The sequence below is a fragment of the Canis lupus genome, chromosome X (assembly GCF_003254725.2).
Source record: "Canis lupus dingo isolate Sandy chromosome X, ASM325472v2, whole genome shotgun sequence".
Taxonomy (NCBI): Eukaryota; Metazoa; Chordata; class Mammalia; order Carnivora; family Canidae; genus Canis; species Canis lupus.
The window spans coordinates 48039871-48111959 of NC_064281.1; the positions used below are offsets into that span (position 1 = coordinate 48039871).

Sequence of the window (72089 nt, forward strand, 5' to 3'; positions counted from 1 at the left end):
GACAACCTACAGAATGGGAGAAGATATTTGCAAATGACGTATCAGATAAAGGGCTAGTTTTCAAGATCTTTAAAGAACTTATTAAACTTAACATCAAAGAAACAAACAATTCAATCGTGAAATTGGCAAAAGACATGAAGAGAAATCTCACAGAGGAAGACATAGACATGGCCAACATGCACATGAGAAAATGCTCTGCATCACTGTCCATCAGGGAAATACAAATCAAAACCACAATGAGATACCACCTCACACCAGTGAGAATGGGGACAATTAACAAGGCAGGAAACCACAAATGTTGGAGAGGATGCGGAGAAAAGGGAACCCTCTTACACTGTTGGTGGGAATGTGAACTGGTGCAGCCACTCTGGAAAACTGTGTGGAGGTTCCTCAAAGAGTTAAAAATAGACCTTCCCTACGACCCAGCAATTGCACTGCTGAAGACTTACCCCAAAGATTCAGATGCAATGAAACGCCGGGACACCTGCACCCCGATGTTTCTAGCAGCAATTTCCCAATAGCCAATATGTGGATGGAGTCTCAGTGTGCATAAGAGAATGGCGGATGCAGGGCAGCAGTCCAGGACAGGCATGGAACATACCAGCGTGTCTGTTACCATGATGAAGAGAAAGGCTCCAGACAAGAAGCTTAAAAGCAGGCCCACCTCCCAGCCTCAAAGGAACATTGTGGGCTGCAGAATTCAGCATGGATGGAAAGATGGAGATGAACCTCTAAGAGTGGAAGGGAACTGTTCTGGATCAGGTACTTGTAAATCCCTCTTTGTATCTTATCAAATATGATGGATTTGACTGTGTATATGGATTAGAACTTCACAGAGATGAAAGAATGTCATCACTTGAAGTCCTTCCTAATAGAGTTGCATCCTCTAGAATCAGTGATACTCACAGAAATTATGATTGGCAAAGCAGTGGAATATATTTTTGAGACAGAGTAAGGTTCCAAAAATGAATGGAGGGGGATTGTCTTAGCTCAGGCACCTGTCATGAACACATGGTTTTACATTACCTATGAGAAAGATCTTGTATTATAAAGATGGTAACCTAAGCATGCTTCTAGATTCCAATGATTCTCCTCCTGCAGAGAGGGAGCAGGAGAAGTAGTCGACAGCCTCGTAGGCAAACAGGTGGAATATGCCAAAGATGATGGCTCCAAGAGAAGTGGCATGGTCATTCATCAAGTAGAAGCAAAACCTTGTGTACTTCATCAAAATTGATGATGATTTCATATGTATGTCTATGATTTGGTTAAAAACATCTTAGAGATCATCTTGAAATTTGCCAAATATGTGATACTATTTGTAAAATCTGTAAACACAGAAGGTCTTGACTGCTTTCTAATTTGTAAGAACAGTCTTCTCCCTTTTTGCACAATTGTCAAAAAGAAAGAAAGAAAGAAAGAAAAGAAAGAAAGAAAGAAAGAAAGAAAGAAAGAAAGAAAGAAAGAAAGAAAAAGAAAGTTCCACCCTCTCAGATATTTTTGTATAAAACCTTTTGCCCTTCTCTCCAAACTTTTAACTACTTCTCCACAGGAGAATGATTGATTTGTCTAATAAGTGAGAAATGTAAAGTCTGATATCCAGTAGCCCTTATTTTCATCTTGGGTGGTGGTAATAGATTAAAGGTAGCTGAACACATCTTGCCTCATTCTTTTGGGCAGTTGAATTCTCTGTATTCATTAAAGTGTGAAGCTTCCTGAGATATGTGACTGTCTGGTTGTGTGTCTTTGCAACTTCAATTCTCTCCCCAGGTGACTTCAAAAGTCTAATTTGGAGAGGAGCAGGAATCCCATTTTGGTCTCCTTTCCAAGTTGAATTAAAGTAAGGCTAACATTTTGCCCCCTGTTTCTTTCATGTATGGTACAACTTGGTTCAAAATCAAGAGGGTAATTACTTTGCATTTTAATATATAAGCATAAGCTAAGAAACCTAGCAAAATTGATAGAAAGGCAAGCATTTGGAAATAAAACTCCAAATGGACAAATAAAAGTTGGCCATCAATGGCATTAGGGTCTCTGTTGTCTGCTGTAGCTCTGGCTGATGCCTGTAGACATGGAGTGGGTTTTAACAGATGCAGGCTGTATAAGCAAACTTTACCACAATTGGGCTTTGCCAGGCCAATGGAGGATTAAGCCAACCTCTCTTCTAGTCACAGGGTGAATGCTGGGTATAGCAAGCGTTGGCAGTTCTGTCTAGGAAAACAAAATGAAAAAGCAAAAATCTAGAATCAGACTAAGATACAGATTTATTTCTTATGTGAAGAGAGAGTCTAAAAAATTTTAGATTAGGCTTTAGATTTGATTCTTAGGGTACTTCCAAGCTCCAGATTATGAAGTGGGCAAGGCACTTGCTAGAAATAAGAATAGGTTTTACTTCTTTATGGGAACTGGTGGGCTCATTTTTTATGGTGTCTTAGCATTGATTAAACTTAGTGTTTGGTGATCAATACACTTATTGGTGTTTTAAGTGCTGGCATTGGTAGATAGAAATATAATAGATATTTGTTAGTTTTATGTTTTTAACTTTATACTGTTTCTTGGCTGGTCCTATGAAACTTCTGTGCAGAAAAGGTGAGCCCTACTGCAGCACAAAAATAGGTAGTGGGATGGGCCATATATGTTCCATTATTAAAGGCATTGGTGAAGGTTAAACTAAGCTTAGGAAAGCAAGTTTGAAAAATACACAAGGTTTTGGAGAGAAGCATTTGGCAAAAGCTAGTGCTTTCTCATTGGGTTTCTAATAGAAGCTCCATTAAGCATCAAAAAACAGGCCTTGGACTTCTGCAACTTTGGGGCTGAGACTCACAACATTACAATTAACCACTTGGGAAATATATTTCAAATTAGTTTAAGTTCACAGGTTATGGAGTCCCGACTACCAGCACAGACTGGGATCCTGCTGGGGGTGAAACCAAGAAAATATTCTCTTGTCTTCCATGTTTTCTCTGTCAGCTTTTATTCCTTTTGATACCACTAAGTCTTTGCTCAGATATTTGACTGATAACAGCAATGTGGATCTGTATTACCTAATGTACTTAGCCTACGGACATAAATTTGCTTGGGATATCTGTTCTAATAGCTGGGGATTAGTGCGCTTTCTAATTTTTCGGATGTGAGGCTGTTGTCCTGTGGACTAAAAAATGTATGAAATGCAGTTATGAGTTATATTAATTCAGCTCCTGAAGTTGTGAAGGAACTACATCCAATCAAGAGGAAAACAGTCCAGGCTGCAGCTGCTGAAGGAATCCCTGTCTATACAAACATCTTTGTGAGATCTATATGGCTAAAATGAGAAAAACAAGAAATTGGGAATGGCAGAATTTAATTTAATTTGGAGTATTCATTTCTCCCTTGGAGTCAAATGGTTTCATATAGTTCAAATTAAGGTATTTTTATTATGTTGTTGACATTGTATTATTTGATATTTAATGCTATTTTTGAGGCTCACTATGTAACCTTTGTAAGCTATAGCAAATAATGTGGCTTGACATAATTGTAAATTGGGGATAAAATAGTGAGTGAATTCTCAGCTTGGGATGTAATATAGCTTTGGAGTTAATTTATTTAATGTTCTATTCCTACTTCTTTCAAAGTCTTCTAGGGCCAAAAACAAAACTTACACAGATGGGAGCAAGACATTCATAAAATACTAATAGTCTCCCCCAAAGGGGGCAGCCAAGCCCTATTTGTTAACCACAGCCTTGGGTATTAACCACTGTAGCTTAAGAGAACAAAAATGCCCAAGGGTATGAAGGGATTTATCCTCTGCCTCTGCCTGTTTCTGATTCTAAAAAGAAAAAAAAAAAATGAAAGAAAAGGACTTGCTCACTGCTGGGGATTTACCCCAAAGATACAGATGCAGTGAAACGACGGGACACCTGCACCCCGATGTTTATAACAGCAATGTCCACAATAGCCAAACTGTGGAAGGAGCCTCAGTGTCTATCGAAAGATGAATGGATAAGGAAGATGTGGTATATGTATACAATGGAATATTATTCAGCCATTAGAAACGACAAATACCCACCATTTGCTTCGACGTGGATGGAACTGTAGGGTATTATGCTGAGTGAAATAAGTCAATCAGAGAAGGACAAACGTTATATGGTCTCATTCATTTGGGGTATATAAAAAATAGTGAAAGGGAATAAAGGGGAAAGGAGAAAAAATGAGTGGGAAATATCAGAAAGGGAGACAGAACATGAGAGACTCCTAACTCTGGGAAACAAACTAGGGGTGGTGGGAGGGCAGGTGGGCGGGGGTGAATGGGTGACGGGCACTGAGGGGGGCACTTGATGGGAGCACTGGGTGTTATTCTATATGTTGGCAAATTGAACACCAATAAAAAATAAATTTATTAAAAAACAAACAAACAAACAAAAAAAAGGATTTGCATCTATCAGAAATATTTGGAAGAAAATTTCTGTCCATCTCCACTTGCTATACTCACTCAGTTTTCCATATGAGAGGAAGAATTACAATGAAATTTTTTATAAGTTTATAGATAAGCAGCGTAGGCCCTTCTTGACTATTGAGTACATTTCTCATTGTAGGCATGGGAAAGACTGCAGTCTTTCATTACATGGCTGGGTAAACATCCACTCTGTAGACCCCTTTATCTCTCTGAGGTGGGGGAATCCCACAGTCTTTACTTGCAGTAGAAGTTCATGTTAGGCCCAGGTCCAACTCACATTCTCTAGTCCAGACCTATCATCAATAAAGCTGGTATCTATTTTTATTCTTTTAAAAATGATTTTTTAAATATAGAAGTTGTTTACTGGGGGAAAAAACCCCCACATCCTTCAGCTAAATTCAAACAGTAAAAAAAGGCTATACAGTAAAAAGTCTCCTTTCTTCCTTTCCATCCCTGACATCAATCCCCTAGTCTAATTTTCTGAAAGTAAACACTGTTACCAGTTACTATGTGTCCTTCCAGAGATAATAAAGTATTTACAAACATAATATGTGTGTGTATCAGTTTTTTAATACTAATTATGGCATGCTATACATGGTATTCTGAACTTTGTTTTTTCACTTGATATATTAAACCTGATATTTTAATCCCTCTCACTCATATGTATATATTGCAGTTGGTTCAGAATCTGGAAGGGGAGGAGGCATAACTAATTCAACTCTTTTTTTCCACATTTTAAATTTAAATTCTACTTAATTAACATATAGTGTAATATTGACTTTGGGAGTAGAATTTAGTGATTTATCACTTATATACAACAGCCAGTGCTCAACACAGGTGCCCTCCTTAATACCCATCACACATTTGGCCCAGCCCCGCCCATCTCCCCTCCATCAGCCCTCAGTTTGTTGTGAATAGTTAAGACTCTTATGGTTTACATCCCTCTCTTTTTTTTCTTACTATATGCTCATCTATTTTGTTTCTTAATTTCCACATATGAGTGAAATCATATGGTATTTGTCTTTCTCTGACTTATTTTGCTTAGCATAATATACTCTAGCTCCATCCATGTCATTGTAAATGGCAAGATTTCATTCTTTTTGGTGGTTGAGTGATATTCCATTACATATATACATACATATATACCACATCTACCACATACATACATTATATATGTACTCAATAGTGAAGAAGGGCCTAGGCTGCTTATCTATAAACTTAAAAAAAATTTCATTGTTATTCTTCCTCTCATATGGAAAACTGAATGAGCATAGCAAGTGGAGATGGACAGAAATTATATATATATATATATATATATATATATATATATATATATATATATCACATCTTTATCCATTCATCAGTCAATGGACATTTTGGCTTTTTCCATAATTTGGATATTGTTGATAATGCTGCAATAAATATTGGGTGCATGTGTCCCATTGAATCCATATTTTTTTAATCCTTTGGGTAAATATCTAGTAGTGCAATTGTTGAATCATAGGGTAGTTTTATTTTTAACTTTTTGGGGAACTTTCATACTGTCTTACAGAGTGGCTACACCAGTTTGCATTCCCAAAAATGCAAGAGGGTTTCTTTTCTCCACAAAAGAAACCTGTTGTTTCTTGCATTGTTAATTTTTGCCATTCTGACAGGTATGAGGTGATATCTCATCATAGTTTTGATTTGTAATTCCCTAATGATTAGTGATGTTGACCATCTTTTCATGTGTCGACCATCTGGATATCTTCTTTGGAAAAATGCCTATTCATATCTTCTTCCCATCTTTTAGTTGGATTATTTGTTTTTTGGGGGGTGCTGGGTTTTAGAACTTCTTTATATATTTTAGATAATAACCCTTTATCAGATATGTCATTTGTAATTATCTTGTCCCATTAAGTTGGTTGTCTTTTAATGTTGTTTCCTTCAGTGTGCTGAGCTTTTTATTTTGATATAGTCCCAGTAGTTTATTTTTATCATTGTTTCCCTTGCCTCAGAAGACATATCTAAAAAAATGTTGCTATGGCTGATGTCAAAGAAGCTCCTGCCTATGTTCTGCTAGGATTTTTATGGTTTTAGGTCTCACATTTAGGCATTTAATTCATTTTGAATTTATTTTTGGTATGGTGTAAGGAAGTGGTCCGGTTTCATTCTTCTGCATGTTGCTGTCCAGTTTTCCGAATACCATTTGTTAAAGAGATTTTCCTCATTTCATACTCTTTCCTGCTTGGTTGAAATCAATTGAGCATGTAACTATGGGTTCATTTCTGGATTTTCTATTCTGTTCCATTGATTGATTTGTCTGTGTTTGCACCATACTGTATTGATCACAACACTTTTGTAATATAACTTGAAGTCCAGAATTGTGATGTCTCCAGCTTTGCTTTTCTTTTTCTTTTTTTTTTTTTTTTTGCTTTTTTTTGCTTTTTTTTTTTTTTTTTTTTTTTTTTTTTGCTTTTCTTTTTCAAGTTTGCTTTGGCTATTTGGAGTGTTTTGTGGTTCCAAACAAATTGTAGGATTTATTGTTCTAGCTCTGTGAAAAATACTGACAGGGATTGCATTAAATATGTATTGCTTTGGGTATTATAGACATTTTAACAATATTTGTTGTTTTAATCCATGGGCATGGAATGTCATTCCATTTCTTTGTGTCAATCTCAATTTCTTTCATTAGTGCTTTATAGTTTCCAGGTACAGGACTTTCACCTTTTTGGTTAGGTTTATTTCTAGACGTCCTTATTATTTTGGGGACAGTTGCAACTGGTATTGCCTTTCTTCCTTTCTTCTTTCTTTCTTTCTTTCTTTCTTTCTTTCTTTCTCTTTCTTTCTTTCTTTCTTTCTTTCTTTCTTTCTTTCTTTCTTCTTTCTTTCTTCTTTCTCGTTCTTTCTTTCTTCTTTCTTGTGTTTCACTATTGGTGTATAAAAATGCAACAGATTTCAGTAGACTCATTTTAAACAGATCTAAACAGTTACCAAGCATCATTGATTCATATAACTAAAATAATCCAGGGGTTGGAAGGGCTTCAGGCACAGTTTGATTAGGACTTAGGCTATGTCTGTGGATCTTTAGGAATTTCCTTTCTCTGTACATTAAGTTTAATTCTCATGTCACTTTTCCTCATGGTAGCAAAGTTAGAGTAGCAGTTCTAGGCTATAATAGTTCCATTCTAGAGGAAGAGAAAGAGCCTATGTCTTGTGATGAATTCTATGCTGGTATGGATCACATACCAGCATCCATCAAATAAGTCTAACAGATTGCATTGATTGGCTTAGCCATGGCATGTATTCCATCCCTGAAGCCTAGGATATATATGCCTAGAACCAAATGGATTCCCAGTGGAATCAAGGGCATGAGAAGTGAATAACAGTAACCAATCAAAAATGTGTAGTATTCCTTCTTTTTAAGATAGTATCCATGGACACCTTTCTTTTTTTGTTGTTGTAAATTTATTTTTTATTGGTGTTCAATTTGCCAACATATGGAATAGCACCCAGTGCTTATCTCTTCAAGTGCCCACCTCAGTGCCCGTCACCAGGGTGTGCCCCTGGAGACCCAGAATCGAGTCCCATGTCAGGCTCCCTGCATGGAGCCTGCTTCTCCTTCTGCCTGTGTCTCTGCCTCTCTCTCTTTCTCTGTGTCTCTCTCATGAATAAATAAAATCTTAAAAAAAATAAATCTCAGGTCAAATTCCTAGGTTTTCAGTATTATTTGAAAGTATCTAGGCAAATTGGCGGAACAGGTGACTTGGGGACCCTACTCCTCCGCCATATTGCCCTGCCCCCTCCTCATGGTCTTTTAATTGTTTTTCTCTTTTTTCCTCAGTTTCTTTCCTTGCCATCACCTTGTCTTCTATGTCAGTCACTCTTTCTTCTACCTCATTAACCCTTGTCGTTAAGACCTCTAGTTTGGATTGCATCTCATTAAATTGATTTATAATTTCAGCCTGATTAGATCTAAATTCTGCAGTCATGAAGTCTCTTGAATTCTTTATGCTTTTTTTCTAGAGCCACCAGTAGCTTTATAATTGTGCTTCTGAATTGGCTTTCTGACATCGAATTTTTTTTTAATTTTTATTTATTTATGATGGTCACACAGAGAGAGAGGCAGAGACACAGGCAGAGGGAGAAGCAGGCTCCATGCACTGGGAGCCCGATATGGGATTCGATCCTGGGTCTCCAGGATCGTGCCCTGGGCCAAAGGCAGGCGCCAAACTGCTGCGCCACCCAGGGATCCCTGACATCGAATTTTAATCCAAATTCTCTAACTCTGTGGCAGAGAGTACTGTTTCTGATTCTTTCTTTTGTGCTGATTTCTTCTTTCTATTCATTTTGCTCAGTGCAGAGTGGTTGTATTAGTGGGCTGATTAAAGAACCATGACATAAGCAAATTTCACCCTAGGTGATTCTGCCAAGGTCACAGACCAGAAATTGAAAACAAAGATCAGAATGAAATAAAACAAAAGGACCATTAAAATGAAAAAATTTAAAACAAAGTAGTAAAAAATAAGTGGCCAAGAATCCCAAAGAAAAAGAGAAAAAAAAAAGGAAAAAAAGGAGAAGGAAAAAAAAGGGGGGGACTGGTTGATCATGGTGATGACAAAGTTGTAGTGGAGGAAGAATGTAGTCTACCTGAGGGGTTTAGAGGGTGATCCTCTTGCTTTTGAGTATATTAATTTCTCTATGTTAGAAGAGTCTCAGTCCCAAATTTATATAAACAAGAAATACTTGTAGAAGGCCCCAACATTGACCAACAAAACATAAATGAGATAAAAGACAGGGGCAGAATTGCAATTAGGAATCTCATAGAATGAACCAGCATGGTATACCACTTGGTTCTGGGTGCATGCTGATCATGTTCTAGAAGATATTAACTTCCACCATTGTAGAACAAAATGATCCAGAGAAAACAAAAAACACAAACCAAAACAAAAACATATCTTGTATATCTTCCAAAATTAAGTTGAGTATGTTGATGGGAATCTAGAAGTGGAAAATATATCTAGGACCTGTAATTGTAGAAATATGAAAGTCAAAAAGGAAGAATCTTAAAAATGAAGAGGTGGTAAAATATTCTAGTTAAGGTGGGGAAAAATTGGAAATTTACAGTCTGACATAAAAATGAGTTGTACTGGAAAAAGGAAGAAAAACATAGGAGGTGTAACCTCTGGTTCTATATACTGTAAATCCCTTGACTTCCCCTGGAACTTTCCAGTTCTGCTTGGTCAAGAATTTACTCTTCCCCTGTTCTTCCAGCTGGTTTTCTGGGGCAGGGACTGCTGTGCTAATTCTCAGGTGTGTGCACCTGTGGGAGCTGTTCTGCCCCCTGATGGGTGCTGGGCTTAGTGGGAGCAGTTTACCCCATGAGGCTTTTTTCCCTGGCACATGGTGACACCAGGAGGAGCAACAACACTGGGGGCAGCCAGGTCTCCAGCCTTGGAGTTAGCTCCTCGCAGTAACTAACACAGTCTCCGAGTCTGCACTGGCCTAGATGCTCCCGGGGAGGCGGGGGCGGGGGGGGGGGGAGTGCTGATCTACACAGCTTGGGGGCGCCCAGCAGCAAGAGAGTCCTGGCTGTCCTGTGCCCTCCCCGCCTCTGCCTGTCCCATGGGAGTGCAGGATCATAGGCTGTGTCAGCCAGGCGCCCTGGGATCCAGGGCCTGTGCTGCTGGATTTGTGTTCCCAGGGCCATGGCTCCGGAGAGCAGCAGGGTGTACACCCCTCTGTTTGGAGCCCCTGCCTGACTGACTGGCTTCTCCAAGATGCCCTGCTGGGTGCCTGCTCCAGCCCCTTACCGAGATTGGCCCACAGTCTGTGGCTCGTCCCCCCTCCCCCCCCCCCCCCCCCCCCCCGCACAATTCCTCTATTAGTGACTTCGGGAAAGTGGAGGTTCCACTGCCCCTCCTGCAATTCTGCCTGAGTTCCCTGCTAAGCGCCTTTCCGTCCAGGAAGAATCTGGTGTGGATTTTTTTAAAGTTCCTGCTTCTCAGGGACTGGGCTTTCCTGTCCTGGAGGCTTTCATCACCTGGCTTTAGCCTGGCTTCTTGTGGTGCCGCCCTCCTTGATTCTTTTTTATATTTTTCCGCCTTCCTACCTTGTTCGAAGTGAAAACCATTCTCTCTGTAGCGTTCCAGCTGTTCTCTCTTTAAATCTCAGGTCGAATTAGTAGGTTTTTAGGATGGTTTGGAAGTAATCTAGGTAAGTTGGTGGGGCCAGGTGAGTTGAGGACTCCTACTCCTCCGCCATCTTACCCTAGCTTCCCCCTGAAATCCATTTCTTTCAATGATCATTCTGACTATAAATGGACTAAGTGCTCCAATCAAAAGACATAGGTTTCAGAATGGTAAAACAAAACAAAACACCTCACCCCAGGTCACCCCCAAATCAAGTTCCATGTATTTTCTGCCTACAAGAAGCTCATTTTAGAGCTAAATACAGCTGCAGATTGAAAGTGACAGGATGGACAACAATTTAACATGAGAATGGATGTCTCAAGAAAGTCAGAATACCCATATTTATATCTGACAAACTAGATTTGAAAACAAAACTATAGTGATATATATTCAAGGGCATTTTTATACTAAATTTATTTTTTATTGGTGTTCAATTTACCAACATACAGAATAACACCCAATGCTCATTCCGTCAAGTGCCCCCCTCAGTGCCCGTCACCCATTCATCCCCACTGCCCGCCCTCCTCCCCTTCTACCACCCCTAGTTCTTTTCCCAGAGTTAGGAGTCTTCATGTTCTGTCTCCCTTTCTGATATTTCCCACACATTTCTTCTCCCTTCCCTTATATTCCCTTTCACTATTATGTATATTCCCCAAATGAATGAGAACATATAATATTTGTCCTTCTCCAATTGACTTATTTCACTCAGCATAATACCTTCCAGTTCCATCCACGTTGAAGCAAATGGTGGGTATTTGTCGTTTCTAATGGCTGAGTAATATTCCATTGTATACATAAACCACATCTTCTTTATCCATTCATCTTTCGATGGACACTGAGGCTCCTTCCACAGTTTGGCTATTGCGGACATTGCTGCTAGAAACATCGGGGTGCAGGTGTCCTGACGTTTCATTGCATCTGAATCTTTGGGGTAAATCCCCAACAGTGCAATTGCTCGGTCGTAGGGCAGGTCTATTTTTAACTCTTTGAGGAACCTCCACACAGTTTTCCAGAGTGGCTGCACCAGTTCACATTCCCACCAACAGTGCAAGAGGGTTCCCCTTTCTCCACATCCTCTCCAACATTTGTGGTTTCCTGCCTTGTTAATTGTCCCCATTCTCACTGGTGTGAGGTGGTATCTCATTGTGGTTTTGATTGGAATTTCCCTGGTGGCCAGTGATGCAGAGCATTTTCTCATGTGCATGTTGGCCATGTCTATGTCTTCCTCTGTGAGATTTCTCTTCATGTCTTTTGCCCATTTCATGATTGGATTGTTTGTTTCTTTGGTGTTGATTTTAATAAGTTCTTTAAAGATCTTGGAAACTAGCCCTTTATCTGATATGTCATTTGCAAATATCTTCTCCCATTCTGTAGGTTGTCTTTTAGTTTTGTTGACTGCTTCTTTTGCTGTGCAAAAGCTTCTAATTCTGATGAAGTCCCAATAGTTCATTTTTGCTTTTGTTTCTTTTGCCTTCGTGGGTGTATCTTGCAAGAAGTTACTGTTGCCTGTGTTCTCCTCTAGGATTTTGATGGAATGTTGTCTCACATTTAGATCTTTCATCCATTTTGAGTGTATCTTTGTGTATGGTGCAAGAGAGTGGTCCAGTTTCATTCTTCTGCATGTGGATGTCCAATTTTCCCAGCACCATTTATTGAAGAGACTGTCTTTCTTCCAATGGATAGTCTTTCCTCCTTTATCGAATATTAGTTGACCGTAAAGTTGAGGGTCCACTTCTGGGTTCTCTATTCTGTTCCATTGATCTATGTGTCTGTTTTTGTGCCAGTACCCCACTGTCTTGATGACCACAGCTTTGTAGTACAAGCCGGAATCTCCATTGTGATGCCCCCAGATATGGTTTTCTTTTTTAAAATTCCTCTGGCTATTCCGGGTCTTTTCTGATTCCACACAAATCTTAAAATAATTTGTTCTAACTCTCTGAAGAAAGTCCATGGTATTTTGATAGGGATTGCATTAAACGTGTAAATTGCCCTGGGTAACATTGACATTTTCACAGTATTAATTCTGCCAATCCATGAATGAGCATGGAATATTTTTCCATCTCTTTGTGTCTTCCTCAATTTCTTTCAGAAGTGTTCTATAGTTTTTAGGGTATAGATCCTTTACCTCTTTGGTCAGGTTTATTCCTAGGTATCTTATGCTTTTGGGTGCAATTGTAAATGGGATTGACTCCTTAATTTCTCTTTCTTCAGTCTCATTGTTAGTGTATAGAAATGCCATTGATTTCTGGGCATTGATTTTGTATCCTGCCACGTTACCAAATTGCTGTATGAGTTCTAGCAATCTTGGGGTGGAGGCTTTTGGGTTTTCTATGTAGAGTATGATGTCATCGGCGAAGAGGGAGAGTTTGACTCCTTCTTTGCCAATTTAAATGCCTTTAATGTCTTTTTGTTTTCTGATTGCTGAGGCTAGGACTTCTAGTACTGTGTTGAATAGCAGTGGTGAGAGTGGCCATCCCTGTCTTGTTCCTGATCTTAGGGGAAAGACTCCCAGTGCTTCACCATTGAGAATGATATTTGCTGTGGGCTTTTCCTAGATGGCTTTTAAGATGTTGAGGAATGTTCCCTCTATCCCTACACTCTGAAGAGTTTTGATCAGGAATGGATGCTGTATTTTGTCAAATGCTTTCTCTGCATCTAATGAGAGGATCATATGGTTCTTGGTTTTTCTCTTGCTGATTTGATGAATCACATTGATTGTTTTACGAGTGTTGAACCAGCCTTGTGTTATATTCAAGGGCATTAAATCATAATTAAGGGGTCTATCCACTAAAGAAGATCTAGCAATTGTGAATATTTATTCCCCAAAATTGGGAGCACCTAAATATATAAATCAATTAACAATAAACATAAAGAAACTCATTGATAATAATACAAAAACAATAGGGAAATTAAATCGCTTGTTTAAAGCAATGGAAAGATCATCAAAGCAGAGAAACAACAAGGAAAAAATGGCATTGAATGACACACTAGACCACCTGGACTTTATTTTCCAGAAACCATATATTCAAAACATTTTATCCTAAAGCTGGAGAATGCACATTCTTTTCAAGTGCATTTGGCATATTCTCCAGAATAGATCACATACCGGGTCACTAATCAGGCTTCCATCAGTAAAAAAATATTAAGATCATACCGTGCATGTTTTCAGACTATAATGCTATGAAACTTGAAGTAAACCACAAGAAAAAATTTGGAAAGACCACAAATCATGAAGGGTAAAGAACACCCCACTAAGGAATGAATGGGCTAACCAGGTAATTAAATAAGAAATAAATAAATGAAAGGAAATGAAAACAAAAACATGATAGTCCCACATTTTTGTGGCGCAGCAAAGGCAGTCACAAGGGAAAGTACATTGCAATATAGGCCCACCTCAAGAAGGAAGAAAGGCTCAAATACACAAAATAACCTTATATCTAAAGGAGTGAGAAAAAGATTAGCATGTAAAGCCCAAAGCCAGTAGAATAAGGGAAATGAAAAGATTACAGCAGAAATAAATGATATTATAAACAACAACAAAAACCAATTAGAATGGGTTAATGAAACTAATACCTGCTTCTTCAAAAGAATTAATAATATTAATAAACCCATGACCAGACTTATTAAAAAGAGAAAGAAAGGACTCAGGTACACAAATCATGAATGGAAGAGGAGATATCACAACAAAAACCACAGAAATACAAACAATTATATGAGATACTATGAAAAACTATGTGCCAACAAAAGGGGCAAACTAAAGAAATGCACAAATTCCTAGAAATCTACAAACTACCAAAACAGGAAAAAATAGAAAATAACCAACAAATTGAATCAATGGTCAAAAATATCCCAACTAACAAAACTCCAGGGCCAGGTAGATTTTCAGGGGATTTTAAAGTAGTGTAAATACTGATTCCCCTCACACTGTTCCAATCATAGAAATGGAAGGAAAACTTCCAAACTCATTCTATGAGCCAATGTTACCCTTGATTCCAAAACGAGACAAAGATTCCTCTAAAAAGAAGAATTATAAGCCAATATCCCTGATGAATGTAGATGCAAAAATTCTCAATAAAATACTAGCAAGTAGAATTCAACAGTACGTTAAAAGACTTACTCACCATAATTAAGTGCTATTTATTCCTGGGAATGAATATCCAATGGAAAAAAGACAGTCACTTCAGCAAATAGTGTTGGGAAAACTAGATAGTAACATTCAGAAGAATGAAACTGGATCATGTTCTTAAACTATACACAAAATAAATTCAAAATGGATGAAAGACCTAAATTTGAATTTAAATAATTTCCAAAATTATCAGAATCATAGAGAAGAACACAGGCAGAAAATTCTTTGACCAAGGGATGCCTGGGTGGCAGCGGTTGAGCCTTTGGCTCAGGGCGTGATCCTGGAGTTCTGGGATCCAGTCCCACATCCTGCTCCCTGCAGGGAACCTGCTTCTCCCTCTGCCTATGTCTCTGCCTTTCTTACTGTGTCTCTCATGAATAAATAAATAATATCTTAAAAAAAGAAAACTCTTTGACTTTGTCTGCAGCAACTTCTTGCTACCCACCTCTCCAAAGGCAAGGGAAACAAAAGCAAAAATAAACTATTGGGACTTCATCAAGATAAAAAGCTTCTGCACAGCAAAGGACACAGTCGACAAAACTAAAAATCAGCCTATGAAATGGGAGAAAATATTTGCAAATGACATATGTAACCTGATAAAAGGTTATTATCCAAAATGTATAAAAACTTACCAAACTCAACAACCAAAAAACAAATAATCCAGTTATGAAATGGGCAGAAGACACGAATAGATGCTTTCCAAAGAAGATATCTAGATAGATGACAGACACATGAAAAAATACTCAACATCAGGGAAATAGATCAAAACCACAATGAGATGGAACCTCACATCTTACAGAGTGGCTAAAATTCGCAGAACAATAAACAACAGGTGTTGGCAAGGATGTAGAGAAAGGGGAACCCTCTTACACTATAAGTAGGAATGCAAACTGGTGCAGCCACTCTGGAGAACAGTATAGAGTTTCCTCAAAAAGTTAGAAGTAGAGCTACCCTATGACCCAGCAATTAAACTACTATTTACCTAAAGAATACAAAAAATACAGATTTAATCTGGCACATGCATTCTGATGTTTATGGCACTATTACCAAAACCAGCCAAACTATGGAAAGAGCCCAAATGTTGATAAACTGATGAATGGATAAAGAAGTTGTGGTACAGCTAGATAGAAATTATTCATCCATCCAAAAGAATGAAATGTTGCCATTTGCAATAACATAGATGGAGGTAGAGTTTATTATGCTTTGTGATTTAAGTTGGTCAGAGAAAGACAAATACCATATGATCTCACTTATATATTGGGATTTAAGAAAGAAAACAGATGAACATTTGGGAAGGGGGAAAAGAAAGAGAGAAACAAGCCACTGACTCTTTAAAAATTTTTATTTAAATGCAAGTTAATTAAAATCTATTGTATTATTAATTTCCAAGGTGGAATTCAGCGATTCATCAATTCCATATAACATTTAGAGCTCATTACATCAAGTGCCCTCCTTAATGCCCATCACACAGTTACCCCATGGCCCCAACCACCTCCCCTCCAGCAATCCTCAATTTGTTTCCTATAGTTAAGAGTCTCTTATGGTTTGTGTCCATCTCTGTTTCTGTCTTATTTTATTTTTCCTTTCTTCCCCTATTTTGATCTGTTTTGTTTCTTAAATTCCACCTATGAGTCAAATCATATGATTATTTGTCTTTCTCTGAATGACTTATTTCACTTAGCATAATACCCTCTAGTTCTGTCCAGGTTGTTGCAAATGGCAAAATTTCATTCTTTCAGATGACTAAGTAATATTCCATTGTATATATGTATCACATCTTTATCGATTCATCTGTCAATGGAAATTTTGGCTCTTCCCATATTTTGGTAATTGTGAATATTGCTGCTATAAACATTGGGTTGCATGAGCCCCTTTGAATCACTGTGCTTGTATCCTTTGGATAAATACTTCATAGTGAGATTGTTAGGTCATAGGGTCTCTATTTTTAAATTTTTTGAGGAATCTCCATGCTGTTTTCCAGAGTGGCTGTACCAGCTTTCATTCCCACTAACAATGAAAAAGGACTCCCCTTTCTCCTCATCCTCTCCAACATATGTGGTTTCTTTATTTGTTAATTTTAGGCTTTCTGAATGGTGTGAGCTGGTATCTCATTGTGGTTTTGTTTTGTACTTCCCTGATGCTGAGAGATGTTCAGCCTTTTTTCATGTCTGCTGGTCATTTGTATGTCTTCTTTGGAGAAATGTCTGTTCATATCTTCTGTCCATTTCTTGACTGGATTTTCTTTGTTTTTTTAGGTGTTGAGTTTGGTATGTTCTTTATAGATCTTGGAAACTAGCCCTTTATCTTATGTGACATTTGCAAATATCTTCGTCCATTTTGTAAGTTGCCGTTTAATTTTTTGACTGTTTCTTATGCCGTGCAAAAGCTTTCACCCTGATGACGTCCCAATAGTTCATTTTTGTTTTTGTTTCTCCTGCCTTTGAAGACGTGTCTAGCAAGAAGTTGCTGTGGTGGAGGTCACGAGGTTGCTGCCATTGTTCACCTCTAGGATTTTGATGTATTTCTCTCATATTTAGGTCTTTCATCAATTTTGAATTTATTAATATGTTTGGCAAAATAAAGTGGTCTAGTTTTACTCTTCTCCAATTTTCCCAACACCATTTATTGAAGAGACTATCTTTTTTCCAGTGGATATTCTTTCCTGTCTTGTGGAAGATTAGTTGACCATAGAGTTGAGGGTCCATTTCTGGGTTCTGTATTCTGTGACATTGATATATATGTTTGTTTTTTGTGCCAATTCTATACTGTCTTGATGATGACAGATTGAAATCCAGAATTGTGATGTCTCCAGCTTTGGTTTTCTTTTTCAACGTCCATTTGGATATTCCTGGCCGTTTCTGATTCCATACAAATATTAGGATTGTGGGATCCCTGAGTGGCTCAGCCTGCCTTTGGCCCCAGGGCGCGATCCTGGAGTCCTGGGATCGAGTCCCATGTCAGGCTCCTGGCATGGAGCCTGTTTCTCCCTCCTCCTGTGTCTCTGCCTCTCTCTCTCTCTATCATAAATAAATAAATCTTAAAAAAATAAATAAAAATAAAAAACAAAAAAATTAAAAATATATTAGGATTGTTTGTTCCAGCTCTGTGAAAAAAAGTTGATGGTATTTTTCATAGGCCTTGCATTGAATATGTAGATCGCTTTGAGTAGAATAGATATTTTATCAATATTTGTTCTTCCAGTCCATGAACATGGAATGTTTTTCCATTTCTGTGTGTCTTATTCCATTTTTCATAAGTGTTCTATAAATTTCAGAGTATAGATCTTTTACCTCTTTGGTTAAGTTTATTCCTAGGTATCTTGTGGGTTTTGGTGCAATTGTAAATGGGATTGATTCATTAATTTCTCTTTCTTCTGCCTCATTGTTAGTATATAGAAATGAACCAGCGTTCTGTGCATAGATTTTATATCTTGTGACACTGCAGAATTACTGCATTAATTCTGGGAATTTTGGGGAGCAGTCTTTTGGGTTTTCTACATAGAGTATCATGTAACTGCAAATAATGAAAGCTTGAACTCTTCTTTCCTAATTAAAAAAAAATTTTATTAGAGTTACATTTGCCAACATATAGCATAACACCCAGTGCTAATCCCATCAAGTGCCCCCCTCAGTGCCCGTCACCCAGTCACCCCACATCCCACCGACCGCCCTTTCCACCACCCCTAGTTCATTTCCCAGAGTTAGGAGTCTCTCATTTTCTGTGTCCCTTTCTGATATTTCCACTCAATTTTTTGTCCGTTCCCCTTTATTCCCTTTCACTGTTTTTCTTTTATGGTTGAGCATATGATTAATTTTGTTTTTTTAATTTATTTTTATTTTTTATTTTTTATAATAAATTTATTTTTTATTGGTGTTCAATTTGTCAACATATAGAATAACACCCAGTGCTCATCCCATCAGTGCCTCCCTTAATGCCCATCACCCAGTCACCCCCACCCCCCGCCCACCTCCTTTTCTACCACCCTAGATCGTTTCAAAGAGTTAGGAGTCTCTCATGTTCTGTCTCCCTTTCTGATATTTCCCACTCATTATTTCTCCTTTCCCCTTTATTCCCTTTCACTATTCTTTATATTCCCCAAATGAATGAGAACATACACTGTTTGTCCTTCTCTGATCAACTTACTTCACTCAGCATAATACCCTCCAGTTCCATCCACGTCGAAGCAAATGGTGGGTATTTGACGTTTCTTTATTTTTTTTAATAAATTAATTTTTTATTGGTGTTCAATTTACCAACATACAGAATAACACCCAGTACTCATCCCGTCAAGTGTCCCCCTCAGTGCCCGTCACCCAATCACCCCCAACCCCCGCCCTCCTCCCCTTCCATCACCCCTAGTTCGTTTCCCAGAGTTAGGAGTCTTTATGTTCTGTCTCCCTTTCTGATATTTCCCACACATTTCTTCTCCCTTCCCTTATATTCTCTTTCACTATTATTTATATTCCCAAATGAATGAGAACATACACTGTTTGTCCTTCTCTGATCAACTTACTTCACTCAGCATAATACCCTCCAGTTCCATCCACATTGAAGCAAATGGTGGGTATTTGTCATTTCTAATGGCTGAGTAATATTCCATTGTATACATAAACCACATCATCTTTATCCATTCATCTTTTGATGGACACCGAGGCTCCTTCCACAGTTTGGCTATTGTGGACATTGCTGCTAGAAACATCGGGGTGTAGGTGTCCCGGCGTTTCATTGCATCTGAATCTTTGGGGTAAATCCCCAACAGTACAATTGCTGGGTCATAGGGCAGGTCTATTTTTAACTCTTTGAGGAACCTCCACACAGCTTTCCAGAGTGGCTGCAACAGTTCACATTCCCACCAACAGTGCAAGAGGGTTCCCCTTTCTCCACATCCTCTCCAACATTTGTGGTTTCCTGCCTTGCTAATTGTCCCCATTCTCACTGGTGTGAGGTGGTATCTCATTGTGGTTTTGATTGGAATTTCCCTGGTGGCCAGTGATGCGGAGCATTTTCTCATGTGCTTGTTGACCATGTCTATGTCTTCCTCTGTGAGATTTCTCTTCGTGTCTTTTGCCCATTTCATGATTGGATTGTTTGTTTCTTTGGTGTTGAGTTTAATAAGTTCTTTAAAGATCTTGGAAACTAGCCCTTTATCTGATATGTCATTTGCAAATATCTTCTCCCATTCTGTAGGTTGTCTTTTAGTTTTGTTGACTGCTTCTTTTGCTGTGCAAAAACTTCTAATTCTGATGAAGTCCCAATAGTTCATTTTTGCTTTTGTTTCTTTTGCCTTCGTGGATGTATGTTGCAAGAAGTTACTGTGGCTGAGTTCAAAAAGGGTGTTGCCTGTGTTCTCCTCTAGGATTTTGATGGAATCTTGTCTCACATTTAGATCTTTCATCCATTTTGAGTTCATCTTTGTGTATGGTGCAAGAGAGTGGTCTAGTTTCATTCTTCTGCATGTGGATGTCCAATTTTCCCAGCACCATTATTGAAGAGACTGTCTTTCTTCCAGGGGATAGTCTTTCCTCCTTTGTCGAATATTAGTTGACCATAAAGTTGAGGGTCCACTTATGGATTCTCTATTCTGTTCCATTGATCTATGTGTCTGTTTTTGTGCCAGTACCAAGTGTCTTGATGACCACAGCTTTGTAGTACAACCTGAAATCTGGCATTGTCATGCCCCCAGCTATGGTTTTCTTTTTTAATATTCCCCTGGCTATTCGGGGTCTTTTCTGATTCCACACAAATCTTAAAATAATCTGTTCCAACTCTCTGAAGAAAGACCATGGTATTTTGATAGGGATTGCATTAAACGTGTAAATTGTCCTGGGTAACATTGACATTTTCACAATATTAATTCTGCCAATCCATGAGCATGGAATATTTTTCTATCTCTTTGTGTCTTCCTCCATTTCTTTCAGAAGTGTTCTATAGTTTTTAGGGTATAGATCCTTTACCTCTTTGGTGAGGTTTATTCCTAGGTATCTTATGCTTTTGGGTACAATTGTAAATGGGATTGCCTCCTTAATTTCTCTTTCTTCAGTCTCATTGCTAGTGTATAGAAATGCCACTGACTTCTGGGCATTGATTTTGTATCCTACCACACTACCAAATTGCTGTATGAGTTCTAGCAATCTTGGGGTGGAGTCTTTTGGGTTGTGTAAGTACAGTATCATGCCATCTGCGAAGAGGGAGAGTTTGACTTCTTCTTTGCCAATTTGAATGCCTTTTATTTCTTTTTGTTGTCTGATCACTGAGGCTAGGACTTCTAGTCCTATGTTGAATATCAGTGGTGAGAGTGGACATCCCTGTCTTGTTCCTGATCTTAGGGGAAAGGCTCCCAGTGTTTCCCCATTGAGAATGATATTAGCTGTGGGCTTTCCGTAGATGGCTTTTAAGATGCTGAGGAAAGTTTCCTCTATCCCTACACTCTGAAAAGTTTTGATCAGGAATGGATGATGTCTTTTGTCCAATTCTTTCTCTGCATATATTGAGAGGATCATATGGTTCTTGTTTTTTCTCTTGCTCAAATGATCAATCACATTGATTGCTTTACGACTGTTGAACCAGCCTTGCATCCCAGGGATAAATCCCACTTGGTGAGGGTGAATAATCTTCTTAATGTATTGTTGTATCCTATTGGCTAGTATCTTGTTGAGAATTTTTGCATCCATGTTCATCAGGGATATTGGTCTATAATTCTCATTTTTGGTTGGGTCTTTGTCTGGTTTTGGAATTAAGGTGATGCTGGCCTCATAGAATGAGTTTGGAAGTACTCCATCTCTTTCTATCTTTCCAAATAGCTTTAGTAGAATTAGCATGGTTTCTTCTTTAAACATTTGATAGAATTCCCCTGAGAAGCCATGTGGCCCTGGACTTTTGTATCTGGGATGTTATTGATGACTGCTTCAATTTCCTCCCTGGTTATCGGCCCATTCAGGTTTTCTATTTCTTCCTGTTCCAGTTTGGTTAGTTTGTGGTTTTCCAGAAATGCATTCATTTCTTCTAGATTGCCTAATTTATTGGCGTAATGCTGCTCATAATAAGTTTTTAAGATCGTTTGTATTTCCTTGGTATTGGTGGTGATCTCTCCTTTCTCATCATGATTTTATTAATTTGATTCTTTTTTCTCTTCTCTTTACTAAGGCTGGCTAATGGTTTATCTACCTTATTAATTCTTTCCAAGAACAAACTCCTGGTCTTGTTGATCTGTTCCACAGTTCTGGTCTCTATTTCATTGAGTTCTGCTCGAATATTTATTAACTCTGTTCTGCTTGGTGTAGGTTTTATTTGCTGTTTTTTCTCCAGCTCCTTTAGTTGTAAGGTTAGCTTTTGTATTTGTATTCTTTCCAGCTTTTGGATTGATGCTTGTATTGCGACGTATTTCCCCCTCAGGACTGCTTTTGCTGTATCCTAAAGATTTTGAACCGTTGTATTTTTATTTTTGACAGTTTCCATGAGTCTTTTTAATCCTTCTCTAATTTCCTGGTTGACCCATTCATCTTTTAGCAGGATGCTCTTTAATCTCCACGTGCTTGAAATCCTTCCAAACTTCTTGTGACTTAGTTCTATTTTCAAAGCATTATGGTCTGAAAATATGCAGGGGACGATTCCAATCTTTTGGTATCAGTTGAGACCTGATTTGTAACCTATTATGTGGTCTATTCAGGAGAAAGTTCCATGTGCACTTGTGAAGAATGTGTATTCATTTGCATTTGGATGTAAATTTCTGTAAATATCTGTGAAATCCATCTGGTGCAGTGAATCATTTAAAGCTCTTGTTTCTTTGGAGATGTTGTGCTTAGAAAACATTATATGTTCTCATTCATTTGGGGAATATAAATAATAGTGAAAGGGAATAGAAGGGAGAAGAAATTTGTGGGAAATATCAGAAAGGGAGACAGAGCGTAAAGACTGCTAACTCTGGGAAACAAACTAGGGCTGGTGGAAGGGGAGGAGGGTGGGGGGTGGGAGTGAATGGGTGATGGGCACTGGGGGTTATCCTGTATATTGGTAAATTGAACACCAATAAAAAATAAATTAAAAAAAAGAAAACCTGTCGATTGTAGAAAGCACTACATTCAAGTCTCCAAGCATAAGTGTATTATTATCTAAGTATGTTTAGTTTGGTTATTAATTGATTGATATACTTGGTAGCTCCCACATTCGGGGCATAAATATTCGTGATTGTTCGGTCCTCTTTTTGGATAGATCCTTTAAGTATGATAGTGTCCTTCTTCATCTCTTACTCCAGTCTTTGGGATAAAGTTTAATTTATCTGTTATAAGAATGGCTACCCCTGCCTTATTTGAGGACCATTTGAATGGTAAATCGTTCTCCAACCTTTTATTTTCAGGCTGTAGTGTCCTTAGGTCTAAAATGAGTCTCTTGTAGACAGCAAATAGATGGGTATTGCTTTTTTATCCAGTCTGGAACCCTGTGCCTTTTGATGGGGTCATTAAAGCCATTCACGTTCAGAGTTACTACGGAAAGATATGAATTTAGTGTCTTCATGATACCTATTCAGTCCCTGTTTTTGTGGATTGTTTCCTTGGACTTCCTCTTTCTATTACAGAGTCTCTCTTAGTATTTCTTGCAGAGCCAGCTTGGTATTCGCATATTCTTTCAGTTTCTGCCTATCTCGAAGCTATTTATCTCTTCTTCTATTCTAAATGAGACCCTTGCTGGATAAAGTATTCTTGGCTGCAGGTTGTTCTCATTTAGGACCCTGAATATATCCTGCCAGGATATCCTGACCTTTCTGGCCTGCCAGGTCTCTGTGGAGAGGTCTGCTCTTAACCTAATACTTCTCCCAATCAACATTAGGGATTTCTTTTCTCTTGCTGCTTTAAGGATCTTTTTATCTTTGGAATTTGCAAGTTTCCCTATTAAATGTTGAGACGTTGAACGGTTTTTATTGATTTTTTTTTGGGGGGGGGAATCTATCTCCTGGATCGGAATGTGTTGTCCTCCCAAGTTAGGGAAGTTCTCAGCTATGATTTGTTGAAATAGACTTTCTGGTCCTCTGTCCCTTTTGGTGCCCTCGTGAACCCCAATTAAACATAGGTTTTTCCTTCTGAGGTTGTCATTTATTTCCCTTAACCTGTCCTCATGATCTTTTAATTGTTTTTCTGTTTTTTCCTCAGCTTCCCTCCCTGCCATCACCTTGTCTTCTATGTCACTCACTCATTCTTCCATCTCATTAACCCTTGTGGTTAGGACCTCCAGCTTTGATTGCATCTCATTTAATTGATTTTTAATATCAGCCTGATTAGATCTAAATTCTGCAGTCATGAAGTCTCTTGAATCCTTTTTGCTTTTTTCTAGAGCCACAAGTAGCTTTATAATTGTGCTTCTGAATTGGCTTTCTGACATTGAATTGTAATCCACATTTTGTAACTCTGTGGGAGAGAGGACTGTTTCTGATTCTTTCTTTTCAGTTGAGTTTTTCATTTTAGTCATTTTGCTCAGTGCAGAGTGGCCAAAAACATGTTCTACTGGAAAGGTGAGAAAAAAGAGAGAGGAAGAAAAAAAAAGGGGGGGGGAATAAAAGGGGGGGGAAGCAAAAAGAAAACAAAAAACAAGGGGGAGTGTCCTCTGATTCTATATACTGTAAATCCCTCGACTTCCCCTGGAACTTTCCAGTGCTGCTTGGTCAATAACTTGCTTTTCCCCTGTCCTTCTAGCTCATCTTTTGGGGGAGGGGCCTCCTGTGCTGATTCTGAGGTGTGTGCACCTGGGTGAGCTGCTCAGCCCCCTGCCAGGTGCACGGTTCACTGGGAGCTGCTTATCCTGTGAGGTTCCTGCTCAGTCCCAGGTACAGGTGACACCAAGAGGAACAACAACAGTGGCGGCGGCCAGCTCTCCAGCCTTGGAGTCAGCTCCCGAAGTAACTACTGCAGCTCTCAGTCCACAGGGGCCTGGATGCTCTGGGGGCAGGGCGCGGGGGGGGGGGGTCGGCGATTTGCACAGCTCGGAGCCACCTGGCAGCAGGACTGTCATTGCTGTCCTGGGCCTTCCGGGCCTCTACCTGTCATGGGGGGAGCGCCAGATGTTGGGCTGTTTCTCCCTGCTCCCTGGGCTCCAGGGCCTGCACCGCTGGAATCACACTCCGGCAGCCACCGCTTAGCTGCTCCAGGGGCCCTGCCAAGGTGCGTGCTCCAGGGCTTTAGGGAGCTCGGCTGCAGTGTGTGGCGTGCTCTCCCCCGGGGTGCGGTTCCTCTGTTAGTGCTCCTGGGAGCCTGAGGGCAACCCCGCCCCTCCTAGGATCCTGCTCCAACTCCCTGCGAGCACATTTCCATCAGGGAAGATTGGTAAAGCTCCTGCTTCTCCAGGTCGGAGCTTTCCTGTCCTGGGGGCACTTGCTGTGTGGCTTAGCCCGACTCCTCATGGGGGCCCCTCCCCCTTGGATGCTTTTTTATTTCTTTATTATTTTTTTTCCATCTTCCTACCTTGATAGAAGCGCAAACTCTTCTCACTGTAGCATTCCAGCCGTTCTCTCTTTATGTCTCAGACCGAGTTCATAGGTTTTCAGGATGATTTCAAAGTTATCTAGGTAAGTTGGTGGGGACCGGTGAATTGGGGACCCTACTCTTCCACCATTTTCCCCCTCCAATCAACAGTTTAGATTAACCATGCACCTCTACAAATTCAAGTGCATTGGCAGGTCCAGCAGCAGCCTCATGTCTACAGTCCTATTTGAGGTAGTGGCCTCTCCCTCTCTGAGGATAGGATACAGGCCATGAGTGCCTCCAGGTGAAGGCCATTGGTCATGACTGAGGACCCCATATTAAGCCCACTATTCACTGGTTCACCAGAAACAAACACAAGGTAATAGCTCTGAGTGATCCTGGAGCCAAATTTACTCTAATATATGGTAACCCTCAGAATTTTACTGCCTGGGCAGCCCCAGTGGCTTAGTGGTTTAGTGCCACCATCAGCCCGGGGTGTGGTCCTGGAGACCCGGGATCGAGTCCAACATCCGGCTCCCCATGTGGAGCCTGCTTCTCCCTCTGCCTGTGTCTCTGCCTCTCTCTCTCTCTCTCTTTCTCTCTCTCTCTCTCTCTGGGTCCCTCATGAATAAATAAAATCTTGGAAAAAAATTTTTACTACCTAATCATCAATGGCTAAGAAGGGCAAAAGTTTATAGCCAGGGAGGTTCCTTTGGTACTGCAAACTGGGCAGTCACTCTCATGAGTAGATGAGGTTTTTATCTCTCCAATACCAGAGGATATATGTGTATTAATATCCTGCAAGGTTAAACTCTGTAAACCTTTATCAATGAATACTGGCTCTGAGTTAATCAAACTAGTGCTAAGGGAATATGCCATCTGTAAACCTGTAACCCTACTACCCTACACAGAGTGTTAAGTGTCAAAAAATATAAATTTCTGGGGGAGGTACATAAGGAAATAGGAGAAACTATCCAAGAACTGCAACAAATGAGTACTGTACACCCTGCCTATAGTGCTTTAACAGCCTGGTGTATCCATTAAAAAAAGAACAGATAGCCTTGTCTTCCATGTATGGTAAACAGTTTAGAATTTTACCCAGGGAACTCCCAGGTTTGCAAACCAACAACCACTATATGATGACCTTCCCTGTCTTTCTTTACCTTTTTAATATCTGGTTTGTTTGATATAGTTATAGCTACTCCTATTTTTTTATTGGTCACTATTTGACATTTTTTAAATCCCTTCACTCTCTGTATACTCCATATATGAGTCTTTGAGACTAAAGTGAGTCTCTTGTAGGCAGCCTATTGTGGGACCTTTTCTTTTTCTTTTTTGGTCCATTCAGCCATTTTATGTCTTTTGATTGGAAAAATTTAATCCATTTATGTTTAAATTAACTATTGAGGAGAGACTCCTAAGATGTCTGAATAAAAGAATCCTAAGTGTACTTCTTCCCACAGACACACCTACATAGTGGCCACATCAGTGCAACTAACCCCAATAAATTACCTGAAGACAGAAAGAACACTCATTTTAGTTAATCATAAAGAGGAAGCCACATTCAAAAGGGTAGGAGGAATGAAGACATGGTCAGAACCAAACTCCCAGTGAGAATAAGCATAAACAGGAGGGACAGCACAATAATAGATAAGGGAAAGGGACAGACCCCACACCAAGTACCCCAGATACAGGAAACCTGCACTGAGAAGATAAGTCTCTTAACATTTGGTTTTGAAAATCAATGGGGCTTAGCTTTGCAAGTTTTTGCAATCAGTGGTACTTAATTTTAAGTTTGTTAAAAATCAGTGGGCATTGCTCTGGGATAGCTGGAGTGTAACAGGAAACTCAGTCCCTGCCCATAAGGAGACAACGTAACATCCTTGCCAAGATAGAGCATCGAAGAAGCAGTTTGAAAGGTTAATGGTTTATATGTGAAGATTTATTTACTAATCTCAGAATGTATGCTGGAGGGGCAGGGGTCTTCAGGGGCCTTCTCAAAGAAGAAATGAGCTGGCAGGTGCCATTTCTCTCCTCTCCCCAGCCTAGATAGCTGGAGATTTGCAGTAGTCCACAGGAAAACTCTCCACCTATGTTGTTAACACCGCATGCTCCACTCCCACATTCTCCTGTGGATCTCTGCATCCAATTTGCCTTACCCAGCAAGAGTCCCTCCAAAGTGGCACCTGCCACCTCATGTCCTGCAAGCATCCCTGGCAAGGACTGGTGCCACTTCAAAGTGACTCCTGCCTTCAGAAAGGGAAAAACAATCACACACACCAGTTCAACTGAAGCACCATAAAATGTCCAGGGGGCAGATACCTGATCTAACTACTAGCCTCACCCTCCAACAAAAGTGTCTCAGGGGTCAGCAAGGGAGCCCTGTAGTTTGGGGTCACTGCATCCTTGTTAGACAGATTAGGGTCAGGCATCTGATTTGACTGTCAGCCCTAAACATCAGTAAAAGATTCATGGGGGACAAGGCAGGGAAAGAACTTTGCAGGCTGGTGCTACTGCAGCCCCAACAGATGGACTACAGGCAGGCATCAGGTCTGGCGGCCAGCCCTGACCACCACCAAAAGCCTCTTGGGAGGGCAATTCAGGAACAGCACCCTGAATGTCAGTGTGACTGAAGACTCAGCAAATGGGTCTGAGTGCTGACATAACCAAACTATAAGCCCACAGCAGCCTCAGCTTTGAACCTTAATAGCATATGGAACAAACCCAGCCCACAAAAGGCAAAGTGGACCATTGCAGTTGACTGAGCTGAAGGCAGATGAGGCTTGAACATAATAGGAGGGTGTATGCAACCCACAAAGGAGACAGCCCTGAAGAGCATGGTTCTGGAAATATTGCCCTAAGGGGCACCACAGGACCTCTTTATAAGGCCACTACTTTCAAGATCAGGAGATATAACTGACTTTCTTAATACATGAAAATGAACAGACAAGAAGAAGAGACAGAGGAATATGTACCAATTGAAAAATACATGACAAAACCACAGCATAGGAGCTAAATATAATGGAGACAAGCAATACACCTGATAGAGAATTCAAAGTAATGGTCATAAAGATACTTACCAGACCTGAGAAAAGAATTGAAGATGTCAAGGAGATCTTCAACAAAAAGACAGAAAACATTAAAAAGATGCAAACAGGGAAGAACTCAATAACTGAAGTTAAAAATACACTAAAAGGGAATCAATAGAAAATTAAAGGAGGTAGTTAAGGAACTCAGTGACATTATCAAATGTAGTAACATTTGTATTATAGGGATCCAGAAGGAGAAGAGATGGTAAAGGGGGCAGAAAAACATATTAATGAAATAATAGCTGAAAACATCCCTAATGTGTGGAAAGAAACGGATCCAGATCCAGGAGGCATGGAGAGTCCCCACCAAATCAACATAGAGAAGTTCACACTGAGGCATATAATATTTAAAATGGCAAAAAGAGTAATAAAGGGAGAATTTTAAAAGGAGCAAGAGAAGAGAAAACAGTTATGCATAAAAGGAAAATCTGATCAGTGTATCAGCTGATGTTTTCAAGAGAAACTTTGCAGGCCAGAAAGGAATAGCATAATATATTCAAAGTGCTAAAAAACAAAACCAAAAACCCTGCAACCAAGAATACCCTGCTTAGTAAAGTTATCATTCAGAAAAGGAGATAATTTTTTTTCCAGACCAAAGTTAAAGGAGGTCATTACCACTAAACAGTCTTACAAGAAATGTAAACAGAAATTATTGGACCAGAAAGAAAAGTCCATAATCAGGAGTAAAAATATTATAAAAAGAAAATGAAAAAAACAGTTTAAATTCAACATAATAAAAGTAGATTAATCACTTATAAAATCAGGACAGAGCTTAAAGCACAAAAGGAGTAAAACTAAATAAATGTATAACAATCTGTCATGAGATATTATATGTGAGCCTAATGGTAACCACGAATCAAAGGCCTGTAATAGATATGCATAAAATAAAGAGAAAGAAATCTGTGAATATAACAACCATAACAGAGGTAATAGAATAATAATAAATACATACTTATCAATAATTACTTTGAAAGTAAATGGTCAAAATGCTCCCAGTAAAAGACATAGGGTGACTGAATACAAGAGAAAGCAAGACCCAAGGAGGACAAGCTAAGATGGCACCATAGTAGGAGGTCCATAAGCTTGTTTAGTCCACTGAGCACAACTACATAACTATCAAATGATTCTGAATGCCCAAGAAATCAACCTGAGGATGGACATAACACACTCCACTACAAGGGGAAGAGAAGAGGTCACATCAATGAAGATAGGGAATGCAGAGATGGGGTTTGGGAAAAAAATGGATTGCAGGTGCTGGGGAGAGAAGAGAGCCATGGTTGGCAGAGAAAGACAAGAGAGAAGGGAGCACAGAGGGGAACACACAAGGAAGATAATTCCCCAAAACCATTGGCTGGAAAAATGAGAAAGGTTGATTTTTCCTGAGTTTTTGCAACCAAAAGGCTTGAAGACTAGAATTTTAGTCAATAACCTTGGCTGCATAGAGCCTTGAGGGCACTGCCCTATTCCTGGAGAGAAGGCAGGCAAACAACCTGGGGTCTGACAGCATAGAAATAGTGAACTGAGCAACCCCTGGGGCACACAGAGGGGAGATTGTTCTCTCTTCTTTTTTACTTTTTTTAAAAAAGATACACTGATTGATTTGTGAGAGAGATAGCCAGAGAGAGCACAAGCAGGTGGGGAGAGGGAAAAGCAGTCTCCCTGCTTAGGGAGATCAATGGAGCTCAATCCCAGGACCCTGGGATCATGACCTGAGTGGAATGTGGAGACCGAGAAAATTAGGGCCATTCAAGTTTAACATTGGCACAAGTACAGCCATTGTAGCTTCGGCAGCCATCTCAGGCCACTCTGATCAGGTCACTGTGACCAGGAACTGAACTCTAACTTACCTCAGCTACAGAAAAAACCACAAAGCATGCCCTTATCAGAATAAGGAAGCAAGAGCTTGTAAAACCTCTTTACTGGAGATTCTCACACTCCCATCCTTACTGAAAAACCCCACCTTACCCCTAGACCAGCCTATAAAAACCCAGCTGTAACTCACCTCAGGGTCCAAGTTCCTGCTCCCCTATGTCGGGTATACTTGGGCCCAAGCTGTACTTGGGCCCTCATGTACTTGCATCGGTGTTGGCTCCTTGGTGGTTTTCTTGGATTCACAATCTTGGGCACATTTGGGGGCTCGTCCAGGATCCGAGAAACCCCCAGGACCCCATCCGGAGGGTTCCATGTCTCGTGAGTACTCAACTTTTTCCACCTTTTGCTTGCATATTTTCTGAGAGCTCTAAACTGTATTTTTACCTGTAGGTATTCCAATCTGTATTAGGTCGACATTGGCTTAGGCGGACACGCTGGCAGGCCATCAACCGGGGGTCTTGGGACACGTCCTTTGCCCCCGCCTGGAGGATGAAGTCCTGATCTGGGGGGTCTTGGGAGATGTCTCTTGCCCCCGCCTGGAGGATGGAAGTCCTCACCTGAAAGGAGGGCCGACTGCCAGCCCTTCGGTTTACTTTCTGTTTTGTCTCCGGCCCCACTGGAACGTTTGTCTGTGTTCCTGTGTCCATGTTAACTGTTTGTGCGTTTGCCTGTGTTACTGTGTCTTTGTTAAGTGTCATAACTGTCTGTGCCTTGGTGTGGAAGGGGAACATAATGGGGCAGACACAAACCACCCCCCTGTCTCATCATCTCCCACTACTCGGGTGTTAGGGAAAGAGCTCATAATCTGAGCATAGACATAAGGAGAGGGAAATTTCAGACTTACTACATGTCAAAATGGCCAACCTTTGATGCAGGATGGCCCCAAGAAGGAACTTTCCACCTACCTATTATCTTACAGGTTAAGGCCATGATCTTCAGGGACAAACCGGACGGCCACCCTGACCAGGTGCCCTACATCCTGGTCTGACAGGACATGATTGAGAATCCCCTTCCTTGGCTAAAACTATTTTTACACCCCAAAGCAGGACCTACCAAGATTCTAGCCCTGTGAAAGGCCAGAAGGAGACCGACTCTAAGACCAAAAAGCCCCTTTATTCGGTCTTGCAGGATTCCTCCCCAGAGGACCTGATTTTCCCACCGCCCTACCTGGTGCCCCCTCGCCCTTCCGCCCCCCCCCCCATCAGAGGCATTGGGGGCTGCAGAAGGGGCTCTACCCCTCCCTGACGAGGGAGTTCCTGTGTGAGGGCCGGCAGCAGGGACACGCGGTCGGACCCACCAGGCGGCCCCGCCCCCTAAGGGCCCCGCCCTTCCTCTCCACGCCATGGGGCCTCCCGACGAGACTGGTGGACAGCCAATGTTATATTGGCCATTCTCCACCAGTGATTTATATAATTGGAAAACCCAGAGCGCAAAATTATCTGATAATCTGAAAGATCTAATTGGGCTTTGAGATATTGTTCTCTTTACCCACCAGCCTACTTGGGATGACTGCCAACAACTCTTGCAGGTTCTCTTTACCACGGAAAAGAGAGAACGAATTCAGGCAGAAGCCCAAAAATCTGTTCTGGGAGAGGACAGACAGCGGACTCAAAACCCAGACCTCATAAACGCTGCCTTCCCCTTATCCTGCCCCACCTGGGACTACAACTCGGCTGAATGTAAGGAGAGACTTGGAGTCTACCACCAGAATCTAATGGCAGGTCTCAAGGCTGCCACACACCAGCCTACCAATCTGGCAAAGGTATATGATGTAAAACAAGGTAAGAATGAGAGTCCAGCAGTCTTTTTAGAGAGAATTATAGAGGCTTTTAGGCAGTACACCCCTATGAACCCAAAAGCCCCAGAAACAAAGGCCACAATTATTGTGGCTTTTGTTAACCAGGCTGCTCCAGACATCAAAAGAAAATTGCAAAGAGTAGAAAGACTAGAAGAGAAGAGCTTGCAGGACTTAATAATAGCAGAAAAAGTTTATAATAATAGAGAAATTCCAGAAGAGCAACAAACTAAACTAAGAGACCAGCAGACCCAAAACCTGGCCAAGATCCTCCTGGCCACAACCATGGATGACCCACAGGAAAAATGGAGGCACCTCAAGAAGCTGGCTTCAGGGACTCTGTAATTGTCTGTAATTGCTAAGATACCTTTCAACGTCCTTGGTAATCTGAAACCTTAGTTACACTTTGATGATAAATGGGATTAAATTCATTGGACATTTAGGTCTTTTCCAAACAGGAAAAAATGCTGCAACGTGGATTTGAATCTGTTGGTGAACATGCTTTGTACTTAACTGTTTCATAAATTTGCCGTCTAAAGAGTTCTGGTGTGACAGTTCAAAATCGGTTACTCCTTAGTTTTCACTGGAGACTAAGGTTTCTAAGAATGAAAAACTCTGCTAAAATAAGACTGATGACTGATAAGGAAAGCAACTCTGTATGTAGGAAAGGAGATGTGTAAGAAAGATATATGGAATGGGAATATATTTTTGTTCAAGGTAAAATAAAGTAATTTTGTCCTAAATGAGACTGACTGAAAGAAATGGCTTGGGACAAATTCTGAAGGTTTGTGAAGGGAAATCCTTGGAAAGGAATTTTAGGTGTGGTCAAGACAGACTGCCAGATATGCAGGGGCAGCCATAACCACGGAAACAGAGACCATCTGGGCAGAGCCATTGGCAGTTGGAACATCGGCTCAATGGGCAGAACTGATCGCACTGGCCAAAGCGCTGACCATGGGAGAAGGTAAACGAATAAACATTTACACCGACAGCAGGTACACCTTCACCACCACTCATATCCACGGATCCCTTTTATAGAGAGAACGGGCTTCTGACAGCAGGAGACTATGAAAAACAAAACAGAGGTCCTTGACCTCTTTAGGGCCCTCTGGCTGCCCAAGGCCCTAGCCATCATCCATTGTCTGGGACACCAGAAGGCAGATACACCAATAGCTAGGGGAAACTGGCTAGCCGATTCAAAATAAGAGGAGGTGGCCCTTTTGGTGACCCAGGTCTTAGCAATAATGCCACCCGATCCGGGGGCACTGACCCTGCTGGACACCCCCAACTATACTGATGCTGACTTACACTGGATCAAACGCTTGCCTATGGCCCAATGCTTGCGTGGCTGGTGAAGGGCCAAAGACTCCAGCATCATCCTGCCAGAGGAACTAGGATGACAAATCTTATCCAAAATGCATCAGAGTACTCATATGCAAGTACATATGGGAACAAGAAAGATGGAAGACCTCATACAACATGCAAAGATCACTATTAAAGACTCTCGAGCAAAGATTGAGCAGATTGTGGCAAGCTGCCATGCATGCCAGTTAATTAATGCCACTACCCATGGATCTAACCCCAGGCACCCGGCTCCGGGGGTGGGGGTGGGGACCGCCCAGGAGCCTACTAGGAGATGGACTTCACTAAGGTAAAACCTGGAAAATACGAATACAGGTATTTACTAGTATTTGTAGATATTTTTTCAGAGTGGACAGAGGCATTTCCCACCAACATGAAACAGCACAGATCATGACCAAGAAACTGCTGGAAGACATCTTACTGAGGTATGGTTTTCCTGTTAAGATTGGATCAGACAAGGGACCAGGATTCATCTCTAAGGTAACACAGGGAGTAGTGGCACTAGTACTTGAGACAGATTGGGAATTACATTGTGCATATACGCCCCAAAGCTCAGGACAGGTAGAGAGGATGAACAGAACATTAAAGGAGACCTTAACTAAATTAGCCCTGGAGACTGTTGGGGACTGGGTGATTCTCCTCCCCTTCGCCCTATTAGGGTATGAAACTCCCCATATAAGATGGAACTTACCCCCTATGAGATCATGTTCTGTATTCCTCCACCTATTATTCCCAATTTAAAACCTGAGGTACTTGCTGAATTTGATGATCAACAACTTCTTTTCTCCCTCTAAATGTTACAAAGAGCCCATGAGCAGGTGTGGCCTAAGCTGAAGGCCCTCTACGAAACCAGGCCACCCCCTGACCCCCATCAATATTGACCAGGCAATTGGGTGTACGTGTGGAGACATCAACAGCAGACACTCCAACCTCGCTGGAAAGGACCCTACATCGTGATCCTGACTATGCCCACCGCTCTCAAGGTCGATGGAATAACCTCCTGGCTCACTACCTTGTCCAGCCTAGCTGGGCCCTTCATAATCCTCCTCCTTCTCCTCACTTTCGGACCCTGCATTATCAACAGGTTAATAACATTTGTCAAAGACAGAATCAGTACAGTCCAGGTAATGGTACTTAGACAACAATACCAACCACTAGACCTTGTTACTGAGACCAACCTGGACCCATGATTGAGTCCTTCTTCAGGTTTCACTGAGAGGGGGAAATGTGTAGGCCGAGAAAATTAGGGCCATTCAAGTTTAACATTGGCACAAGTACAGCCATTGTAGCTTCGGCAGCCATCTCAGGCCACTGTGACCAGGCCACTGTGACCAGGAACTGAACTCTACCTTACCCTGGCTACAGAAAAAACCACAAAGCATGCCCTTATCAGAATAAGGAAGCAAGAGCTTGTGAGACCTCTTTACTGGAGATTCTCACACTCCTACCCTTACTGAAAAACCTCACCTTACCCCTAGACCAGCCCATAAAAACCCAGCTGTAACTCACCTCGGCGTCCAAGTCCCTGCTCCGCTATGTCAGGTATACTTGGACCCAAGCTCGAGCTTGCTAATAAGACCCAGATGTAGCTCACCGCAGGGTCCAAGTCCCTGCTCTGCTGTGTCGGGTATACTTGGACCCAAGCTCAAGCTTGTTAATAAACCCCCATGTACTTGCATCGGTGTTGGCTCCTTGGTGGTTTTCTCAGATTCCCGATCCTGGGCACAACATGGAAAGCAGATGCTTAACCAACTGAGTCACCCAGTTCTCTGGGTGCCCCTGTTCTCTCTTCTTGAAGCCAGCCCAGAGAGGTAACATTCACAGGGGACATGTCTTTGGGAACACGGGAGCCAGCAGGCACCATTTCCCTCCTTTGCCCCTTAGTATGAAAGCCTAGCTATATGCAAAGGATGGCTCCACCCCAACACTGGCTGCCTAGCCTGCTTGCTCCAAGACACACACAGTTGCACTCCGGTACAATTGACTTTCTTGGTCAACCCCCCCCACAGGAAAACAGCACAGGCCCCTGCCAACTCCATGACCTTAAACCCTGGAGTTTTAAAAGTCAGCAGTCTTGGTTGGGATGGAGCCTGGAGAGCACTGCACTGCTCCTGGAGAGCAAACAGGCAAACAATCATGAGGGAGGCATCATGGAAAGACTAATCTGAAAAACATGTGAGACATACAAGGGGGGAGATTATTTGCTCTTCTCTGAGTGCTTCCCAGAGAACAGCAAGCACAGAAACTTCTCTGCAGGGACAAAGGAATTGGCTAGCACAATTTCTTCCCACTGACCTCAGCATAACACAGAATCACCTGCAGTAAATGCTACATGAACTATAACGGCTGCCTAACCTGCTGACACTATGTCCCACAATCCTGTCCTCTGCTGCTACTGCCCTTATTGGTCAAGTTTGCCACTGTTCCAGCAGCAGGCCCCCTCCCTCAGAAGACCAGCAGAAACACCTGCCTATGGCACATTCCCACAAAAGAGAATTCAGCAAGCCTTCGATTAAGTGGATTTAGTATCAGGTATGTATATATGTATATATGTGTATGTATTTTTCATTTTTTCCAATTTTTTAAAGATTTTATTTATTTATTCATGAGAGAGAGAGAGAGAGAGAGAGAGAGAGAGAGGCAGAGACACAGGCAGAGGGAGAAGCAGGCTCCATGCAGGGAGCCTGACATGGGACTCAATCCCGGGTCTCCAGGATCACGCCCTGGGTCGAAGGCAGGTGCTAAACCGCTGAGCCACCCAGGGATCTCCATTTTTTCCAAATTTTTATTTAAATCCCAGTTAGATAACATACAGTGCAGTATTGGTTTCAGGAGTAGAATTCAGTGATTCATCACTTACATACAACACCCAGTGCTCATCATGACAAATGCCCTCCTTAATACCCATCAGCCATCTAGCTCATCCCCACCCACCTCCCTCCATCAAGCTTGAGTTTGTTTTCTATCTTTAAGAGACTTTTATGGTATGTTTTCCTCCCTCTTTTATTTTCTCCCTCCCATATGTTCATCTGATTTGTTTTTAAATTCCACATAGGAGTGAAATCAAAATCATGGTCTTTGTCTTTCTCTATCTGACTTATGGCAACACTTCATTCCTTTTTATGGTTGAGTAATATTCCACTTATCAGTTGATAGATAAGTGGGCTCTTTCCATAGTTTGGTTATTGTCGATGTTGCTGGTATAAACACTGGGGCACATGTATCCCTTTGAATCAGTATTTTCACATTCTTTGGGCAAATGCCTAGTTCAATTGCTGGATCCCAAGGTAGTTTTATTTTTAACCATTTGAAGAATCTCCATACTGTTTTCCAGAATGGCTGCACCAGTTTGCATTCCCACCAACAGTGTAAGAAGGTTCCCCTTTCTCCACATCCTCACCAACACTCTTGTTTCCTGTGTTGTTAATTTTAGCCATTTTGACAGGTGTAAGGTGCTATCTCATCATGGTTTTTATTTGTATTTTCCTTATGATGAGTGATATTGAGCATCTTTTCATGTGTTGTTAGCTATTTGGATATCTTCTTTGGAGAAATGTCTATTCATGTCTTCTGGCCATTTCTTAACTGCTTTATTTGTTTTTGAGGTATTGAGTTTGATAAGTTCCTTACAGATTTTGGACACTACCCCTTTATTTGATATGTCATTTGCAAATATCTTCTCCCATTCCATTCATTGCCTTTGAATTTTGTTGACTCTTTGCTGTGCAGAAGATTTTTAGGTGGATGAAGTCCCAGTGGTTTGTGTTTTGCTTTTGTTTCCTTTGTCTCTGGAGACATGTCTAAAAAGAAGTTGCTACAGCCAAGGTAAAAGAGGCTTCTGCCTGTGCTGTCCTCTAGGATTTTGATGTTTTTCCTGTCTCACATTTAGGTCTCTCATCCGTTTTGAATTTATTTTTGTGTATGATGTAAAAAGCATCCCAGTTTCATTCTTTTGCATGTTGCCATTTAGTTTACCAAAAACCATTTGTTGAAGAGACTTTTTTCCTTTGGATATTCCTTCCTGCTTTGTCAAAGATTCATTGACCATATAGTTGAGGGTCCATTTCTGGGTTCTCTGTTCGTTTCCATTGATTTATGTTTCTGTTTATGCATCAGTACCAAACTGACTTGATGGTTACAACTTTGTAATACATCTTGAAGTCCAGAACTGTGATGCCTCCAGCTTTAGTTTTCTTTTTCAACATTACTTTGGCTATTCAGGTTATTGTCTGGTTCCATACAAATTTTTTTAATTGTTTGTCCTACCTCCGTGAAAAATGCTGGTGTTATTTTGATTGGGATTGCATTGAAAATGTAGACTGCTTTAGGAAGTATAGATATTTTAACAATATTTGTTCTTTCAATTCATGAACATGGAACCAATTCATGAGGATGGAATGTTTTTCTATATCTTTGTCCTCAACTTTTTCATAAGTGTTTTATACTTTTCAATGTACAGATGTTTTACTTCTGTGCTTAGGTTTCTTCTTAGGTATGTTATGGTTTTTTGGTGCAATTGTGAATGAGTTCAATTCCTTGATTTTTCTTTCTGCTGCTTCGTTGTTAGTGTATAGAAATGCACAGACTTTTGTGCATTGATTTTATATCCTGTGACTTAGCTGAATTCCTGTATCATTTCTAGCAATTTTTTGTTGGATTCTTTCAGAGTATCATGTTATCTGCAGAGTGAAAGTTCAGCTTCTTTGCTGATTTGGTTGCCTTTTATTTCTTTTTGTTGTCTGACTGCTGAGGCTAGGACTTCTAGTACTATGTTGAAAAGCTATGGTGAGAGTGAACATCCCTGTCTTGTTTCTGAAATTAGGGGGAAAGGTATCAGTTTTTCCTGTTGAGGATGATATTAGCTATGTGTCTTTCATAGATGGCTTTTATGATATTGAGGTATGTTCCCTCTATCCCTACTTTGAGGTTTTTTTTTTTTATCAAGAAAGGATGTTGTACTTTGTCGAATGCTTTTTCTATTTTCTATTTTCCATCTATTGATAGGATCATATGGTTCTTATCCTTTTTTTATTAATATGGTATATAATGTTGATTGATTCATGAATATTGAACTACACCTATAGCATAGGAATAAATCCCACTTGATCATGACTAATGTTTTTAATGTACTATTGGATTCAATTAGTTAGTATCTTCTTGAGAATTTCTGTATCCATGTTCATCAAGGATATATTGGTCTGTAATTCTTTTTAGTGGGATCTTTGTATCATTTTGGAATCAATGTAATTTTGGCCTCGTGGAATGAATTTCAAAGTTTTCCTTCCATTTCTATTGTTTGGAAGAGTTACAGAAGAATAAGTTTTAACTTTTCTTTAAATGTTCGTTAGAATTGCCCTAGGAAGCCATCCAGCCTTGGACTTTTGTTTGTTGGGAGATTTTTGATTACTGGTTCAATTTCTTTGCTGGGTATGGGTCTGTCCAAATTTTCTATTTCTTCCTGATTCAGTTTTGGGAGTTTAAATGGTTCTAGGAATTTATCCATTTCTTCCAGACTGCCTAATTTTTGTGGGGCATATATTACTCATAATAATTGTTTGCATTTTTTGTTGTGTTTGTTGTGATCTCTCCTCTTTCATTCATGATTTTGTTCAGGTCCTTTCTCTAATATTTTTGAGAAGTCTGGCTAAGAGTTTATCAATTTTGTTAATTCTTTCAAAGAACCAACTCCTAGATATTCGTGCATCTGTTCTACTGTTTTTGTAATTTCTATATCATTTATTTCTGCTCTAATCTTTATTATTTCCCTCCTTCTACTGGATTCCACCTTTTCTTACTATCCTTTCTCCAGCTCCTTTAGGTGTAAGGTTAGGTTGTGTATTTGAGACTTTTCTTGCTTCTGAGGAAGGGTTGTATTGCTAAATACTTCCCGTTAGGATCACCATTGCTGAATCTCAAAGGTTTTGGACTGTCGTGCTTTCATCTTCATTTGCTTCCATGTGTTTGTTTATTTATTTATTCATGAGAGACACAGAGAGAGAGACGCAGAGGCACAGGCAGAGGAAGAAGCGGGCTCCATGCGGGGACCCCGACATGGGACTCGATCCCGTCTCCAGGATCACACCCTGGGCTGAAGGCGGCGCTAAACCACTGAGCCACCCAGGCTGCCCTGCGGTTGTTTTTTTTTTTTTTTAATTTTTATTTATTTATGATAGTCACACAGAGAGAGAGAGAGAGAGAGAGAGAGGCAGAGACACAGGCAGAGGGAGAAGCAGGCTCCATGCACCGGGAGCCCGACGTGGGATCCGATCCCGGGTCTCCAGGATCGCGCCCTCGGCCAAAGGCAGGCGCCAAACCGCTGCGCCACCCAGGGATCCCCCTGCGGTTGTTTTTAAATTTTTCTTTAATTTCCCGGTTAACCCATTCATTCTTTAGTAGGATGTTCTATAACTTCCATGTGTTTGTACTCCAAAATTTTCTTGTGGTTGACTTGAAGTTTCATAGCATTGTGGTCTAACTATGAATCATATGATTTCCATCTTTTTGTGCTTGTGAGGACCAATTTGTGACCCAAGATATGATCTCTTCTGGAAGATATTCCATCTGCACTTGAGAAGAATGTGTATCCTGCTGCTCTGGGATGACATGATTTAAATATGTCTGTTAAGTACATTGGGTCCAGATTGTCATTCAAAGCCTTTGTTTTCTTGTTGATTTTCTGCTTTGATGAGCTGTCCATTGTTTATGTAGGGTACTAAAGTCCCCCACCATTATTTTATTGTTATCAATGACTTCCTTTATGTTTATTATTAATTCATTTATATGTTTGGGTGCTCCCAAGTTGAGGCATAAGTACTCAAGATTATTCAGTCTTCTTGATGGATAGACTATTATAATACAGTGCCCATATTAACTCTTGTTATATTCTTGGATTTAAAACCTAGTTTGTCTGAAGTAAGTATGTGTACTCTGGCTTTCTCTTAATCTCCATTAGCATGATAGATGTTTCTCCACTCCCTCACATTCCATCTGCAGGTGTTGTTAGGTTTAAAATAAGTCTCTTGTAGGCCGCAGATAGATGGATTTTATTTTTAAATCCATTGTGCTTTCCGATGTCTTTTTATTGGAGTATGTATTCCATTTACAGTTAAAGTGGTCTTTGAAAGATATGAAATTAGGGTCAATGTGTTACCTGTAGAGTTGGTGAGTCTCATGACATTCTCTGTACCTTTTAGTTTTTGTTGATTTTGGTCTTTTTTTTTTTTTTTTTCTCTCCATGGAGTCCCCATTAAAATTTCTTGCAAGGCTGGTTTAGTGGTACCAAACCCCTTTAGTTTTTGTTTGTCTGGGAAACTCTTTCTCTCTCCTTCTATTCTGAATGATGGCCTTGATGGATAAAGAATTCAGAGCTATATATTTTTCTCATTCAGTATGTTGAACAGTTCCTGCTACTTTTCTCTATCCTGCCAAATTTCTGTGGCCAGATTGCTGTAAACCTTGTCTGTCTTCCCTTGTAGGTTAAGGACTTTTTTCCCTTTGTGCTTTCAAGAATCTTTCCTTGTCTGTGTATTTTGTGAATTTGACTATGATATGCCTTAGCAATGGCTGGTTTTTGTTGAATTTAATGAGAGTTCTCTGTACTTCCTGGATTTTGATGTCTGTGTCCTACCCCAGATTAGGGAAGTTACTAGCTATAATTTACTCAAATAAACCTCCTGCACTTTTTTCCTCTCTCTTCATGTTCTGGGACTCCTATGAAATGAATATTTTTCTGTTTTAATAAGTTGCTGAATTACCAAGGTCTACTTTTGTGATCCATTACCATTGTTCCCCTCTTTTTTCAGCTCCATTTTCCCCATATTTTTTCCTATATCATTCATTCATTCCTCTGCTTTATCCATCCTCATCATTATGGTATCTATTCAGGATTGCATCTCAGTTTCACCATTTTTTATTTCGGCCTGACTAGATTTTAGTTCTTTTATCTCTACAGTAAGGGATCTCTAGTGTCTTCTATGCTTTTTTGAAGCATAGTATCCTTATAATTTTTATAAATTCTGGTTCAGATATCATACTTACATCTGTATTGATTAAATCCCTATTCATGAGTTCTAATTCCTGTTCTTTCTTTTTGTGTGAATTCTTCTGTCTTGTCAGTTTGGAGGAAAATGTAAAAAAAAAAAAAGAAAGATAGGTATAGGAAAATAACTTAAAAATTATGAAAAATAAATAGGGGCACCTGGATGGCTCAGTCAGTTAACCATCTGTTTCTTGATTTAAAGCTCAGGTCATGGTGCCAGGGTTGTGAGATTGAGCCCTGCATTGGGCTCTGTGCTGGGCATGGAGCCTGCTTAGGATTCTCTCTCTACTCTCTCTTTCTCTCTCTCTCCCTCTGTCCCTCCCCCACCCCTGGCTCACATTCTCTCTGTCCTTCTCTAAAGAAGAAAACTAATAAGAGAAAGAAATACAATTTTAAATGAATAAATAAATAAATAAATAAAAGGAAGGAAGCTAGATCCTAGGTGTGTTTTGGTCTGCTTCTGACAAAAGGCTTGGCAGAAAAAAAGTAATAAAAAAACTATAATAAAAATAAATTTAAAAATTGGTCTTTCTGTATGCAAAACAGAGAAAAATACAAACAAACCCAGAGAAAGTTATATCCTGTTTCTCTTAGAGCTAGAGCTTTGCAGTATTCTAGGATCAGTATGCTTAGTGAGTGGGAACGGGTTTGTGCTGGCCTTCTAGGGGCTGCTTTGATTCTCTGGTAGACTTGCCCTAGTGAATATGATCTTGTAGTGGACACCAGGAGGTGCTTAAGGTAGCAGCTTCCTTCTCCATTTGGTAGTGCTGTTTATCTAACCGGGGTAGATCAGTGCTGTTAGGCAATGGGTGAGAGGAGGGGCAAGATGGTGGAAGAGTAGAGTCTCCAAATCACCTGTCCCCACCAAATTACCTAGATAACCTTCAAATCATCCTGAAAATCTACGAATTCGGCCTGAGATTTAAAGAGAGAACAGCTGAAACGCTACAGTGAGAAGAGTTCGCGCTTCTATCAAGGTAGGAAGACGGGGAAAAAGAAATAAAGAAACAAAAGGCATCAAGGGGGAGGGGCCCCGCGAGGAGCCAGGCTAAGGCCGGGGCGAATGTCCCCAGGACAGGAGAACCCCGTCCCGGAGAAGCAGGAGCTGCACCAATCTTCCCGGGTGGAAAGGCGCCCGCAGGGAGTTAGAGCAGGACACCAGGAGGGCGGGGATGCCCTCGGGCTCCCGGGGACACAAACAGACACCTGCTGCGAGCATCCTAAGGGCTACAGCGCGCACACATTGACCCGGGAGCAGATCGGAGGGGCTCGGCTGGCGGCTCCGCGAAGGGGGCTGCGCGGCTCCGGGAGCAGCTCGGCGGGGCTAGGGCGGCGGCTCTGCGGAGAGGCGGGTATGCGGCCGGGAGCGCGAATCCAACAGCGCAGACCGGGAGCACAGGGCGCCGGGACACACCCCAGGATCCGGCCTCCCCCCGGGACAGTCAGAGGCCGGGAGGGCCCAGGACAGCAAGGACTCTCCTGCCCCGAGCTGAGCAGATCAGCTCCCCGACCCGGAGCCTCCAGGCCCTGCAGACGGAGAGCTCCGGAGAGACTGCGGGTGCTGAATCCAGGTTTCCAGAGCAACCACTGGGGTTGTTCCTCCTGGGGCCTCACAGGGTAAACAAGCGTGGGGCTTGAGACCTACAACCAGGCAGGGGGCAGAGCAGCTCCCCCAAGTGCTAACACCTGAAATTCAGCACAACAGGCCCCTCCCCCAGAAGACCAGCTAGACAGACAAGTTCCAGGGGGAAGTCAAGGGACTTAAAGTATACTGAATCAGAAGATACTCCCCCGTGTTTTTTTTTTCTTTTTGATTTCTGATTGCTTCCCCCACCGCTTTTTTTCACCTTTCTTTCTTTTTCTTTCTCTTGTTCTTCTCTTTTTTCCTTTTATTCCTTTTTTTTTCTTTTTCTCTTTTCTTTCCTTCTCTCTCTCTCTTTTCCTCCTTTTCCCAATACAACTTGTTTTTGGCCACTCTGCACTGAGCAAAATGACTAGAAGGAAAACCTCACCTCAAAAGAAAGAATCAGAAACAGTCCTCTCTCCCACAGAGTTACAAAACCTGGATTACAATTTAATGTCAGAAAGCCAATTCAGAAGCACTATTATACAGCTACTGGTGGCTCTAGAAAAAAGCTTAAAGAACTCAAGAGACTTCATGACTGCAGAATTTAGATCCAATCAGGCAGAAATTAAAAATCAATTGAATGAGATGCATTCCAAACTAGAAGTCCTAACGACGAGGGTTAACGAGGTGGAAGAACGAGTGAGTGACATAGAAGACAAGTTGATGGCAAAGAGGGAAACTGAGGAAAAAAGAGACAGACAATTAAAAGACCATGAAGACAGATTAAGGGAAATAAACGACAGCCTGAGGAAGAAAAACCTACGTTTAATTGGGGTTCCTGAGGGCGCCGAAAGGGCCAGAAGGCCAGAATATATATTTGAACAAATCATAGCTGAAAACTTTCCTAATCTCGGAAGGGAAACAGGCATTCAGATCTAGGAAATAGAGAGATCCCCCCCGAAAATCAATAAAAACCGTTCAACACCTCGACATTTAATAGTGAAGCTTGCAAATTCCAAAGATAAAGAGAAGATCCTTAAAGCAGCAAGAGACAAGAAATCCCTGACTTTTATGGGGAGGAGTATTAGGGTAACAGCAGACCTCTCCACAGAGACCTGGCAGGCCAGAAAGGGCTGGCAGGATATATTCAGGGTCCTCAATGAGAAGAACATGCAACCAAGAATATTTTATCCAGCAAGGCTCTCATTCAAAATGGAAGGAGAGATAAAGAGCTTCCAAGACAGGCAGGAACTAAAGAATATGTGACCTCCAAACCAGCTCTGCAAGAAATTTTAAGAGGGACTCTTAAAATTCCTCTTTAAGAAGAACTCCAATGGAACAATCCACAAAAACAAGGACTGAATAGATATCATGATGACACTAAACTCATATCTCTCAATAGTAACTCTGAACGTGAACGGGCTTAATGACCCCATCAAAAGGCGCAGGGTGTCAGACTGGATAAAAAAGCAGGACCCATCTATTTGCTGTCTACAAGAGACTCATTTTAGACAGAAGGACACCTACAGCCTGAAAATAAAAGGTTGGAGAACCATTTACCATTCAAATGGTCCTCAAAAGAAAGCAGGGGTAGCCATCCGTATATCAGATAAACTAAAATATACCCAGAAGACTGTAGTGAGAGATGAAGAGGGACACTATCTCATACTTAAAAGATCTATCCAACAAAAGGACTTAACAATCCTCAATATATATGCCCCGAATGTGGGAGCTGCCAAATATTTAAACCAATTAATAACCAAAGTTAAGACATACTTAGATAATAATACACTTATACTTGGTGACTTCAATCTAGCTCTTTCTACCCTCGATAGGTCTTCTAAGCACAACATCTCCAAAGAAACAAGAGCTTTAAATGATACACTGGACCAGATGGATTTCACAGATATCTACAGAACTTTACATCCAAACTCAACTGAATACACATTCTTCTCAAGTGCACATGGAACTTTCTCCAGAATAGACCACATACTGGGTCACAAATCGGGTCTGAACCGATACCAAAAGATTGGGATCGTCCCCTGCATATTTTCAGACCATAATGCCTTGAAATTAGAACTAAATCACAACAAGAAGTTTGGAAGGACCTCAAACACATGGAGGTTAAGGACCATCCTGCTAAAAAATGAAAGGGTCAACCAGGAAATTAAGGAAGAATTAAAAAGATTCATGGAAACTAATGAAAATGGATATACAACCGTTCAAAATCTTTGGGATGCAGGAAAAGTAGTCCTAAAGGGGAAATACATCACAATACAAGCATTCATTCAAAAACTGGAAAGAACTCAAATACAAAAGCTAACCTTACACATAAAGGAGCTAGAGAAAAAAACAGCAAATAGATCCTACACCCAGGAGAAGAAGAGAGTTAATAAATATTCGAGTAGAACTCAACGAAATCGAGACCAGAAGAACTGTGCAACAGATCAACAGAACCAGGAGTTGGTTCTTGGAAAGAATTAATAAGATAGATAAACCATTAGTGAGCCTTATTAAAAAGACTAGAGAGAAGACTCAAATTAATAAAATCATGAATGAGAAAGGAGAGATCACTACCAACACCAAGGAAATACAAACGGTTTTAAAAACATATTATGAACAGCTATACGCCAATAAATTAGGCAATCTAGGAGAAATGGACGCATTCCTGGAAAGCCACAAACTACCAAAACTGGAACAGGAAGAAATAGAAAACCTGAACAGGCCAATAACCAGGGAGGAAATTGAAGCAGTCATCAAAAACCTCCCAAGATACAAGAGTCCAGGGCCAGATGGCTTCCCAGGGGAATTCTATCAAACGTTTAAAGAAGAAACCATACCTATTTTACTAAAGCTGTTTGGAAAGATAGAAAGAGATGGAGTACTTCCAAATTCGTTCTATGATGCCAGCATCACCTTAATTCCAAAACCAGACAAAGACCCCACCAAAAAGGAGAATTACATACCAATATCCCTGATGAACATGGATGCAAAAATTCTCAACAAGATACTAGCCAATAGGGTCCAACAGCACATTAAGAAAATTATTCACCACGACCAAGTAGGATTTATTCCCGGGACACAAGGCTGGTTCAACACTCATAAAACAATCAATGTGATTCATCATATCAGCAAGAGAAAAACCAAGAACCATATGATCCTCTCATTAGATGCAGAGAAAGCATTTGACAAAATACAGCATCCATTCCTGATCAAAACTCTTCAGAGTGTAGGGATAGAGGGAACTTTCCTCGACACCTTAAAAGCCATCTATGAAAAGCCCACAGCAAATATCATTCTCAATGGGGAAGCACTGGGAGCCTTTCCCCTAAGATCAGGAACAAGACAGGGTTGTCCACCCTCACCACTGCTATTCAACACAGTATTGGAAGTCCTAGCCTCAGCAATCAGACAACAAAAAGACATTAAAGGCATTCAAATTGGGAAAGAAGAAGTCAAACTCTCCCTCGTCACTGATAACATGATACTCTACATAGAAAACCCAAGAGCCTCCACCCCAAGATTGCTAGAACTCATACAGCAATTTGGTAACGTGGCAGGATACAAAATCAATGCCCAGAAATCAACGGCATTTCTATACACTAACAATGAGACTGAAGAAAGAGAAATTAAGGAGTCAATCCCATTTACAATTGCACCCAAAAGCACAAGATACCTAGGAATAAACCTCACCAAAGAGGTAAAGGATCTATACGCTAAAAACTATAGAACACTTCTGAAGGAAATTGAGGAAGACACAAAGAGATGGAAAAATATTCCATGCTCATGGATTGGCAGAATTAATATTGTGAAAATGTCAATGTTACCCAGGGCAATTTACACGTTTAATGCAAGCCCTATCAAAATACCATGGACTTTCTTCAGAGAGTTAGAACAAATTATTTTAAGATTTGTGTGGAATCAGAAAAGACTCCGAATAGCCAGGGGAATTTTAAAAAAGAAAACCATATCTGGGGGCATCACAATGCCAGATTTCAGTTTGCACTACAAAGCTGTGGTCATCAAGACAGTGTGGTACTGGCAGAAAAACAGACACATAGATCAATGGAACAGAATAGAGAACCCAGAAGTGGACCCTCAACTTTATGGTCAACTAATATTCGATAAAGGAGGAAAGAGTATCCATTGGAAGAAAGACAGCCTCTTCAATAAATGGTGCTGGGAAAATTGGACATCCACATGCAGAAGAATGAAACTAGACCACTCTCTTGCACCATACACAAAGATAAACTCAAAATGGATGAAAGATCTAAATGTGAGACAAGAGTCCATCAAAATCCTAGAGGAGAACACAGGCAACACCCTTTTTGAACTTGGCCACAGTAACTTCTTGCAACATACATCCACGAAGGCAAAAGAAACAAAAGCAAAAATGAACTATTGGGACTTCATCAAGATAAGAAGCTTTTGCACACCAAAGGATACAGTCAACAAAACTAAAAGACAACCCTCAGAATGGGAGAAGATATTTGCAAATGATGTATCAGATAAAGGACTAATTTCCAAGATCTATAAAGAACTTATTAATCTCAACACCAAAGAAACAAACAATCCAATCATGAAATGGGCAAGAGAAATGAAGAGAAATCTCACAGAGGAAGACATAGACATGGCCAACACGCACATGAGAAAATGCTCTGCATCACTTGCCATCAGGGAAATACAAATCAAAACCACAATGAGATACCACCTCACACCAGTGAGAATGGGGAAAATTAACAAGGCAGGAATCCACAAATGTTGGAGAGGATGTAGAGAAAAGGGAACCCTCTTACACTGTTGGTGGGAATGTGAACTGGTGCAGCCACACTGGAAAACTGTGTGGAGGTTCCTCAAAGAGTTAAAAATAGACCTGCCCTAGACCCAGCAATTTCACTGTTGGGGATTTACCCCAAAGATTCAGATGCAATGAAACGCCGGGACACCTGCACCCCGATGTTTCTAGCAGCAATGTCCACAATAGCCAAACCGTGGAAGGAGCCTCAGTGTCCATCGAAGGATGAATGGATAAAGAAGATGTTGTCTATGTGTACAATGGAATATTAGTCAGCCATTGAAAACGACAAATACCCACCATTTGCTTCGACGTGGATGGCTCTGGAGGGTATTATGCTGAGTGAAGTAAGTCAATCGGAGAAGGACAAACATTATATGGTCTCATTCTTGGGGGAATGTAAACAGTAGTAAAGGGAATATAAGGGAAGGGAGAAGAAATGTGTGGGAAATATCAGAAAGGGAGACAGAACATGAAGACTCCTAACTCTGGTAAATGAACTAGGGGTGGTGGAAGGGGCGGAGGGCGGGGGGTGGAGGTGATTGGGTGACAGGCACTGAGAGAGGCACTTGTTGGGATGAGCACTGGGTGTTATTTTGTATGTTGGCAAATTGAACACCAATTAAAAATAAATTTATTGTTAAAAAAATAGAGATGCTATGAAATAAAAAAAAAGAAACTAATGACAATGAAAGCCCAACTGTTCATAATCGTTGGGATTCAGCAAAGGCAGTCCTGGGGCGGGGGGTACATTTCAGTTCAAGCCTCTCTGAAAAAATTAGAAAAAACTCATATACAGAAGTGAACCTTATACCTAAAGGAGCTGAGAAAAACAGCAAATAAAGCCTAAAGGAAGCAGAAGAGAAAAAATATAGAGCAGAAATCAGTGAAATAGTTACCAGAAGAACAGTAAAAGAGATCAAAGAAACTAGGATCTAATTCTTTGAAAGAATTAATAAGATGGATATACCCCTAGCCAGACTTAACGAAAAGAGAAATGACCCAAATTAAGAAAATCATTAATTAAAGAGGAGAGATCACAACCAATACCAAGGAAATACAAACAATTTTAAAAACATATTATGAGCAACTATATGCCAACAAATTAGGCAATGTGGAAGAAATGGATGCATTTCTGAAAAACTGAAACAAGAAATCGAAAATCTATACAGTCCCAGAAACAGTAAGATAATTGAAGCAATAATCAAAAACCTCCTCAAAATCACAAGCCCATGGCTTCCCAGAGAAATTATTCCAAACATTTCAAGAAAAATAATACCTATTCTTCTGAAGCTGTTTAAAAAAAAAAAGAAATGGAAGGAAATCATAAAATCTTGATCTATGAGGCCAACATTATCTGGATTCCAAAACAGACAAAAATCCCATGAAAATGGAGAATCACAGACCCTGATGAACATTGATGAAAAAATTCTCAACAAAATAGTAACCAATAGGATCAAACAGGACACTAAAAGGATTATTCACTAGAACCAAATAGTATCTATTCCTCTACTGCAATAGTGGTTCAAAATTCCCAAATCAACAGGGTGATTCATATGATCCCATCAACTGTTATAGAAAAGGATTTGAGAATCCACAGCAGCATCCTTTCTTGTTTAAAACTCTCCACAGTGTAGGGACAGAGGGAAAATACCTTGATATCATATGAGGCATCTACAAGAAGCCCGTGGCGAATATCATTCTCACTAGGGAAAAGCCAAGAGCTTTCCCTCTAAGGTCAGGAATATGACAGGGAAGACCAGTTCAACTACTTATGTTAAACCTAGTCTTAGAATTCTTTGCCTCAGCAATCAGACAACAAAAAGAAATAACAGACCTTCAAACTGGTAAAGAAGTCAAACTCTCACTCTTCACAGAGGACATGATATTCTATGCGGAAAACCCAAAAGACTCCACCACAAAATTGCTAGAATTCATAGAGTATTTCAGCAATGTGACAGGATGCAAAATCAATGCTCAGAAAGAAGTTGCATTTATATACACTAATAATTAAGAAAAATTAAAGAACTGCTTCCATTAACTATTCTACTAAAAACCTTAAGACACCTAGGAATAAACCTAATCAAATAGATAAAGGATCTGTACTCTAAAAACTACAGAACACTTAGGAACAGAATTGAGAAGACAAAAAGAGATGGAAAAACAGTCTCTGTTCATGGGTTGAAGAATAAATATTGTTAAAATGTTTATGCTACTCAGAGCAATCTACACATTCTTTCCAATCCCTATTCAAATATCATCAAGTTTTTTTTTCACAGAGCTGGAACAAATAATCCTAAGATTTGTATGGATCCAGAAAAGACTCAGAACAGCCAGAGGAATATTGAAAAATAAATGAAATCTGGGAGTATCACAATGTCTGACTTCAAGGTATATTACAAAGCTCTGATCATCAAGACAGCATGGTACTGGCACATATAGATCAGTGGAACAAAATAGAGAACCAAGAAATGGAACCTCAGCTCTATGGTCAACTAACTTTTGAAAAGCAGGAAAGAATATCCAATGGAAAAAAAGATATTCTCTTCAACCAATGGTGCTGGAACTGCAAGAAATATTAAGGGGGACTCTGTAAAAGAAAGAGGAAGCTCAAAGAAATAATCCACAAGAACAGGGACTGAATAGGTATTGCTATGACACTAAATTCATACCTTTCAATAGTTACTCTGAATGTGAATAGGCTAAATAATCCCATCAAAAGACGCAGTGTTTCAGACTGGATAAAAAAGCAAGACCCATCTATTTGCTGTCTACACAAGACTCATTGGAGACCTAAGAACACCTCCAGCCTGAAAATGAAAGGTTGGACAACCATTTACCATTCTAATGGTCCTCAAAAGAATGCTGGGGTAGCAATTCTCATATCAAATAAATTAAAGTTTATTCCAAAGACTGCAGTAAGAGATGAAGAGGGACACTATATCATACATAAAGGGTCTATCCAACAAGAAGACCTAACAATCATGAATATTTACGCCCCTAATGTGGGAACTGAGAAGTAGATCAATGAAATTAATAACCAAGGTAAAGACATACTTACATAATAATACACTAAGAGTAGGAGACTTCAACATGGCACATTCTACAAATGACAGATATTCTAAGCACAACATCACCGAGGAAACAAAGGCTTTAAATGATACACTGGATGAGATGATTTTCAAAGATATTTACAGAACTTTCCATCTGAAAGCAAGTGAATACATACACATTCTTCTCAAGTGCACATGGAATTTTCTCCAGAATAGACCACATACTGAGTCACAAATCATGTCTCAACCAATGCCAAAAGACTGGGATTGTCCTCTGCATATTTTCAAACCATAATGCTTTGAAACTTGAACTCAATCACAAGAAGAAATTTGGAAGAAATTCAAATATGTGGAGGTTAAAGAGCATCCTGCTAAAACATGAATGGGTCAACCAGGAAATTTAAAAATTTAAAAGATTCATGAAAACTAATGAAAATGAATATAGAACCATTCAAAACCTTTGGGACATAGAAAAAGCAGTCCTAAGTGGGAAATACATTGTAACAAGCATCACTCAAAAAATTGGAAAAAACTCAAATACATAAGCTAAACTTACACCTAAAATGAACTGGAGAAAGAACAGCAAATAAAACCTACACCAGAAGTCAATGAAATAGAGACCAGAAGAACTGTAGAACAGATCAACAAAACCAGGGGTTGGTTCTTTGAAAGAATTAATAAGATAGATAAACCTTTAGCCAGCCTTATTAAAAAGAAAAAGAGAAAAGACTCAAATTAATAAAATTATGAATGAAAGAGGAGAGATCCCAACAAATACCAAGGAAATACAAACGATTTTAAAAACATATTATAAACAGCTCTAAGCCAGTAAATTAGGAAATCTAGAAAAAATGGATGCATTTCTGGAAAACCACAAATTAACAAACTTGAAACAGGAAGAATTGAAAACCTTAATGGGCCAATAACTAGGGAGGAAATTGAAGCAGCCTTCAAAAACCTTTCAAGACACAAAAGTCCAGGGCCAGATGGCTTCCCAGAGGAATTCTATCAAACGTTGAAAGAAGAAACAATACCTATTCTACTAAAGCTGTTCCGAAAGATAGAAAGGGACAGAATACTTCCTGACTCGTTTGATGAGGTCAGCATCACCTTAATTCCAAAACCAAAGACCCCGCCAAAAAGGAGCATTATAGACCAATATCCCTGATGAACACAGATGTAAAAATTCTCAACAAGATACTAGCCAATAGGATCCATTAAGAAGATTATTCACCATGACCAAGTGGGATTTATCCCTGGGATGCAAGGCTGGTTCAACACTTGTAAAGCAATCAATGTGATAGATCATATCAACAAGAGAAAAAAAAAAGAAGCATAAGACCCTCTCATTAGATGCAGAGAAAGCATTTGACAAAAGGCAGTATCCATTCCTGATCAAAACTCTTCAGAGTGTAGGGATAGAGGGAAGATTCCTCAGAGACGTAATGTCCATCTATAAAAAAAACCACAGCAGGGACACCTGGGTATCTTAGCAGTTAAAGTGCCTGCCTTCAGCTCAGGGCGTGATCCTGGGCTCCCGGGACTGATTCCCGAGTAAAACTCCCTGGATGGAGCCTGCTTTTTCCTCTGACTGTGTCTCTACCTATTTCTCTCTGTTCTCTCATTAATTAATTAATTAATTAATTAATTAATTAATTAAATCTTTTTTTAAAAAAAGAAAAAAAACACAGCAAATATCATTCTCAATGGGGTAAAACTGAGAGCCTTTCCACTATGAAAAACAAAACGACAGAGATGTCAACTCTCACCACTGTTATTCAAATAAAAGGCATTCAGATTGTAAAGAAGAAGTCAAACTCTTCTTCTTCTTCACAGATAACATGATAATGTACATAGAAAATCCAAAAGACTCTACCCCAAGATTGCTAGAACTCATACAGCAATTTGGCAATGTGGCAGGATACAAAATCAATGACCAGAAATCAGTGGCATTTCTATACACTAACAATGAGATTGAAGAAAGAGAAATTAAAGAGTTAATTCCATTTATAATTGCACCCAGAACTGTAAGATAACAAGGAATAAACCTAACCAAAGAGGTAAACCATCTATACCCTTAAAACTACAGAACACTTCTGAAAGAAATGGAGGAAGACACAAAGAGATGGAAAAATAGAGGGGCAAGATGGCGGAAGAGTAGGGTCTCCAAATCACCTGTCTCCACCAAATTACCTAGAAAACCTTCAAATTATCCTGAAAATCTATGAATTCGGCCTGAGAATTAAAGAGAGAACACCTGGAATGCTACAGTGAGAAGAGTTTGCGCTTCTATCAAGGTAGGAAGACGGGGGAAAAAGAAATAAAGAAACAAAGGCCTCCACGGGGGAGGGGCCCCGCGAGGAGCCGGGCTGAGGCCGGGGCGAGTGTCCCCAGGACAGGAGAGCCTCGTCCCGGAGAAGCAGGAGCTGCACCAACCTTCCCGGGAGGAAAGGGGCTCGCAGGGAGGTGGAGCAGGACCCAGAAGGGCGAGGATGCCCTCGGGCTCCCCGGGACAGTAACAGAGCAACTGCGCGCCCAGGAGAGTGCGCCGAGCTCCCTAAGGGCTGCAGCGCGCACGGCGGGACCCGGTGGGACCCGGAGCAGCTCGGAGGGGCTCGGGGCGCGGCTCCGCGGAGGGGGCTGCGAGGCCCCAGGAGCAGCTCGGAGGGGCTCGGGCACAGGAAGAGACTCCGTGCGGAGGGGGCTGCGCGGTTCCAGGAGCAGCTTGGAGGGGCTCGGGCGGCGACTCCGCGGAGGGGGCTGCGCGGCCCGGGAGCGCGAATCCAACAGCGCAGGCTCCGGAGCACAGGGCGCCGGGACACAGCCCAGGATCCGGCCTCCCCCGGGACAGGCAGAGGCCGGGAGGGCCCAGGACAGCAAAGACGCTCCTGCCCCAGCTGAGCAGATCAGCGGCCCCGCCCCGGAGCCTCCAGGCCCGGCAGACGGAGAGCTCCGGAGTTCCTGCCAGAGCTGAATCCAGGTTTCCAGAGCTGGCCCCGCCACTAGGGCTGTAGCTCCTGGGGCCTCACGGGGTAAACAACCCCCACTGAGCCCTGCACCAGGCAGGGGCAGAGCAGCTCCCCCAACTGCTAACACCTGAAAATCAGCACAGCAGACCCCTCCCCCAGAAGACCAGCTAGACTGACTGACAACTTCCAAGGGAAGCCAAGGGACTTAAAGTACACAGAATCAGAAGATACTCCCCGGTGGTTCCTTTTTTTTTTTTTTTTTTGCTTTTTGATTTGTTTCCTTCCCCCACCCCCCTTTTTTCTCCTTTCTTTCTTTTTCTTTCTCCTTTTCTTCTTTTTTTTCATTTTTTTTCTTCCTTTTTTTTTCTCTTTCTCTTTTCTTCCCTTCTTTCTCTCCTCTCTTTTTCTCCTTTTCCCAATACAACTTGCTTTTGGCCACTCTGCACTGAGCAAAATGACTAGAAGGAAAACCTCACCTCAAAAGAAAGAATCAGAAACAGTCCTCTCTCCCACAGAGTTACAAAATCTGGATTACAATTCAATGTCAGAAAGCCAATTCAGAAGCACTATTATACAGCTACTGGTGGCTCTAGAAAAAAGCATAAAGGACTCAAGAGACTTCATGACTGCAGAATTTAGAGCTAATCAGGCAGAAATTAAAAATCAATTGAATGAGATGCAATCCAAACTAGAAGTCCTAACGACGAGGGTTAACGAGGTGGAAGAACGAGTGACATAGAAGACAAGTTGATAGCAAAGAGGGAAACTGAGGAAAAAAGAGACAAACAATTAAAAGACCATGAAGATAGATTAAGGGAAATAAACGACAGCCTGAGGAAGAAAAACCTACGTTTAATTGGGGTTCCCGAGGGTGCCGAAAGGAACAGAGGGCCAGAATATGTATTTGAACAAATTCTAGCTGAAAACTTTCCTAATCTGGGAAGGGAAACAGGCATTCAGATCCAGGAAATAGAGAGATCCCCCCCTAAAATCAATAAAAACCGTTCAACACCTCGACATTTAATAGTGAAGCTTGCAAATTCCAAAGATAAAGAGAAGATCCTTAAAGCAGCAAGAGACAAGAAATCCCTGACTTTTATGGGGAGGAGTATTAGGGTAACAGCAGACCTCTCCACAGAGACCTGGCAGGCCAGAAAGGGCTGGCAGGATATATTCAGGGTCCTCAATGAGAAGAACATGCAACCAAGAATACTTTATCCAGCAATGCTCTCATTCAAAATGGAAGGAGAGATATAGAGCTTCCAAGACAGGCAGCAACTAAAAGAATATGTGACCTGCAAACCAGCTCTGCAAGAAATTTTAAGGAGGACTCTTAAAATTCCCCTTTAAGAAGAAGTTCAGTGGAACATTCCAAAAAAACAAGGACTGAATAGTTATCATGATGACACTAAATTCATATCTCTCAATAGTAACTCTGAATGTGAACGGGCTTAATGACCCCATCAAAAGGCGCAGGGTTTCAGACTGGATAAAAAAGCAGGACCCATCTATTTGCTGTCTACAAGAGACTCATTTTAGACAGAAGGACACCTACAGCCTGAAAATAAAAGGTTGGAGAACCATTTACCATTCGAATGGTCCTCAAAAGAAAGCAGGGGTAGCCATCTTTATATCAGATAAACTAAAATTTACCCCAAAGACTGTAGTGAGAGATGAAGAGGGACACTATATCATACTTAAAGGATCTATTCAACAAGAGGACTTAACAATCCTCAATATATATGCCCCGAATGTGGGAGCTGCCAAATATATAAATCAATTATTAACCAAAGTGAAGAAATACTTAGATAATAATACACTTATACTTGGTGACTTCAATCTAGCTCTTTCTATACTCGATAGGTCTTCTAAGCACAACATCTCCAAAGAAACAAGAGCTTTAAATGATACACTGGACCAGATGGATTTCACAGATATCTACAGAACTTTACATCCAAACTCAACTGAATACACATTCTTCTCAAGTACACATGGAACTTTCTCCAGAATAGACCACATATTGGGTCACAAATCGGTCTGAACCGATACCAAAAGATTGGGATTGTCCCCTGCATATTCTCAGACCATAATGCCTTGAAATTAGAACTAAATCACAACAAGAAGTTTGGAAGGACCTCAAACACATGGAGGTTAAGGACCATCCTGCTAAAAGATGAAAGAGCAAACCAGGAAATTAAGGAAGAATTAAAAAGATTCATGGAAACTAATGAGAATGAAGATACAACCATCCAAAATCTTTGGGATGCAGCAAAAGCAGTCTGAAGGGGGAAATACATCGCAATACAAGCATCCATTCAAACACTGGAAAGAGCTCAAATACAAAAGCTAACCTTACACATAAAGGAGCTAGAGAAAAAACAGCAAATAGATCCTACACCCAAGAGAAGAAGGGAGTTAATAAAGATTCGAGCAGAACTCAACGAAATCGAGACCAGAAGAACTGTGGAACAGATCAACAGAACCAGGAGTTGGTTCTTTGAAAGAATTAATAAGATAGATAAACCATTAGCCAGCCCTATTAAAAAGAAGAGAGAGAAGACTCAAATTAATAAAATCATGAATGAGAAAGGAGAGATCACTACAAACACCAAGGAAATACAAACGATTTTTAAAACATATTATGAACAGCTATACGCCAATAAATTAGGCAATCTAGGAGAAATGGACGCATTCCTGGAAAGCCACAAACTACCAAAACTGGAACAGGAAGAAATAGAAAACCTGAACAGGCCAATAACCAGGGAGGAAATTGAAGCAGTCATCAAAAACCTCCCAAGACACAAGAGTCCAGGGCCAGATGGCTTCCCAGGGGAATTTTATCAAACGTTTAAAGAAGAAACCATACCTATTCTCCTAAAGCTGTTGGAAAGATAGAAAGAGATGGAGTACTTCCAAATTCGTTCTATGAGGCCAGCATCACCTTAATTCCAAAATCAGACAAGGACCCCACCAAAAAGGAGAATTACAGACCAATATCCCTGATGAACATGGATGCAAAAATTCTCAACAAGATACTGGCCAATAGGATCCAACAGTACATTAAGAAAATTATTCACCCTGACCAAGTAGGATTTATCCGTGGGACACAAGGCTGGTTCAACACCCGTAAAACAATCAATGTGATTCATCATATCAGCAAGAGAGACCCGGGATCGAATCCCACGTCGGGCTCCCGGTGCATGGAGCCTGCTTCTCCCTCTGCCTGTGTCTCTGCCTCTCTCTCTCTGTGACCATCATAAATAAATAAAAAATTTTAAAAAAAAGAAGAAGACCAGCTGGAAGGACAGGGGGAAAGCAAATTATTGACCAAGCCTCGCTGGAAAGTTCCAGGGGAAGTCATGGGACTTAGAGTATATAGACAGAGGATACCCCTCCTTGTTTTTTGTTTTCTGTTTGTTCCCCCCTTTTTTTCTCTTTCTTTCTTTTTCCAGTACAACTTCTTGTTAGCCACTCTGCACTGAGCAAAATGACTAGAAGGAAACAACTCACCACAAAAGAAAGAGTCAGAAACAGTCCTCTCTCCCAGAGTTACAAAATTTGGATTACAATTCAATGTCAGAAAGCCAATTCAGAAGCACAATTATAAAGCTACTGGTAGCTCTACAAAAAAGCATAAAGGATTCAAGAGATTTCATGACTGCAGAATTTAGATCTAATCAGGCAGAAATTGAAAATCAATTAAATGAGATGCACTCCAAACTGGAGGTCCTAATGATGAGGGTTAACGAGGTAGAAGAATGAGTGAGTTACATAGAAGACAAGTTGATGGCAAGGAAGGAAGCTGAGGAAAAAAGAGAAAAACAATTAAAAGATCATGAGGATAGGTCGAGGGAAATAAATGACAGCCTCAGAAGGAAAAATCTATGTTTAATGGGGTTCAAGATGGCGCTGAACGAGACAGAGGACCAGAAAGTGTATTTGAACAAATCATAGCTGAGAACATCCCTAACTTAGGAAGGTAAACAGGCATTCAGATCCAGGAGATAGAAAGAACCCCCCCTAAAATCAGGAAAAACCGCTCAACATCTCAACATTTAAGAGTGAAACTTGCAAATTCCAAAGATAAAGAGAAGATCCTTAAAGCAGCAAGAGATAAGAAATCTCTAAACTTTGTGAGGAGGAGTATTAGGGTAACAGCAGACCTCTCCACAGAGACCTGGCAGGCCAGAAAGGGCTGGCAGGATATATTCCAGGTCCTAAATGAGAAGAACCTGCAGCCAAGAATAATTTATCCAGCAAGGCTCTCATTCAGAATAGGAGAGATAAAGAGCTTCCAAGAGAGGCAGAAACTGAAAGAATATGTGACTTCCAAACCAGCTCTGCAAGAAATATTAAGGGGGATTCTGTAAAAGAAAGAGCAAGTCCAAGGAAATAATCCACAAAAACAGGGACTGACTAGGAATCATGATGACACTAAATTCATATCTTTCCATAGTAACTCTGAATATAAACAGGCTTAATGACCCCATCAAAAGGCGCAGGGTTTCAGACTGGATAAAAAAGCAAGACCAATCTATTTCCGGTTTACAAGAGACTCATTTTAGATATAAGGACACCTACAGCCTGAAAAAAGAAGGTTGCAGAACCATGTACCATTCAAGTGGTCCTCAGAAGAAAGCACGAATAGCTAGCATAATATCATATAAATTAAAGTTTATCCCCAAAACTGTAGTAACAGATGAAGAGGGACCCTATATCATACTTCAAGGATCTATTCAACAAGAGGACCTAACAATCATGAATATTTATGCCCCTAATGTGGGAGCTCCCAAGTATATCAATCAATTAATAACCAAAGTTAAGACATAAATGATAATACACTTCTACTTGGAGACTTGAATACATCACTTTCTATAATTAATATATTCTAAGCACAACATCTCCAAAGAAACAAGAGCTTTAAACGAAACACTGGACCAGATGGGTTTCACACATATTTACAGAACTTTATGTGCAAACACAAGCGAATACACATTCGTCTCAAGTGCACAGGGAACTTTCTCCAGAATAGACCACATACTAGGTCAAAAATCAGGTCTTAACCAATACCAAAAGATTTTGTTTGTCCCTTGCATATTGTCAGACCATAATGGTTTGAAATTAGAACTAAATCACAAGAAGAAGTTTGGAAGGATTTCAAACACGTGGAGGTTAAGGACCATCCTGCGAAAAGATGAAAGCGTCAACCAGGAAATTAGGGAAGAATTAAAAAGATTCATAGAAACTAATGAAAATCAAAATAATACCATTCAAAATCTTTGGGATACAGCAAAAGCAGTCCTGAGGTGGAAATACATCGCAATACAAGCATCCAAAAACTGGAAAGAATTCAAATACAAAAGCTAACCTTGCACCTAAAGGAGTTGGAGAAAAAACAGCAAATACATCCTACACCCAGCAGAAGAAGAGAGTTAATAAAGATTCGAGCAGAACTCAATGAAATTGAGACCAGAAGAACTGTGGAACAGATCAACAAAAGCAGGAGTTGGTTCTTCCAAAGAATTAATAAGATAGATAAACCATTAGCCAGCCTTATTAAAAAGAAGAGAGAGAAGACTCAAATTAATAAAATCATGAATGAGAAAGGAGAGATCACTACAAACACCAAGGAAATACAAACCATTTAAAAAACTTATTATGAGCAGTTATAAACCAAGAAATTAGTCAATCTAGAGAAATGGACGCATTTCTGGAGAACCACAAACTACCAAAACTGGAACTGGAAGAAATAGAAAACATGAACATGCTGATAACCAGGGAGGAAACTGAAGCAGTCATCAAAAACCTCCCAAGACACAAAAGTCCAGGGCCTGATGGCTTCCCAGCGGAATTCTATCAAACGTTTAAGAAGAAATCATACTTATTCTACTAAAGCTGTTCGAAAGATAGAGATGGAATGCTTCCAAACTCATTCTATGAGGCCAGCATCACCTTAATTCCAAAACCAGACAAGGACCCCACCAAAAAGGATAAATATAGACCTATTGGTGTAGACCAATAGACCTCTTCCTGATGAACACAGATGCAAAAATTCTCAACAAGGTACTAGCCAATAGGATCCAACAGTACATTAAGAAGATTATTCAAAAAGATAAACAAAACAAAAACAAAAACCAAACCAAAACAAAAACATAAAAAGAGATTATTCACCATGACCAAGTGGGATTTATCCCCGGGATGCAAGGCTGCTTCAACACTCGTAAAGCAATCCATGTGACATTCATGAGAGACACAGAGAGAGAGAGAGAGGCAGAGACACAGGCAGAAGGAGAAGCAGGCTCCATACAGGGAGCCCAACAACGTGGGATTCGATCCCTAGTCTTCAGGATCACACCCTGGGCTGAAGGCAGCACTAAACCACTGAGCCACTTGGGCTGCCTGTCCTGTTCTTTTCTATATGGAGTAAGGACATTAGATATTTTTGAAACCATTAGATATTTTTGAAACCATTATTTCTCTTATTTATTCGAGAAATATTTATTGAGCACCTATTATATGTCTGGTCATCATTCTATAAAACTCAATTTTACAGTGACCGCAGTTAACTTTTCTCTCATTACTCTACATCTAGTACAATGTTTCCACCATAACTGGTAATATGATCTATTTATCCAAAAGGACACCTTTGAAAAAAAATAACTTTACAAAAAATGAGGAAAGTAATGGTTTTACAATTCAGTGGAGAAAGATTGGGTATTTTTTAAGAGATGTGAAATAATTCTTTAAATATCTGGGGAAAACTTACACTAAATTTACTCCCATATCAAAGTTTATTTGTTAAAATTTAAAATGAAGAATAATAAAACACAAGAAAAAGCAAATGAACAAACCAGAGAGAGGTGAACAATATGAATATTTAATAGGTACTGAATCAAGTGAATAGTTGCTGAATCATTTGATGGGCTGCATGTTAACAGAATAAGCTTAAAACAATAAAATAATTCCTAAAAGGGAGAATAGGATCAATAAGAATCTTGACTCAACAATCAATGAGAAAGCATTAAAATATTAATGTCATTGAGCATGAAAAAAGAGTTTCACATGTAGTGCTGATGAAAATGAAAGTTCATACAATGTTTTTGGACAACTATTTGCAGATACACTTTCCTTTATGTAAGGGTTTATTTAGTTCTGATTAACCTTTACTCCTGGGATATTATGCCTGGCATCCCAACCAAAAGTGAAAGGGGCTTACCAGGGCTCTGGGCTCCAATTTCTGTATCCTTAGCTTCAACAAGTAGTCATAACGTCTTCTGAGCTCTAAGCCTTTTAGCAGTTCCTTCTAGAATGGATTAATTTCCCCAAGAGAAAAACATTCACCAAACTCACTGTTTCTCTCTTGAACCTCTTCTCCCCTATATCTTAGGTGGGTAATTATTTTCTCTATTCTTAGTTTTCAGTTGCCTTGGCAGTTTTAGTTTTTGCTATTTCATCCAGTTTCTGTTTCTTCAATGAATGTTTCTTGACTTACTGGTTCTTATCACTAAAATCCAAAGACCAATAGTTTATTATAAAATAGATGTGTTCAACCATGTATAATAGCTCTAAGCTGGAAATCACCCAAATGTCCATCAGCAGTAGACTGTATATGTTTTGGTATATTCATACAATGAGACTACAACCACATTTAACAACATGAATAAATCTTACAAGTATGTTGAAATGAAGACAACAAAAGGGCACACAGTTTTCTTTACAATTTATTTAAACTTCAAAAACAGTCAAACTAATCTATTGCCTTAGAAGTTAAAATAGCAGTTACTCTTGCAAAGGTATTTTCCAAACCTGATAACAATTCCCATTCCATCAGTAATTGATGAAAGAACACTTTTGTGGAGACATTTTTTGAATGAGTATATATGACAAGAAGGGTTCGTATAAATTCTGAGCAGCAAAATGTGTTGAATTGCAATATCATTTGGAATTGCAGCCTAGCATCCAATCACAGTTCTTCTGGTAATAGTGCCTTCATTTTCCTCTTTGGAACAACTTAAGTGTAAACTTCCAGAGCACTGAAATACCATTAGAGTGATTGTTTTAGGAGTAGGCACATAACCTAGTCAGAGACAATGAGGCACAATGGTATTTTGCAGTCTTCTGGATATGAGGTAGATGATCTTTTCCATTGGGCATAAGTGAACCTGAGAGGATATGAAGATCAAGTTGCTCTATTAATCATGTAAGCAGCACAGAGATCAGAGTCAAGATAAGCAAAAAAGGGAGATTGTTATCCTAGTGATCCCAAAGTTACTCTAAGCTAATCATGGTAATAGTCTTCCTGCAAGTGATTGATTTAGCATTTGGCATATGATCTAATCCTGGCCAATTAAATATAATAATATATCTTTTGCAGTGCTCTGAAAAAATTGTCTTTCCTCTTAAGAAACAAGAAATGATGTTTCCTTTTATTTTTTAGGATGCTGTTATTTATTTATTTATTTATTTATTTATTTATTTATTTTACTTTCATTTTTTAAATAAATTTATTTTTTATTTGTGTTCAATTTGCCAACATATAGCATAACACTCAGTGCTCATCCCGTCAGTGCCCACCTCAGTGCCCGTCACCCAGTCACCCCCACCCCCCACCCACCTCCCCTTCTACCACCCCTAGTTCGTTTCCCAGAGTTAGGAGTCTTTCATGTTCTGTCTGCCTTTCTGATATTTCCCACTTATTTTTCTCCTTTCCCCTTTATTCCCTTTCACTATTTTTTATATTCCTCAAATGAATGAGACCATATAATGTTTGTTATATATAACTCTTGGAATCTCTGTAACCAGTTTGAGGGCAAAACTAGCATAATGAAGATAACAAAGGGGGAATGGGAATACTCTGAGCCCTTTGATCATTTGCTGCTGATAATACTGGAGTCCTACTTCTGACTCCAAATTATGAGATAGAAAAAAATATATTTATTTATTTTTTTAAAGATTTTGTTGAGAGACATGGAGAGAGAGAGAGGCAGAGACACAGGCAGAGGAAAAAGTAGGCTCCATGTAGGGAGCCCCACGTGGGACTCGATCCTGGGTCTCCAGGATCACGCTGAAGGTGGCGCTAAACCGCTGAGCCACCCGGACTGCCCTTGTGTCTCCATCATATATAAAAATACATACACAAAAACAGCAAGCTTGATATAAGATTAAGTAAAATTTGAAGATAGAAGTTAAAACTTAGGAAGCTACTAATGTCTAACTCAACTTATTTGTTGAGAGATTGCAATCGAATTTATTTACCTACAAAATTACAATGTATAAAATTCACATATGCAAATTGTAAATTTATATACATATCACTATCACCATATTTTTAAAATAATTTGAAAACTATTTTTCCAACAGAAGCAAAATAATTCAAAAACTATTTTTTTGTCAGCCCGAAGTTTAATAATCTCCACAAGTTTGAGTCATAAATTTTCTGGCATGACAAATATTGATACAGCCTTTTTTTTTTTTTACCCAAGCTTAAGTTTAAAATTCCCACCGTAAATAGTCCAAATTGAACCAGTCCAATTTATATATATAGGACAGCAAACAGAGATTGACATTTTAGAAAAGAAACTGAGTGTTGAAATACAGGTATTTAATTTTTTCATCATTAGTATTTTAAATTTTTCCTGAAAGCTTTTACTTAAATATAACTAATTCCTTATAATGACATTTCCTCTTTTTGGTGGATGGCAAAAAGCTCTTTGAAGTACGTTTTACTTGATATATATATATAATCAACTACATATTTTTAGACAGGATAGATATGTTATTCACTTTGCTTCTACTAAAAAGGCTAGGGAATATAAAGATCCGAAAGATTCTATGAACCTGTAACTAAAAATAAACACTTTTTCATGGAAGTAGGTAGTTTTGTAGTGTACATTACTGAATTATTTATCTAATCAAATCTTGGATGGCTTAGGTGATGAATTAGCATAACCAAAGTAATTGTTTAGGGTGGTACTACATTATTCTGTGAAATGTAGTTGCATTTTCCATTTAATATTATTACTTTTGTACTTTTTTGTCAAATATGTGAACTCTGACCCCTGTTCTGAGTTCATTGTAGTAAAATCCTCTCAAGGATAAAAAATATTAGAAAGTCCTAACAGAACAGTATAAAATATATAGGCCCTTCAGTAATTATGCTATAATTCCGTTGGAAAAAGCAATTGTATTACAGGCTCAATTTTCAGATACTTGCTTTACCTTTCTTAAAAAAAAAAGAAAACTATGCCTTTCAGCTAGGGTTTTTTGTTCTTGTATATATTCAAAAAGGACTAATATTTCCTGACATGGTTTTATTTTTGTTACTATATGTTGGCAAATAGAACTCCAATAAAAATATACAAAAAATAATTTTTTAAAAGTAATTTTTAGTCATCTCAACTTTTAACTTTGGCTTGATAATTGATAATACGTTTTAACTAGCCGCTATTTATATATATTACTGACATTTTTTTTCTTTGCATCATTTGGCATAAAGGAGTTGGACTTTTGTAGAATTAAATATATGCTGTTTTAATTCTCAAAGCCCACATTACACACAAAGGCATGGAGGATAAAATGTAAAGATAGTCAAGGAAGCCAATAAGCATATAGGCCACTTCTCATGATATGACTCCAATCACAGCCACCTATTTAGTATGGTTTTATAACACTGGTCCTGCATACATTTCGTATATCTTCCATGAACTCAACATCAGTGTTGTCCGTGGGATATCCAAGAAAACCATTGAGAATAATTTTAAAACTAAGGTTTGTCAGATACAATTGAGCTTTGGAGGATCACAAACCATTGTAACAGGTAAGATTTTTTTTCACCTCCCATACAAGGGATCAATTTTCTCTCTGTTTGGAAGCAATACCATTCTAGTTGAGAATGCTGGTCTAGGGATTGCAGGGTAAAACAAGAATATTGGATTGGATATCAACTGTAATAGGAAGCCTTTGGAGAGTCTTAAGTTTTAAATATAATTTCATTTACATGTTTAAAAGATCACTGCCAATTAATTGGAGAATTGAAGGAAAGGCAAGGAGACCTTAGTTCCCTACTCCCAATTTAATCAGGGGTAAGGACTTACCTTCTATTAATATATTAAAATACAAATATATTTGTATTAGTAGAATTATATACTATATATAATATGTATTATATATATCCAAGAAAACATAAATATAAACCTAAATAAACCTAAAATATTAATACATAATGTTAATAATTATAGGATTAATTATATAAGTCTATAATATCTACATAATCATGTTGTTATATATTAATATAATTATATACTTATTAATATATAATACTTATTCTACATATTATATACTATATATAATATAATACATGCATTATTGTATTAATAATTATATAATTATAGAATAATTATATTAATAAAATAATGCATTACATAATGCATATATTATATTATATATGTTATTATATTGTTAACTAATTATATGTTAATATATTATAGAATTTATATAATATAATAAATGTTTATGTTTTATATAATAAATTATATATTTATACATTATAAATGTATTAGTATATTATCTAAATATATAATATAAATATATGAATAAAATATAAAATAAAATATTTTAAATATTTTTAAAATTATTAAATAATAAGAAATTTAATGTGTTTTTAAAATCAATTTGAGAGGCTTCTGAGATAAACTGTGAACTGCCTATTTCATTCATTAAAGGAGCAACAGCAGATATTGAAGAATAGCCCTCTTAAAATGTGGGTATGACTTCTCTTGATTTCCCTATAATCCTCATATCTCCATCACCAAGGGAAAGAACTGTGCCACTGGTTGTCCAAAGGAGTGCCTAATTAACCCCTGACTTAAAGAGATTGAAGTGTGGATAGAGAAATACTTTTTCATTAAAATCACTTTAAAATGATAGCTAAAATATGACAGATCACCTATTTAATATATTGCTGAGCTTTAAAGAGTGTCAGGAAAATCCCCAGGGACCAACAATGAACAGAGAACAGAAAGCAGAAACAGTAAACACATGACCCGATGCTTTGGCAGGTTGGAGGGAAAAGGGCATTGCCTCCATAATTAAAAATTGTTATATATTAACAAGTATATAATTATATTAATATATAACAAATAACATGATTATGTTTTTTAAATATTTAATATTTTAAATATTATTCCCGTAAATTATAATCCATTGAAAATTATGTTCAGCATGTTGTACAATATGTTAACTGCACAAAGATAAGAAATTGTGGGCAAAATGTTTGAAAGGGTTCAAAATCTACAAACTTCCAATTATAAAATAAATTATGGGGATGTAGTATGCACAGTGTATTGCATTGCATATCTAAAAATTGCTAAGAGAGTAGATCTTAAAAGTTCTCATCGCAAGGAAAAAAATTGTAACTATGTGTGATCATTTCACAATATATACAAATATCAAATTACTAATTTGTATACCTGAAATTAATATAATGTGTCAGTGATGTACTTCAATAAGCATTTTTTTAAAAAGACAATTCATTTTCATTCTTCTACCAAGTCTATGTATAATAGTTGTCAAATAGGACCCTCATTCCCCTGGCCTCATATCTCCCAATGACTTCTTTAATTGGTGTTTGTTAGGAGTTGGACATGTAAGAAACCTTTTTTTTTAAAGATTTATTTTTATTTATTTATGATAGACAGAGAGAGAGAGAGAGAGAGAGAGAGAGAGAGAGAGGCAGAGGGAGAAGCAGGCTCCATGCCGGGAGCCCAATGCGGGACTCGATCCCGGGACTCCAGGATCGCGCCCTGGGCCAAAGGCAGGCGCTAAATCGCTGAGCCACCCAGGGATACCCTGTAAGAAACCTTTTGAGTTGTCTCTTGGATTTATCTTTTTTAGGCAGAAGATGTACTCCAATTTATACTCAAACACATAATAAGCTTTGCAGGCCATGGGCACCTGTCTATCAGAGAGGCCGCAGCTATCCAGTTCTGCCTGTGACTAGGTAAAGTATGAGGAAGTCCTTGTGGCCTCATGGCTAAACATCCAGCTTTTATCAATTATAAAGGAGATACTTTAACCTCCATTTGTGTAATTATTGTGCTTGTCCTCAAATGGTTACAAATTTACAAAAAGAAAAAGGATTTTATTTATCAGTATTCTGAAATATCAACCAAAACATTATGTTGAGCTGTGGCACAATTTTAATATGAGAGTGAAGGAATAACCTTTATGGGCATACCAGGACATTGCATCACTTCTCTAATATAATTACAGGAAATGGGTTATTAGGAAATGCATTGTCATCTCTAAGACAGGAAGACTATTGGGATTCCAAAGTGGTACTTTGCAATTGTTTCCAATAATGACCTAGGGGAAAGGGTTGGGAGACTCTGATCATATCTCTTTAACATTAATACATTAAAAAAAAACAAGACTGACTGTGTGATCCCATCACTAATAATAAATCACTAATACCATACCACCTCCATTTTAAACTTCTACTCAGAAAGGACAAGATCACTTGGGCCTGTGAAATAGGGAATGAGATGTGACCTAGGCAATGAACTTTGAATAATTCTATATAAGTATAGGTCTCTGTCCATTACTCAGACACAGTACTAGTTCAAGACCTGTCTAAATCCTGCCTGCTTTTGAACAGCCAATTATCCTATACTATCTATTAAATCCTATACTAGCTATTTTAAATCCATGACAAAATGTTTGGGTACCTGCTGCCCATTACCATGATAGCATCCTTTAGTTCTCACTTGTTTTCAACAGAAGAACTAGCAAGGAGGTAAAGCTGAGAATAAAAATTTACATAAGATTTTGTGGTCAGTTTCTCATTCTCCAGGAGGTCATTACATCAGCATCATACACACAACCTGAGGCAGTAAGAGCCCAAATGCTTCATTTATTGTTTCTCGAGATGTTATTTGACTCAAGGGTATCAGAAAATATGTAATCTTGTGTTGTCATGGACCCCACCTCTATTTCTCTTCAAACAGGTATCTTCTCTAAGAAAAAAATTATACAGGTTATGCTTCAAAATGTATCCAGAAAACTGTGTGGAGGTTCCTCAAAGAGTTAAAAATAGATCTGCCCTAAGACCCAGCAATTGCACTGCTGGGGATTTACCCCAAAGATACAGATGGAATGAAACGCCGGGACACCTGCACCCCGATGTTTCTAGCAGCAATGTCCACACTAGCCAAACTGTGAAAGGAGCCTCGGTGTCCATCGAAAGATGAATGGATAAAGGAGATGCGGTTTATGTATACAATGGAATATTACTCAGCCATTAGAAACCACAAATACCCACCATTTGCTTCGACGTGGATGGAACTGGAGGATATTATGCTGAGTGAAGTAAGTCAATTGGAGAAGGACAAACCTTATATGGTCTCATTCATTTGGGGAATATAAAAAATAGTGAAAAGGAATAAAGGGGAAAGGAGAAAAAATGAGTGGGAAATATCAGAGAGGATGACAGAACATGAGAGACTCCTAACTCTGGGAAATGACTAAGGGGTGGTGGAAAGGGAGCTGGGCGGGGGGTTGGGGTGAGTGGGTGATGGGCACTGAGGGGGGCACCTGACGGGATGAGCACTCGGTGTTTATGCTATTGTTGGCATATCGAACTCCAATAAAAAATATATACCAAAAAAAAAGAGGATCAGCAATTTAACTCTACATTCCTGAGACCCACATACAACAGGGTATACAGTAGACTACATTAGAGGAAAGGAAACCATTTTAATTAACCTAATATTTATAATGAGTAGTAAATATGCCTTTTTAAATGTTTTTTCTCTGGAAGGAGACATTAATATTTATTTGATTTCAGTTAAGCATCCCTGACCATTGCTACACAGAGAAATACTATCCCCTCTTACAAACATATTTGTTATTCACACTTCCTTCAAAGGAATGTAACACACAACCAAAATGATTTAGTGCCTTGCTTGCAAAACGTGCAGAAACATGAGAGATCAATACAGAATTGTCTTCCTATAAAGTAAAAAAGGACAAACTGCTCTAAATATGCCATCTTCAAACCCACTAGATAATGGCAACCTTATCTCCAACTGAATTCCCACCAACAGGGTATAGGATCTCCCACTTATTTATCTCGTTAACAACACATATTTTCAAACTTCATACAAATTGCTGATCTGATGCATATGAAATTCTTTATCATTTTAGTTTCCATTTCATTGTTTACTGGTGAGAAACAAAGTCAAGAAATAATTCCTAAGCACCTACTATATGCCAGATACTATTTTAATTGTTTGAGATATATAAATGAAAAAAAAAGGAAGGAAAACCACACATTATAGAGCTTATATTCTGACAAGGGCAAAAAACCCTTATTAATTAAGGAGATTATAGAGAATTTTGGGAGAGAACATATGTTATGGAAAAGAAAAAAATATGGGAAGCAGATTAAAATAAAGCATGTTGATTGACCATAGGATCTCCTATTTTGTGGTATGTTTGTTAATATTTTTCCCAAGTTCTCTAAGAACTGTTTGTTTTATTCTCATTTTATATATATTTTATTGATTCATTTTAACTATCAAAGTTTGCCCTAAACTTATTTTATTTCCATTTTGTATACAATGATTTTTGAAATTAGAAAAATTCATATCTTTATAAAATCACATTTATCAAATTTTTCAATATCTCTGGATTTCTGCTTTTAAGTAAACTTTTTCCCCACTTCTACAGGGGAGAATATATTTTCTTACAAATGATATTTTCTAAATTTAAGTATTAATTATTTTCCATTTGAAATTTGAGGGTAATATGTAATAACCAGATTAAAATTTACTTATTGGCAAACAGAAAACACATTAACCCTGAAACATTTGTTGATTCAAATGTTTTTTCCTCATTCACCTGATATGTCATCTCTGTTATGATTCAAGTTTCTATGTGAAAATTTATTTCTATGTCTCTACTCTGTTTCCTTGACATAGAAGACCTACCTTGTTCTTCTTTGAAGTCCAAACAGACAAGCCTTCAGAGTTGCAAGAGTGTTCCTGTTAAAATATGAGGGAAATCATGTCGTGCCTATGCTCAAAATACTCAAATGGCTCCCCATCACACTCAGCATAAAAACCAAATTCCATTCTAAGACTTGAAAGGTTCTAAGCTACCTCTCAGCTTCTGCCAGATCCCCATCACCTCTCTGAACTCACTTCCTGATAGCCTATACCTTGCTCACTTGGCTCTAGCCATGCTGGTATCCTCAGTGTTCCTTGAGCATGTCAGGCTTACTCTTGCCTTGCTGTCCCTCTACCTGGCATGCTCCTTCCCTGGAGAGCCACAGGGCCCATCTTCTCTCTACCTTCAGGTCTTTACTACTCAAAAGCCATGGTCTCAGTGAGGCCCTCCCTGGACTCTATCTATCCAATTTCAGCCTCCCACCTAGAATTCCAATCCCACATCATTTGCTTTATTTTTCCTTTCTTAACACTTATCCCTTTGAGAATACTTTACATTTCACCTACTGTGTCTTGGCTACTGTCTGTCTCCCACACTAAAATTAAAGCTCCACCATTGTTTTATCTGTTTATTTGGTTCATTACCATATCACCAGTACCCGTGCCTGAAGATTGCCTGGCAGAGAGCCCACCTAAAGTAAGTATTTGTGGGATAAAGATAAAGCAAATGAGTCAAAAAGCAAATGGGGTCAGCTTAAGCCAAAAGTAGAGCTAGGCAGTTTCCCCTGGGTCTAGCCCCAAAGCTACAAATGCAAATGCCTTCAGGGGACAACTGGGAATTGTATTAGAGTGAATCAGGCCAGCTGGGGACAGGCTAGTTTGAGAGAGCATTCAGTCTAAAATGGGCTGAGCTCTTCCTCAGACCCAGCTGCTTGTATCCTTGTTGGAATGTGGGCCCTAATCCTCGGTTTGGTTTGGTTTGGTTTGGTTTGGTTTGAGGTGGGCCAGAAATATGGATTTTTGTAATGTGAAATCTCCCAAGTGTTTAAGTATCTGATTTTAAAATAGAAAACAATAAAAGCACCGGGATCAAACAAAACATGGCAGCTGGCTGAAATCGGCCCATGGGTGGCCTGCAGGTGTTTTGCTAGACTAAATTTTCTGGTATATGAAAGAAAGAAAATGAATCCCTGCAAGGTGGGTTTGCCTTGTGTAATACTTCAGGCAAACAGTTTCAGGCCATGTTGTGCGAAGAGAATGAACTGGAATTACCACCTTTTTTGGGACTTCTGAAAGCTCCCTGCCAACAGCTACCCTCCTCACCCCACTGTGTATGGAGTTAGGGAAGCCTGGGCAGTGGGGTCACCTTAACTCTTCCTTTGAGGGCGGGGGTATATTTTAGTGAAGTGTGAAGTGGGGAGACCAGAGAGGGTCTTGAAGGGACCTTCCACAGCAGGACTGGGTAAGGGCAAGGAGGAGAAAAAGAGGACTTAGGCCCATGTGTTGGGGCACCGTATCTTTGAGGGACTTTATTGGGGTTATTGCACCCTCTCCCCACCAATGACTGTCCCTCTAGGTGGCATCATACAGTTGAAGGAGTTAGCCGACTGCCCCATGCCATCCATCTCACCTGGAAACAGAGTTGCACAAACTTCCATCACAGCTTCTCTGTGTGCTGGACTGGCCAGGATGTACCTGTGAAGGGTTGGTAGCTGCCAGATTTGTTGGGGGGATAGCCTGAATGGGGCTTCTGGAGGCAGCAGACCTCCATTCAGTGAAGCACTGGGTGGAGCCACCTGTGGTTTCAGGCAGCTGCTGAAAGAAGCATGGACTGCCTAGTACTCCCCATGTCCTGGAGAGAAACGTTAGGCTCAATCCTCTGATGCCCCTCCTCTATAGTGAGGCAAAGCACAGTCCAGTAGGAGAAAGAACAGCGAGGGGACTCCTGTACCTGTGTTCAGCAAGGTTCCATTTGTTTGGATAAAATATTTTCCAAATGCAAGGTGGCACATCTCTTAAGTCCTGAGCAGCCCCATGACCCAGTCTCCATAAGAACTATTTATCCAGTGTAAGGTAAATGAACCAAGACCTTCAGGTCCAAGATTTACTGTACCTGGGTCCTCTGGGAAAAGTGAGGAGGCTACTCACAGCCCCCTGCTCATGGGGTGTCAGGTCAGAGTGTTTAGGCTGAGCTTGGGGCTCTACTCAGCAGGTGCGGCATGAGCTCCCTGAAGTAAGAAAAGCCTTTTAGGTATACGGTTGGCCCTGCTTAACTCTTGAGTCATCCCTGTCAAAATGCCATTCTAGGGAACTTTCACTCCATTTGGTTCTCTGACAGCTGTCACATCCTTTCTGCACAGAGCCAGGGAGGAAAATATGGATACTGCCAGAAGTCCAACTTTTTCCTGGGCCTTCCCATTTCTCACGGGTCC

At 39.7% G+C, this 72089-nt stretch overlaps 1 pseudogene; it reads left to right on the plus strand.

The window, feature by feature from the left end:
* Nucleotides 1-557: 557 nt before the first annotated feature.
* On the plus strand, nt 558-40771 carry LOC112673042 (spindlin-3-like; annotated as a pseudogene).
* Nucleotides 40772-72089: the final 31318 nt, after the last annotated feature.